This window comes from Aegilops tauschii, chromosome 4 (assembly GCF_002575655.3).
Source record: "Aegilops tauschii subsp. strangulata cultivar AL8/78 chromosome 4, Aet v6.0, whole genome shotgun sequence".
Classification (NCBI taxonomy): domain Eukaryota; kingdom Viridiplantae; phylum Streptophyta; class Magnoliopsida; order Poales; family Poaceae; genus Aegilops; species Aegilops tauschii.
The window spans coordinates 52,276,982-52,349,070 of NC_053038.3; the positions used below are offsets into that span (position 1 = coordinate 52,276,982).

Genomic DNA, 72,089 nt, shown 5'->3' on the forward strand with positions numbered 1-72,089 from the left:
GGCCCGTAGGCGGCGGGCCCCTTTTGCCAGAGAGACATCCGAAGGCGGCCTGGCCTCCTCTAGTCGGCCAGGGGTGTGGCCGGCTCCTAATAGCCAGCTACCTCCCTCCCTCGAAACATGTGCCTCATTAAGGAGACAAGACGAGGTAAGGTTACAGTGAGAGCCCGCAAGGCGGCGACACTATAGCCACGCTTACCTCAACAAAGCTCTCGTCATCAGAGGCAAGGCAACAGTAACCAGCCGCCGACAAAGCCCCCAAGCGGTGGGGCCGGCCTGTCGGCCAAGAGGCCGGCAGCCGGCGGGACCCACCAGTCGGCGGGCCCCAATGACCGGCGAAGAAGCCGGCATGCATAGACGCTGACGGTTGGGACCCGCGCCCAGCCGGATTACCATTGTACCCCTGGGGGGTAGGCCTATATAAACCCCCCGGGACACCCATGCAAAGGGTTGATCTCATAGAATTCCACACACCACATAGAGAGAAAAGGAGAGCTAGCCTTGCCCTTCTTCTTCCTCTAGCCAAACAGCTCAAGGAGCGCTTGTAGCTACTTGTATTGGTCTAGTGATCATGCGGAGACCCCACAGAGCAGGACTAGGGGTGTTATCTCCACGGAGAGCCCCGAACCTGGGTAAGATTTGCCGGCGTGCATGTCTTCGCCTCATCCCGTTTCCAGGCACCGGCGACGTTTTACTGGCTCCCACTATGATAAGCCATCTGTTGGCATATGTCGCACCTACCACCCGACACTTATGCTCTTGAGAGAAGCCACTAGTGAAACCTATGGCCCCGGGGTCTATCTTCCATCATATTAATCTTCCAACACCTAGTTATTTCCGTTGATTTTTATTTTGCTTTTATTTTACTTTGCATCTTTATCATAAAAATACCACAAATATTATCTTATCATATCTATCAGATCTCACTCTCGTAAGTGACCGTGTAGGGATTGACAACCCCTTATCGCGTTGGTTGCGAGGATTTATTTGTTTGTGTAGGTGCGAGGGACTCGCGCGTAGCCTCCTACTGGATTGATACCTTGGTTCTAAAACTGAGGGAAATACTTACGCTACTTTGCTGCATCACCCTTTCCTCTTCAAGGGAATACCAACGCAGTGCTCAAGAGGTAGCAAGAAGGATTTCTGGCGCCGTTGCCGGGGAGGTCTACGCAAAAGTCAACATACCAAGTACCCATCACAAACCCTTATCTCCCGCATTACATTATTTGCCATTTGCCTCTCGTTTCCCTCTCCCCCACTTCACCCATGCCGTTTTATTCGCCCTCTCTTTTTCGTTTGCCTCTTTTTGCCCGTCTCTTGTTTGCTCGTGTGTTGGATTGCTTGCTTGTCACGATGGCTCAAGATAATACCAAATTATGTGACTTCACCAATACCAACAATAATGATTTCCTTAGCACTCCGATTGCTCCTCTTACCGATACTGAATCTTGTGAAATCAATGCTGCTTTGTTGAATCTTGTCATGAAAGATCAATTCGCGGCCTTCCTAGTGAAGATGTCGCTACTCATCTAATAGCTTCGTTGATTTGTGTGATATGCAAAAGAAGAAAGATGTTGACAATGATATTGTTAAATTGAAGCTATTTCCCTTTTCGCTTAGAGATCGTGCTAAAGCTTGGTTTTCGTCTTTGCCTAAAAATAGTATTGATTCTTGGAATAAGTGCAAAGATGCTTTTATCTCTAAGTATTTTCCTCCCGCCAAGATTATCTCTCTTAGAAACGATATTACGAATTTTATGCAACTTGATCATGAACATGTTGCACAAGCTTGGGAGAGAATGAAATTAATGATACGTAATTGCCCTACACATGGTTTGAATTTGTGGATGACTATACAAATTTTTTATGCCGGATTGAATTTTGCTTCTAGAAATCTTTTAGATTCGGCCGCGGGAGGCACTTTTATGGAAATCACTTTAGGAGAAGCTACTAAACTCCTAGATAATATTATGGTTAATTATTCTCAATGGCACACTGAAAGATCTACTAATAAAAAAGTGCATGCGATAGAAGAAATTAATGTTTTGAGTGGAAAGATGGATGAACTTATGAAATTATTTGCTAGTAAAAGTGTTTCTTCTGATCCTAATGATATGCCCTTGTCTACTTTGATTGAGAATAATAATGAATCTATGGATGTGAATTTTGTTGGTAGGAATAATTTTTGTAACAACGCGTATAAAGGAAACTTTAATCCTAGGCCTTATCCTAGCAATTCCTCTAATAATTATGGTAATTCCTACAACAATTCTTATGGAAATTTTAATAAGATGCCCTCTGAATTTGAGACTAGTGTTAAAGAGTTTATGAATTCGCAAAAGAATTTCAATGCTTTGCTTGAAGAGAAATTGCTTAAAGTTGATGAATTGGCTAGGAACGTTGATAGAATTTCTCTTGATGTTGATTCTTTAAAACTTAGATCTATTCCTCCTAAGCATGATATCAACGAGTCTCTCAAAGCCATGAGAATTTCCATTGATGAGTGCAAAGAAAGAACCGCTAGGATGCGTGCTAAGAAAGATTATTTTATGAAAGCGTGTTCTTCAAATTTCTATGAAAATAAAGATGAAGATCTAAAAGTTATTGATGTGTCCCCTATTAAATCTTTGTTTTGCAATATGAATCTTGATAATGATGGGACTGAATATGATCCACCTTTACCTAGAAGGCGTTCCAAAAATTCGGAGTTTTTAGATCTTGGTGCTAAAATTGATAAAAGTGGGATTGAAGAAATCAAAACATTAGATGTTAATAAACCCACTATTTTGGATTTCAAGGAATTTAATTATGATAAGTGCTCTTTGATAGATTGTATTTCCTTGTTGCAATCTGTGCTAAATTCTCCTCATGCTTATAGTCAAAATAAAGCCTTTACCAAACATATCGTTGATGCTTTGATGCAATCTTATGAAGAAAAGCTTGAGTTGGAAGTTTCTATCCCTAGAAAACTTTATGATGAGTGGGAACCTACTATTAAAATTAAGATTAAAGATCATGAATGCTATGCTTTGTGTGATTTGGGTGCTAGTGTTTCCACGATTCCAAAGACTTTATGTGATTTGCTAGGTTTCTGTGATTTTGATGATTGCTCTTTAAACTTGCACCTTGCGGATTACACCATTAAGAAACCTATGGGAAGAATTAATGATGTTCTTATTGTTGCAAATAGGAACTATGTGCCCATAGATTTTATTGTTCTTGATATAGATTGCAATCCTTCATGTCCTATTATTCTTGGTAGACCTTTCCTTAGAACAATTGGTGCAATTATTGATATGAAGGAAGGGAATATTAGATTCCAATTTCCATTAAAGAAAGGCATGGAACACTTCCCTAGGAAGAAAATAAAATTAGCATATGAATCTATCATGAGAGCCACTTATGGATTGCCTACCAAAGATGGCAATACCTATATCTATCCTTGCTATTATGCCTAGCTAGGGGCGTTAAACGATAGCGCTTGTTGGGAGGCAACCCAATTTTATTTTTAGTTTTTTGCTTTTTGCTTCTGTTTAAGAATAAATATTTGTTCTAGCCTCTGGTTAGATGTGTTTTTATGTTTTAATTAGTGTTTGTGCCAAGTTAAACCTATAGGATCTTCTTGGATGATAGTTATTTGATCTTGCAGAAAATTCCAGAAACTTTCTGTTCACGAAAATAATTGTTAAAAATCACCAGAACGTGATAAAATATTGATTCCAATTTCTTCTGATCAATAAACAAATTTTCTAGGTGTTCCTATTTTGGCTGATTTTTTGGAGTTCCAGAAGTTTGCGTTAGTTACAGATTACTACAGACTGTTCTGTTTTTGACAAATTCTGTTTTTCGTGTGTTGTTTGCATATTTTGATGAATCTATGGCTAATAAAATAGTTTATAAACCATAGAGAAGTTGGAATACAGTAGGTTTAACACCAATATAAATAAATAATGAGTTCATTACAGTACCTTATAGTGGTCTTTTGTTTTCTTTCGCTAACGGAGCTCACGAGATTTTCTGCTAAGTTTTGTGTTGTGAAGTTTTCAAGTTTTGGGTGAAAGATTTGATGGATTATGGAACAAGGAGTGGCAAGAGCCTAAGCTTGGGGATGCCCATGGCACCCCCAAGATAATCTAAGGACACCTAAAATCCAAAGCTTGGGGATGCCCCGGAAGGCATCCCCTCTTTCGTCTACTTCCATCGGTAACTTTACTTGGAGCTATATTTTTATTCACCAGATGATATGTGTTTTGCTTGGAGTGTCTTGTATGATTTGAGTCTTTGCTTTTTAGTTTACCACAATCATCCTTGCTGTACACACCTTTTGAGAGAGACACACATGATTCGGAAATTATTAGAATACTCTATGTGCTTCACTTATATCTTTTGAGTTATATAGTTTTTGATCTAGTACTTCACTTATATCTTTTAGAGCACGGTGGTGGATTTGTTTTATAGAAACTACTGATCTCTCATGCTTAACTTAGATTATTTTGAGAGTCTTAAATAGCATGGTAATTTTCTTAAATAATCCTAATATGCTAGGTATTCAAGAATAGTAAAAACTTTCTTATGAGTGTGTTGAATACTAAGAGAAGTTTGATACTTGATGATTGTTTTGAGACATGGAGGTAGTGATATTAAAGTTGTGCTAGTTGAGTAGTTGTGAATTTGAGAAATACTTGTGTTGAAGTTTGCAAGTCCCGTAGCATGCACGTATGGTAAACGTTATGTAACAAATTTGAAACATGAGGTGTTCTTTGATTGTCCTCCTTATGAGTGGCGGTCGGGGACGAGCGATGGTCTTTTCCTACCAATATATCCCCCTAGGAGCATGCGTGCAGTGCTTGGTTTTTGATGACTTGTAGATTTTTGCAATAAGTATATGAGTTCTTTATGACTAATGTTGAGTCCATGGATTATACGCACTCTCACCTTTCCATCATTGCTAGCCTCTTCGGTACCGCGCATTGCCCTTTCTCACATTGAAAGTCGGTGAAAACTTCGCCGGTGCATCCAAACCCCATGATATGATACGCTCTTTCACACATAAACCTCCTTATATCTTCCTCAAAACAGCCACCATACCTACCTATTATGGCATTTCCATAGCCATTCCGAGATATATTGCCATGCAACTTTCCACCGTTCCGTTTATCATGACACGTTCATCATTGTCATATTGCTTAGCATGATCATGTAGTTGACATAGTATTTGTGGCAAAGCCACCGTTCATAATTCTTTCATACATGTCACTCTTGGTTCATTGCATATCCCGGTATACCGCCGGAGGCATTCATATAGAGTCATACCTTGTTCTAGTATCGAGTTGTAATCATTGAGTTGTAAATAAATGGAAGTGTGATGATCATCATTTAATAGAGCATTGTCCCAAAAAAAGAGAAATAAAAAGGGACAATGCTACTATCCTTTTACCACACTTGTGCTTCAAAGTAGCACCATAATCTTCATGATAGAGTCTCTCTCGTTTTGTCACTTTCATATACTAGTGGGAATTTTTCATTATAGAACTTGGCTTGTATATTCCAACAATGGGCCTCCTCAAGTGCCCTAGGTCTTCGTGAGCAAGCAAGTTGGATGCACACCCACTTAGTTTCTTTTGTTGAGCTTTCATATATTTATAGCTCTAGTGCATCCGTTGCATGGCAATCCCTACTGCTTGCATTAACATCAATCGATGGGCATCTCCATAGCTCATTGATTAGCCTCGTTGATGTGAGACTTTCTCCTTTTTTGTCTTCTCCACATAACCCCCACCATTATACTCTATTCCACCCATAGTGCTATATCCATGGCTCACGCTCATGTATTGCGTGAAGATTTATAAAGTTTGAGATTACTAAAGTATGAAACAATTGCTTGGCTTGTCATCGGGGTTGTGCATGATGAGAGCATTCTTGTGTGACGAAAATGGAGCATGACCAAACTATATGATTTTGTAGGGATGAACTTTCTTTGGCCATGTTATTTTGAGAAGACACAATTGCTTAGTTAGTATGCTTGAAGTATTATTATTTTTATGTCAATATTGAACTTTTATCTTGAATCTTTCAGATCTGAATATTCATACCACAATTAAGGAGAATTACATTGAAATTATGCCAAGTAGCATTCCACATCAAAAACTGTTTTTATCATTTACCTACTCGAGGACGAGCAGGAATTAAGCTTGGGGATGCTTGATACGTCTCCAACATATCTATAATTTTTGATTGCTCCATGCTATATTATCTTCTGTTTTGGACATTATTGGGCTTTATTATTCACTTTTATATTATTTTTGGGACTAACCTATTAACCGGAGGCCCAGCCCAGAATTGTTGTTTTTTGCCTATTTCAGAGTTTCGCAGAAAAAGAATATCAAACGGAGTCCAAACGGAATGAAACCTTCGAAAACGTGATTTTCGGAACGAACATGATCCAGGAGACTTGGACCCTACGTCAAGGAAGCTTCCAGGAAGCCACGAGGTAGGGGGCGCGCCCTCCACCCTCGTGGGCCCCATGTTGCTCCACCGACGTACTCCTTCCTCCTATATATACCTACATACCCCCAAACGATCAGATAGGGAGCCAAAAACCTAATTCCACCGCCGCTACCTTCTGTACCCATGAGATCCCATCTTGGGGCCTGTTCCGGAGCTCCGCCGGAAGGGGCATCGATCACGGAGGGCTTGTACATCAACACCATAGCCTCTCCGATGAAGTGTGAGTAGTTTACCTCAGACCTTCGGGTCCATAGTTATTAGCTAGATGGCTTCTTCTCTCTTTTTTGATCTCAATACAATGTTCTCCCCCTCTCTTGTGGAGATCTATTCGATGTAATCTTCTTTTGCGGTGTGTTTGTTGAGACCGATGAATTGTGGGTTTATGATCAAGTTTATCTATGAACAATATTTGAATCTTCTGAATTCTTTTATGTATGATTGGTTATCTTTGCAAGTCTCTTCAAATTATCAGTTTGGTTTGGCCTACTAGATTGATCTTTCTTGCAATGGGAGAAGTTCTTAGCTTTGGGTTCAATCTTGCGGTGTCCTTTCCCAGTGACAGTAGGGGCAGCAAGGTACGTATTGTATTGTTGCCATCGAGGATAACAAGATGGTTTTTTTTATCATATTGCATGAATTTATCCCTCTACATCATGTCATCTTGCTTAAGGTGTTACTCTGTTCTTATGAACTTAATACTCTAGATGCATGCTGGATAGCGGTCGATGTGTGGAGTAATAGTAGTAGATGCGGGCAGGAGTCGGTCTACTTGTCTCGGACGTGATGCCTATATACATGATCATACCTAGATATTCTCATAACTATGCTCAATTCTGTCAATTGCTCAACAGTAATTTGTTCACCCACCGTAAAATACGTATGCTCTTGAGAGAAGCCACTAGTGAAACCTATGGCCCCCGGGTCTATCTTCCATCATATTAATCTTCAAACACTTAGTTATTTCCGTTGCTTTTTATTTTTCTTTTATTTTACTTTGCATCTTTATCATAAAAATACCAAAAATATTATCTTATCATATCTATCAGATCTCACTCTCGTAAGTGACAGTGTAGGGATTGACAACCCCTTATCGCGTTGTTGCGAGGATTTATTTGTTTGTGTAGGTGCGAGGGACTCGTGCGTAGCCTCATACTGGATTGATACCTTGGTTCTCAAAAACTGAGGGAAATACTTACGCTACTTTGCTTCATCACCCTTTCCTCTTCAAGGGAAAACCAATGCAGTGCTCAAGAGGTAGCACAATCCCCCACCAGATCTCGAGGGCCCATTGTGTCCTCTGTTCCAATTGTTGTTTCGATATACCAGTGTTTCAGTGAAGACCTGTTAAGGTTGAACTTCACCTAGAGCAAGCAGCTACACTCCTTCACAACTGAACAATGGACTATGCCTTGAATTGTCAGTTTTGCATAAAGAAGTTTCACCACATGTCTTACTAGTACTAGGCTGCCGAAGGCTGACCCCTCGGGTGGAGCATATAAGTCACACTCCTGGCCTATTCATGAGCTTACTAGAGATCACCCCAATCTCATAGACTGTGACCAGCAGTCGGGCTCACATAGGTGTGTTCCTCCAAAGATCGCTCTGTAGGATAGCATGTTGCTTACATAAGCTTTGGAACACATTAAGACAATAGTCATCCTACCATACAGTATCGAGAGTATTGCATCTCCAACGGAGTGGGTTAGTATAGTTACTCTCCTCAGTTCACCACTGGCTTGTTTTCCCAGGTCCTACTTCACAGGATCTCCGATCACATAGGTTGGGTTACCACCATGGCAACTCATGTGGGTCTCATACCCATCTCCCTCGATGCACTATCTATCACAACACGTGGTATCCCTTTTGTAAAGGGATCTGCCAGATTCTTAGCCGTATGGACATACTCCAACGCTATCAATCCGGAGTTTCTTAATTTTCTGACAGCTTTTAATCTCATTCTTATGTGTTTCTTGGACTTCAAGTTGTCCTTTGAACTCTTCACCTTGGTGATGACAGTCTGATTGTCATAGTTCATAAGGATAGCCGGAACCGGTTTATCAACCAATGGCAAGTCCATCAAAAGATCTCGAAGCCATCCTGCTTCGACACCAGATGTTTCTAATGCTGTTAATTCTGCTTCCATTGTCGATCTCGTTAAGTCGTTTGCTTGCAAGACTTCCAGGAAACAGCGCCACCTCCAAGAGTAAACATATACCCAGTCGTGGCCTTCATCTCATCAGCATCAGAGATCCAATTCGCATCACTATACCCTTCAAGTACCGACGGGTATCCCGTATAGTGAAGTCCGTAGTTCATAGTACCCTTCAGATAGTGCATAACTCTCTCAATAGCATGCCAATGCACATCACCCAGGTTGGAAACAAACCGGCTCAGTTTGCTTACAGCAAACGCGATGTCAGGCCTCGTTGCGCTCACTAGGTACATGAGTGAACCAATGATTTGAGAGTATCTCAGTTGATCCTTAGTTGTGCCTTCGAACTTTCGAACCAACACACTAGGATCATATGGTGTTTGAGATGGTTTGCAGTCCGAGTATCCAAAACGGCTCAACACCTTCTCAACATAATGAGATTGCAGAAGTGTAATCCCACCCTCATTTTCTCTCGGTAGCTTGATGTTCAAGATAACATCAGCCACACCAAGGTCTTTCATCTCAAAGTTCTGAGATAGAAACGACTTGACCTCCTCAATGACTTTGAGGTTGGTTCCGAATATCAGTATGTCAACATACAAGCACAGTATAACTCCTTCGCCCCCACCATGGCGATAGTATACACATTTGTCAGCTTCATTAACAACGAAGACAACATATGTCAGAGTTGTATTAAACTTATCATGCCATTGCTTAGGTGCTTGCTTCAGGCCATATAAAGATTTCAGCAACCTACACACCTTTATTTCCTGACCATCTATCACAAAGCCATCTGGCTGTTGCATGTAGATTTCCTCGTTTAGCTCTCCATTCAGAAAAGCCGTCTTAACATCCATCTAGTGGACGAGAAGACCATGCGAGGCCACCAATGAGAGTAATACTCGAATGGTGGTCAGTCTAGCCACAGGTGAATAAGTATCAAAGAAATCTTCCTCTTCTTTCTGGTCATAGCCCTTGGCCACAAGCCTAGCTTTGTACTTTTCAATCGTACCATCAGGCCTAAGCTTCTTTTTGAACACCCACTTACATCCCAATGGTTTACAACCATAGGGACGCTCAGTGATATCCAATGTCCCGTTAGCCATGATGGAATCCATCTCGCTACGGACCGCATCCTTCCAGTAGTCAGCTTCTGGAGAGGCATACGCTTCTAAAATAGAAGTGGGAGTATCATCCACGAGGTACACGAAGAAATCATCACGAGGTCTTTGCAGTCCTTTGTCTCTTGACCCTACCAAGGGTTTCTTCGTCATCCTCCTCAGGATTTTCATCATGTGTTTGTTCATAATATTCCATAGGAATGGCAGGCTCAGGAGTCTCCTCAGATTCATGTCTAGAAGTGCTTTGCATATCTCTCATAGGAAAAATATCCTCAAAGAATGTAGCATCCTTAGACTCCATAATTGTACCGACCTTCTGGTCAGGCACCTCAGATTTCAGTACTAGAAATCTATAGCCAATGCTGTTCTTAGCGTAGCCCAAATTAACGCAGTCCACAGTCTTGGGTCCAAGCTTACGCTTTTTGGGGATCGACACATTAACTTTCGCCAAATAGCCCCAAGTACGCAAGTACGAGAGTGTTGTCCTTCTCTTCGCCCATTTCTCATAGGGAGTGATCTCATTATCCTTTGTTGGAACTTTATTCAGGACATGACATGCCGTTAATATAGCATCCCCCCACCATGCCTTGGATAAACCCGATGTATCTAACATGGCGTTAACCAAATCAGTTAGAGTACGGTTTTTTCGCTCAGCAACCCCGTTTGACTGGGGTGAATAGGGAGGCGTCCTCTCATGAATAATGCCGTGTTCCACACAAAAAGAATCAAACTCACTCGAGAAGTACTCTCCACCACGATCTGATCGGACTCATTTAATTTTCTTTTCAAGTTGATTCTCAACTTCTGCCTTATAGATTTTAAAGTAGTGTAGAGCCTCATCTTTAGTATTTAACAGATACACATAGCAATATCTAGTGGAATCATCTATCAATGTCATGAAGTATTTCTTTCCACCTTTAGTCAACACACCATTCATCTCACAAAGATCAGAATGTATGAGTTCTAATGGTGCCAAGTGTCTCTCCTCCGCGGCCTTGTGAGGCTTGCGAGGTTGCTTAGCTTGCACACATGAAAGGCACTTAGAACCTTTGGCTAAAGTGAAACACGGGATTAAATCCAACTTAGCTAGCCGTGTCATAACACCAAAACTAATGTGACAAAGACATGAATGCCAAACTTCAGATTCATTAACATTCGAATGAATATGGTTCACGACTTTATTACAAAAATCTGCGAGGGAAAGGCGGAACATCCCTCCGCTCTCATAACCTTTTCCAACAAAGAGTCCATATTTCGTAACAACTAATTTATTAGACTCGAAAACCAACTTAAACCCTTCGCTACATAGAAGGGAGCCACTAACGAGGTTCTTCTTGATGGCGGGGACATGCTGCACGTTCTTCAGCTGCACGATCCTTCCCGAAGTAAACTTCAGATCGACCGTGCCAACACCATGAACAGAAGCACTCACGCCATTCCCCATCAATACGGACCCGTGACCTGTGACCTGGTAAGAAGAAAACAATGAAATGTCAGTACACACATGAACACTTGCACCTGTGTCCACCCACCAATCGGTGGGCTGAAACACTGAAAAAACAGTAAATAAATTACCGTACCCAGATGCACCATTCTCATTGTTGCCCACAATCATGTTGACAGACTTGGAGTTCTATACTGGCTTCTTGTACTTGTTTGGGCACTTGTTGGCCCAATGTTCAACCGAACCATAAGTAAAGAAGCCCTCATCCTTCTTGTTCTTCTTGAAGGTCTTCTTACCCTTCTTCTTAAAGTCGGTATTGTGTTGGACACCGTTCTTTCCCTTGGGCTTGTGGGAGTTGAAGTTCCTCTGGTTCACCATGTTGGCGACAGAAGTCCCTTCGGCCCCTTTTCCGTGCGAGTCTTTTGCCCTCGAATTCTGCTCAACACTCAGATGGCCAATGACATCCTCCACAGAGAATTCACGCCTCTGATGTTTCAGAGTGGTGGCAAAGTTCCTCCAGGAATTAGGGAGCTTAGCGATTATGCAGCCCGCGACAAACTTGTCCGGTAACTCGCACTTAAGAAGCTCAAGCTCCTTAACAATGCATATTATCTCATGAGTCTGCTCCAATACAGGACGGTTTTCAACCATCTTGTAATCGTGGAACTGCTCTATAATATACATCTCGCTCCTAGCATCGGCGGCCCCGAACTTAGATTCGAGCGCCTCCCACAAGTCCTTGGCGACATGCACATGTAAATATGCGTCGACCAGTTTATCTCCGATCACGCTAAGAACTGCTCCGAGAAACACAATGGTGGCCTCCCTGAACGCCTTCTCCTGTTCAGGAGCAATCGTTCCCGTGGAGATACCGGTGACCCAGAACATGTTCATAGCCGTGAGCCATAAAGTGGTCTTAGTCTACCAACGCTTAAAATATGTACCGGTAAACTTATCCGGTTTCAGTGCAGCAGCAAAGCCACTTGCCGAAAAATTCCTACACATAATAGGTTTTTGGATTGCTGAGAAAATAGGCAATTTTTCGACTAATTTAATCCATAGATAAATCACTAGCATGGCATCAACTAAATTGACGACATACTGGTTCTGATCTAAACATGCATGTACTAAGCAAACAGTAGACAAATCTACACATACTGCTAGTACTGCTAATACGAAAATAAACAAGAGCGGGGTAAACGTGTTATACCCTCCAGTAGGCCAGGCAGAAGCCCCGGCGGCACGATCGGCGTCGGTGGACATGGTGATGACGAGGATGAAGCGGGCGTAGAGGAGGTAGACGAACAGCGAGCAGTCGCTTCCCCTCTCCAGGAACCGGAAGGGCGGGGTTTCGGAGACCTGCTCTCCCATCGACTGCGTATGACGGGATGGAGTCACTGGCGGCAGCAGCAGCAGCAAAGGAACGACAGTGGGCGTGCGCGTGGAGCAGATGCAATGCGATCCGACGTCTCAGAGAACTCTCCATTAGTGACTCGCATAAATAAGCGCGTAGGTGTGAGCTCAGCTCAATCCCGCAACCCGCGGCGCGTCGAGACGAGGCGGGCGGCGGTGGAGGAGTGCCCGAGGGCCTCTTCTATTCTCAAGCTCCAATAGCATGTGAAAGAATATCCCTTATAAAGAGGTCCAACTCCTCTTCCACTTCCGGGGTGGGACTAAACTTCCCACCTCCACCTAGTGCCAATAAACCCACATGGGCCCTTAGAGATTTTTCAGAAATTTCTATATGGGCCTAAAGTCCATCCCAAATTTCAGCATTTTTCTCAGCAACACACTCAATACGTTGCTAAACCAGATTAAGTTTAAGCGTGTGCGATATAGCAATATCAAGAAGACATAGATGATATTTTTAATGTATGTACCAAAGTATGGGCATTCAACCAGTATTGCCTATTTGAATGCTCATCTCAATGATAACTCCATATTCAAACCGCTCTCAATTCATCAGTTGGAACGTCGGAAGTATTCTATAATTCTAATATAAACACATGTGACACGCTATAGGATTGTATCACGTGTACCTTGCGGTAGCTCATGTGTATTAAAGAAAGGGTTGGTTCAGGATAATGTATACATGTCAGTTAGCTCTGTCCTACATACAAGCATACTAATGGCCCAGAATTTGCACGTATGCATGTCTTATCCTACGCCTTAGATGTTTTCTGTTTGTTCTGATACTTTAGAGCTTACTAAAACCGGAATGGAGCAGTTGGCCCTAATAGCACTTTGTCCTTTTGCCGGTGTGCTTTTCATGTTGTACTTAACATGTAAAGCTTGTTTATCAAACAAGTCTTAACAGGTTACGTCAAGTGCCCCACCACCATCCAATAACATGCCATCAATTATAAATAGACCCTATAAGATAACTGGTTTGTTGGCGACTACAGCACAGTCTATGCAGCTGAGGTCACACAATCCGGCCTTAATCTATTTACTAGATCCTAATACGAAGGCCGGTGCCCCTAGAATTTTGTCATTTTCCTAGATTTCTTAATGACTGTTTGAAATAATAGGTATTTAAGTGCTTGCCTTTTGATGCTAGAGGCTTGAGTTGCACTGCCTGCAACGTGACGTGCATGTGCTGACATGGGACTGTTAATATATAAACGAGTAGAAGGAAAAAGTTAGCTCAGGCTACTTCTGTGACAATAAGAACAAAAAACTTACCTGTCAAATCGACAATGAAAAGACTACAGTAATCGAAATTATAATGATAAATTTACCAGTTGCTGTCAACTTGGGTTCAGTTTCAAACTTCTCAATCATTGTTCTGAGCGGTTTAGGATACATTTAGTGTAAACACCCTACTCAATTGCAAAAAATTGCATTCTGCTTAAGTATGATAATCAAATGGTTGGTGTATTTACGCTAAAAAGGATATCTGTAAAGCCCCGACAGAGCCGTACATCAGCAAGAGGAGACATGCGGTGCCCCCACAATGGTTTCTGTCGGTTCAAGTATGAGGTGAGAGAGCTTTTATCTGGTGATCTTGTCCTGTGTGATGGACATAAAACGAATGTACATATAAAATTTGCGTAAAGAAGTTGCTGTTGTGTCCCACTGTTGAAATAGAAATTATTAAAGGAGGTGTATCTAGAAAAAAACATATAGAAGGTCTCTAAATTTCACCTAGATTGGGTGCTTGTCTTTAAATTTCACCTGGATATATATCAGTTACGTTAACGTAGAAGTCAATGTCTGGTATTCGTTTTGTGGTGCAAAGACAATGTCCTCGCTTCCAAAATCAAAGACCGCGTTGCTTCGAGTTGAATATAGGTGCCGGCTGAGGCAATCCTGTGAATTCAAGGATTCATTGACAACTTCTCGTTCAATAAGAATTCTCTCATATGTTCAGGGTGTGAAAACAAGAGTTCTGCGGTGTTCGCATATATATATATATATATATATATATATATATATATATATATATATATATATATATATATATATATATATATATATATATATATATATATATATATATTGCGAGGGGAAGAAATATTTAGATGAGAGCATGTCTCAAACTTAATTACATTTAAGAACAACCAGATTCTATCACGGGACAGGGCTACCCAAGCAATAGAGCATCTCCAACAGATTCCCAATAAAACTCCCCCAATAATCACTTCCCGGGGCTCCCCAATAACACTCTTCTGGTTATTAGGGATAAACGGTTTCGTAGATCTCCAATAACCTCATCCCAATAACCAACCTGGCCTACATGACCCACTTGTCAATCGGGTAACCCTGTGTGTGTGTGTGTGTGTGTGTGTGTGTGTGTGTGTGTGGTGGGGCGGTGGTCCAGCAAGTGGCATGGCGGCGCGGTGGTCCGGCGGCGGTGGCGGCCTGACAGTCAGTTGCAGGCAGCACGAGTGCAAGTGGTCCGGTGGTGGCAGCGGGCTCGCGCGTGGTACTCCAGTGTTGGATGACATTTGTGCACTGGTCTGGCGGCGATCCAATAGGCATTGGCGGCTACGCGCTGACGTGTCATATATTGGGGAGGGTATTGGGAGAGAGTTAACTCCCTCTCCATGTAGGGGGTTGAGTTGTTTTTTGTGATCACCAAAAACATTTCGGGGAAAGGAGAGATGTTGGAGATACTCATAAACATCTTGAGAAATTTTTAAGGTGGTCCAAAGCAATATGACCGTTAAATTTTCATGATCCGATGGTTGATATAACTATTATCTCTTAGGAGGTAATAGATCATTAATGCCACTGTAAGGGTTAATGTGGACACTGCTGCAGTCAAGGAAAGCACTTATTATAATTTATTACTGAGTGTGGATATTGGATCCTTGTTTTCCAAAAAAAAAGAAATTGATTTTTTGAAGTTTCAAAAAAATTGAAAAAATATACATGTTCATAATGATGTATACCACATTCCTATAAATTTTAATGATTAGATACATTTTGATGCGAGCTACACAAAACAACAAGACTATGGACTTTCATGGTGAATATTATTAAGTTGATTTTTCTATGCGTAAATTGCTTTGGTCTTGATGTGTGATTTGGAGAAAAACCTAATTGCATGTGCAGAGTAATAAACACAGATACATCCCTAGTTAGACCTCTAGACTAGCTCATGTATTGTTGATGGTTCTGCTTTCCTCCATGGGCATTGTTAATGTAACAAGGATGCCCGAAATAATGAGAGTGCATTGTTAGGGCAAATATTGTGTTGGATAGACCCAACATATGAAATCTTGCGAGATCATGTTGTCAATATGTTGTCGGTATTTTCGTATGAAGTGTTAGCATTTACTTGCATCCCTAGACCATTAGAATATCGTGGACCCGGATGTCGGATGGTTTCTTTGGGGTTGCCAAATATTACTCCGTAACTAGGTAATTATAAAGGTAACTTTGGGGAACAATGAAAAATATGTCATGGTGCTAGATATGTCAAGACTGGGATTTGCTCCTCCGGCAATGGAGAGATACACTCTGGGCCCACTCGATATTATGGTGTCCAGCATCGCCTGGCTAGGTATTGTGTCTAAGGAGTCAGTTACAGGGATACCCGAATATGTAAATGAGAAAAGAGTACAAATTGGTAACAAGGATCACTAGGTATAGTGATTGAGAAGTTCATAGTGACGATACCGACAAAGTATCGCCTCGGTTGTCTAATGTATCACGAGGCAAAAACAGTTGTATGTGGCAATACAAGTTTAGCTCAATAAAGATCTTCGATGATATGTGGGAATTATTATGGTTGTCTAGATCCCACAAATTATTATTGGCCGGAGAAGGTGTTCCGGACACATGTCCATGTATGCTCAAACCTATAAGGTCACACACTTAACGATTAACAAGATATTGGAATTCTATGATTTAGTGGAGGATGAGAGGGAAGGGTTCCGAAAATGTTTTGGATGATCTTTGAAGTGTTCCGGGAGGTCCCGAAATGTCTCGGTGATGTACGAGAGATACCAGAAAGTTCTAGAATGTGGTAGAATCTTTTGGATGGTCCGAAATGTTCCTGGATGTTCTAGAAGCTCCCAATGGGTCGTCCCCTCACTGGCAACGGAGCTCAATAGGCCCAAGTCGGCCAGCGCCCCCCTTGCTCGGGAGGCAAGGAAACACGGTGGAGTCATAGTAGGACTTCTCGATGCAAGGGGATACTCCACGCTGGCTTTGTCAACCCAAACCCCTTGGCCACATATATATAGAGGGCGAAGGGCACCCCACGAGATAAACCAAATTCATGTCCGCATTTCAAGCTGACATCTCTCTCTAGATTAGATCTAGTCTTTCCTTTGTTTCTTTGTGTAGTTCCACGGAGCACTGCCATGTTGCTACTCTAGTATGCATGGATACCTTGGCAGCGGTGTTATCTTTGACAATAGAGCGGGCGGATCATTGCGAGGGGAAACTCTCATGACTGGGAGGTATAACCTAGTTGCGGGAGTGAGAGGACTGCATCGACATCGTCAACATGTCTATTGCACGAACGATCCGTCGAGGGTATGACTCGCTACCTACACCTCGATAATGATCATGGGTTTGATTGTGTGTGTTTTTTGGCTTTGCGTAGCACGTTCTCCTACAGTGGTATATTGAGCGGTACCATGCGTAGGATGCTGGTACAACTAGAGCATATGTGCTATTTGGCACTGCACATGTGATGTGTGGAGTATTAGATCAGACATATTACTGGATTTTCTTGTTGTTTCCCATTTATTGCACAATTTTGATCTTGGCGGGAATTGCGGGATATTCAGAGGTCCGGCTAACTATGGTCTTTTCATGTTGCGTTGCATATACTGATCGACGGATCTATCATTGCTTATGATGACTTTGGTTCCAACTTTGCTTGAGAAAGAATTATTTTTTGCATGATCAAGCTAGTACACGAGATCTACACCGGGGTTACGTGTATGATGAACTTTAGTATGGGGCTCGAGATTTTTATGAAGTCTCATGTTTTATCCACCCTGAAAGTTAAATAACAACTAAGGAAATCGTGGTTATGGAAACCGTAGGTAGCAAACGGTTTGCAACAGACCCTTAGAGTCATGATTGTAGCAAAAATGTTAGAGACGTCTAAGTAGTTTTTGCATGGTGTGCATGTGATTCGGTATAACCTATGTGATTGTATGAGATGCAAAGTGTTTGTAATTTTATTTGTCATGACATGCGTGTCATGAGCACGGCAATCGACAGGAGTCAATATGATTGTCATTATTTCATTGTGACAAGCATATCAACCAGAAAGCCATGTAATATTAGTATTAATTGCAAAGGTCATGGTGGTGACAATCATGCATCGATGGACCTCTACGCAACACCATACACGAAGAAGGAGTTCTACATCAAAAGATGTTGAAGAGAAACCACCTCAGAAAAGTTGTACCACAACCATTTTATGGACCGGTAGCGTTATATGAGGATTGTCCTCAAGAGCCCCACTAAAATATAAATATTGTGCCACCCATGGAGTCCTGCACACCACTCACATTCATCATGTTTCTCTCATGTTTTCTCACTGCCCATCCAACCACTTGCCCTAGTAGTCGACCTCTATGGCACCGCCCGTCCCTATACCACGCACCTCTCCGCCCTATGCCGAGGAGGACCCGTTGCCGCCTTGTGTTGAGGAGGACACATCACTAGCCCTTTCCGAGGAGGACAGTGCGCTGGACCCCGCGCACACCACCATGGAGGACAACTGGGCCCAAATGGACGTTACATTGTTGAAGGTATTGCCTTTGGAGTAGCGTGCTAGGAGAGAGGCGGCCCTAAAGGTTGGTGAGGAGAAGCGCTTCACACATGGCTAGTTCAGAGATGGATAATGGCATAGTACAAAACAAAATCTACAAAAAAAGTTGAAACTACTAGGGAAAATAACCACACACTTAGCTTTTTTGTCTTAGAAGTTTTAAAAAGATTTGATTCTTTGTTAAAATCTGAAAGACGGTGACAGAGTGGAGAAGTTGTGTGTGTGTGTGTGTGTTAATAAATGCAGGGTGTGTGAAGAAGGTGGGGAACAACGTGGGAGAGAAGAAGGGGCTCAGGAGGATGCAGGCCCATATGACATTGACACGACATGGGTGAGTCTGGTACAGTTGGTGACATTTAACTCGAATATCTTGTGCTACCGAGGCCCAGGTGCTCCAGTGATATGGGCTCCTGGGCCGTCGGATCTCAGAATTGAACGGCATCTGGAAGCTTCTGTAGCTACTAGAACATTTTGCAAAAAAGCTCACCCCCCAAGTTGTCCAAAAATTGCTCTTAGGTCCAGCAGCTACAACAACTCCCATATGTCGTCCGATCTCCCAGGAACCCGTATCACGGGAGCACCTGGGTGTTGGGAGCATCAAATATTCTCCCCTTAATGCCATGTGGGGCAGAGTACCCGCGTGACTGATATTTTGCTTATCCAAAAATGTAAAACACCTCTCTTAAATCTAGTTATCCTTTGGAGTTTTTGAAAATAATTATTTTGTTAGTATTGTAACTTCATATATGTTGCTTTGTACAAGTTTCACTAATTCTCATATATTATACATTCAATGAATTTATCCGCGCTTATTGAAAGTGGTCCCATTTTGAACTATAGGTGTATCAAATTAGCTCTAAAAAGGTATATAAAAATATTTTCAAGAAAATATATACAATTTGAACTCATGTGCTGCAAATGGATTAAATGTTAACTGAGTTCTATGGTAGATCCATTGGGAGTTTTTTCACCTTTTTAGAAAAAATGAAAAAAAATCTAAATGAAGCAAAAAAAAACTAAATCTTGGCATGGTAACCCTAATATATGCACATAATCCTGTGATAAAAAATTAGAACAATACACAAAATAAAAATAATAGGTTGTTTACAAAATTGACTATCTCCGATGAAGTTTCATAACATTGACCCCAAATCTCCAACCTTGTATACCACCCAAACCAAATTCAGTAACCATTTGAGTTGTTTTGTATCTTTACCTAATAATAGAGCAAATTGGGTTTCTGGTCGTACGTCATAAAAACTACCCTCGAAGTTGGCAAGAATTACCCACCAATGCCACCTGTGGCAAAAATGATTCGTCTTTATTAGGTGGCCGCTGGTTACGTTTATGTACAGCTAGGCCCTCACATTGCCAAAAACCACACAAGCACCTGCCTGGCTAGGGCACAACTCTCCCAACGGGGAGACCTGGGTTCGATCCCCAGCTTTGTCTCATTTTTCTGCCTTTCCCCAGCTCCGACCCATCTCATTTTTTTTACATTTTTTTCCCACAGATTCAAATATTATTTGAAATATTCATATCTTTTAAATGCTAACTCCAAATTAGCATTTTATATATGAAAATCTATCAGAAAAATGTGTAGATTCTAAATATGATATTGTCTTGGCCCAGCTACTTTTGAAACTTTTTTCCACAAATTCAAGTATTTTTTGAAATATTCCTATCTTTCAAACGCTAACTCCAAATCTAGCATTTTATATATGAAAATCGCTCAGAAAAATGGGTAGATTCTAAATATGATATTATCTTACATGTTAGTAATTTTTAAAATTGTGTTTATGGTGCACACTTAGTCAGTAGTTTTCTTTTCTATACCTATATATATAACGTATGTTTCTTACTCCCATTTTTTCATACGTAAAGAATAATAACAGAAAAGAAAAAACCGTCCATCATTCGGCTTCAATTTTTTTGGCATGCAACGAACTAGGGTCGTTTCGCTCAGACGTAGACATTCTTTTATTGATCTTCAAGCGTACGAAGAGATGGCCCAAAACACGTTTAACAAAACCCTTTTATTAAGATTTTTTTACGACTTGATGCAAATTTCAAGCATTGCTTCAACTTAGAAAATAATGGCTTTGTATGAAAATTTTGAAAATCAGGTTCTTTAAGATCGAAATCATCGTACAAAAACCACACCAAAAGTATTGTATGTGTAGCATGCTTCTTAATGTAGTACTACTTATATGAATTTTCGCTGGCACCAGATGTTGTTGGGCCATTAGCATGGTTATTTCGGTGGACACATCAATTAATTCTCCCGTTGCAACGCACGGGCATATGTGCTAGTAGTACTTAAAACCTTTTCTACGCCTTGTTTTAACATTTATGATGGTAAATTCGATTTAAAATCATCATTTTTAATGTAATAATATTTTTAGAGCATTATCTCCAGCTATTTAAGGCTAAAAAGAGGAAGAACATTATAAATAGTGTTTGAAACTAGTAAACTTACCAATGAGTCCGAAATCCTAATATTGGTACATATAAAATTAATATCTTATTACAGTTGAAGTGAAATTACATCTCCCTTCATTATATCTAGTCTAGTATAATTAAACATGTCATGCATATGTATATATCTTCATATGTCCCGTCGATTTGAGTTGATTTACATGTAAAAAGTATACATCCGATCTGGAGGAACTCCTAGTTTCATCAGCTCTCTTCATGCATCCCCGATTATATAGGTGCGCAGCTGCATGATTCACAATTTCGATCATATCACTATTCGTTGAGGCGGCTGCAGTGATGGACATGCATAAAATCAAATTATGCATTGACAAATCGACACATCAAATTCCTAGCGCGCGCAGCCACTCTCCGGCACGAATCATCGCCATTTGCCATCTCCAGGACTCAAACATAGATGGAACCCTATTCACCGAGGAAGCTGTGGCGACGTCGACCTTAGGGATCTTTAGGAGCTGGTCGATATATACCTCCAGATCGTGTACACAAGCGATGTCCCCGGCCTTGAAGAAGTCGAGGGCGACCTCAACGCCGACGTGCGCATAGCAAGCCTTGCTCCACGGCATCTCGTACCGCCCTCCCAGAACCCTAGCACTCTCGTTGAAGAGGACACCGGGCATCTTGGTGACCGGGTCGTTCGCGTTGGCAACTCGGAGTACCTTGACGCCGAGCTCGTCGCACCGGTTCTTGAACTCGAGGTTGCCAACACGCGGCCCCCCGAAGGAGAAGACCGTGATGGGGATTGCACCGCCGTGGACGCCACGGTTCATGCCGAGCTCGGCGAGGTCATAGCCGAGTAGGAGCGCAAGGGAGCTCCCCATGCTGTGGCCCGCGAGGGTTATGCTCATGTCTTCTTGCTTGTGCTCCGCGATGAGACGGGAAATCTCGGAGAGCAGCTGGTTGCGGCAGCTCCCGGCGGTGAATTTGCCGGTGCCGTTGTCGGAGGTGTAGAGGGAGAGGAACCCCGACTCGACCCTCACGTCGGGGCGTGGGTCGGCCGGGTCAAACCGCGCCGGAGCGAGCGCGCTCATGAAGTTGGCCAGCCACTCCGAGCAGGTCACGGTGCCGCGGAAGGAGACTAGGATGTCCCGCCGGCCGAGCCGCCCCGCCTCTCTGTCTGACGCGACGGCCACGTAGCCGATCCACCGGCTCTTGCTGCAGGGACGGCAGATCCCCATTGGCAGGGTCACGTCAGGGGCTGAGTAGATGTACTTGGTTACTTGGTACCCGGCGTCGGCCATGCCGACGGCCTGCAAAATCTGCCTCTTCCCGTGCTTGCAGTTGAGGTACCGCTTCGACCTTGGGTTGAGATCCAGGGCGCGGTAGCACGCGCCGACGAGCTCCCCGTACCGGACGACCTCGGCGCGGAGCAGCGGGTGGAGCGGCTCCACCAGCCCTCGCCAGTCGTCGGCGCCATGCACGTCCTCCCACGTGCACGCCAACGACGGCGCCGCGACCTGGGCGTCGGAACGCCTATCCGCAGGCGCCACAACAGCAGTGGGCACGGGGACGGCCACCGTCGTCGCGGTTGTCGCTGCTGCCTTGTGCGGCTCGTTGCTAGCGCGCAGCGCGACATGCGTGGCGGAGGCTGCCGCCGGCGGCATACAGGCGCGGAGGCGCTGCGTCGGCGAGCTCGGTGCGACGGCCATGGGTGGGAGAGATGGAGGTCAGCAAGGGAATGGTTTGCTGACTTGCTAGTTGCAGCCAATGATCAATAATCAGTACAGTCGCGGTTGCGGTCTATGCGTATGTATATGTAGCCGCCGCCTGCGCGGCTGTTTCTCATCTGTTGTCCGTACCTTGACGTGGGATGTGGGGAGTTTGCGTGCGTTGGCGCGCAGATTTGACCGGGAGGAAAAACAAAATGAGAAAAGTGGTCGGTTACGGGTCTAACGGGTCAGATCCGACCCTGTCCCACGGAAAGTGGAGATAGCCCCGTTAGTAGAAAAAAAGAGAGGCTTTTTTCGCCCGGTTCCATTTTACCAGAAACAAAAACAAAGTGTGTGTGTGTCACAACCCTTAACAGTTTCTTTTTTGCGGGAACCCTTAACAGGTTAACACGGTTAAGTTTTGTTAGAAAAAGGGGAAATCTAGAGTATTTCTAAGAAATTACCCCCTCTAATTTAATATGATGTTGTATATTGTTGTGTGATATTTTATATTGTACTAGAGACATTACGTGAAATTTGTAGTCGAATGGACATCAAGTGAGGAAATCGGGGATCTTGAACACACAACACAAAAAAACATGATATACCTAGGTTCTGGCCTCCAAAAAGATAAAGCATGCATGTGAATACAGAGGATTACAGTGTGTAGAAGACGACTCGGCGAGTCGGGGAGACTCGCCAAGTTATGATGAAGCTCGTGATCCCAATGATAAGCGCCGGAAATCTTCTACGTGGTGTAGGCTAAAACTAGGGCAAAGGAGAGGTTCCCTTCTACATTGCCCTCGGTACCATTTATGTAGCACTGGTTATAGAAGGTTCCATGTCGATGCATTAGGGCGTACAAAGGTAGAACTCTATTTACAACACATTTAGTCCTTTTCCTATGCTCCGTTGATTGTTTTCCTTGTCCCTTCATGTTGTTCAATCGAATGTCTCTTGCTTAGATAGTGGCACTTCTTCATGGGTTGATATTGCTATCCTTGGGCCTTGGAGGGCACATTGGAGCGACGGTGGGAGCTAGGCCATAGATAAGTTGATTTATCATCAATATATATATTTGCCTTTTGCACACGGATATTATTGGTTACTAAAAAGAATCATGAAAGTGGCACCCCATTTTCATTTTACTGTAGAGTCACAATATTCACCATTTCTCTCTTTATGTCACATGCAGGCAATCCAGACACAATACATGAAAGCATGTCATCAAAAAGGATTCCTCAAGTTTTGAGTAATATTTTATCTCTGGTGGCTAAACTAATTAACTATCTATATTTAGCGTTGGTTTCATTGCTACGGATCTTGGACGTCGATATATTTCGACAAATTTTCCATTGCTAATTGCCAGATTATTTCCCGTACTTTACTAGGCTATAGTCATATTACGATGCAATCTTGAGAGAGTGGTGCTTAGAGTGAATGACTTCCACACTATTGGCGGTTCATTGTTTGCAGATGAGTACGATGCTGCTCAAGCGACATGGATGGTCGGGAGGGAAGGGAGAACTCAACCAATTCACATGGAGGGAAGAAATTGCTAGTCGAGGTAGGAGTTCATGTGGAGATGACATTTCCGGGCGGGGGGAGTGGAGGCCCCCCCCGCCCCCCCCCCCCCCCCCCCCGACACACACACACACACAGAGAGAGAGAGAGAGAGAGAGAGAGAGAGAGTAGGAATGGTTTGTGAGGAAGTTGACATAAGTGTCGCCTGACACCAAATCTCTCCACATGCTGAGAAACCCTAACTTCACCGCCCCAAGGAGACGACATGAATATACGCCAGAGCTCCGTCGACTATGTCCAAACAGACGAATTCGATGAGGATCGAAGCCCGAAAGACAAAGTCGAAGAAGAAGCGCCGCCATCCACCCGAGCGCCGCATCTGCAAGGACTAAAAAAATCTAACCTGAACTACTAACTGGGGTTGAGGCACCGGGATTCTCCTCCTCGCCACCCGCCACCGAAGCGGCAGGTAGAGGGAAGGCGAATCCACGGGTTCGTCTGTGAAGTCTGAAAGGGAAAGTTTGTCCCAGCTGGCTAGGGTTAAGGAAGGAAACGAAAGGAAGTCTGGTGATGTGACATATGTGCCCTTAACTGTTAGACGTAAAACGTGGGGAAAAAAAGTCATGAAGCATCCAAGTACTTCTTGGTATCTTTGTTTCCTTGTGCCTGTAAGTATTACTCACTGATGATCTGTTTAAATTTCTGTTTGTGGCTCAGGTAATCATAGATAATTTGATATGCGTGAACGCAAACTCCTGATCTGCATTAGAAGAGTGCGAGTGAAGTTTGAAATAAACCCTGAGATGGTAGAGCCGGATACAAATAAACCCTCACCTCCAAATCCCTGAAGTCTGTACCCTGACCTTTCTGATCCCGATCTATCCGAACCCTAAATACGTTTGGCACACGGGGAAAAGCACAAACCTGGCCAGGATCTCGCTTCTCTCACTGGCGTATGTGTACGCGTACTTGCACACGCACATGAGGATCGCGTACCTACGTGCGCATTGCTGGCGACGTCGTGGTGCTCGCCGACGTCGTGGCCGTGTCCTTCCCGGTCTCTGCTGCATTGGCCCCGCACTTGCACCCCAGCAGAGGCCATTCGCAGCAGCGCGCCGAGCTTGAGCAGAGGAGAATAGCACAAGATGGCAGCCAACGTACGACGACAATAGACCCAGAGTCTGGCAGCCAATATATAGCGACGTTCTTCTTGTTTGAGGCCAAGCTAGTGCATGAGCTCCGGGCGCGGTTGGAAATGGAGGGCCTTCTGATTATTTTGCTCACTATTGTGTTGTTATGCATTAGCACAGAGCACAAGAAGGACGAGAGTTATCATGTGTGAGTTTAGCTTGTAGCATGTGCGTGTAGGAAGCTGTTCTTTGCCTATTTCTATGCGCGCTGCGACGGCGAGAGCACAAACAGTAGCAGTATGCGGCGGCGATCAGCGAGGGCAGTGGCTGCTTATGGTGGGGAGAAACACCAGCCGCAGCATTTCGCAGAGGTTGCCGTAGCAGGGGTCGTCTGCCCAGGAGAGTAGGTCCGTGTCCGGGAGCAGATCGAACACCTACGTCAGCCGCGCCTCGCCACACTTGGCACTGAAGAAGAGATTGGGGAAAGCATATGACAGATGGGCCCATGTAGTAAGTGACAGTAGAAATCAATCCCGGCTGGGATCAAGCCTTTCCTATTACATCAAACAGGATTTTACTCATACAGGGTCTGGATTGACCGGGATCTGTAAATACGGGGTACAAACTTCAGGGATTTAAAGGTGAGGGTTTGTTTGCACCAACCTCTACAATCTCAGGGTTTATTTTAGACTTCACTCGAAGAGTGCCATACCTGTTAACCACGATGGTGACGACCGAGGAAGGTGTCAGCCGAAAGTAATCACACACCCATTCCAAATAACCATAAATATAATTAGAGTAGCTCTATGTTGTTTTTTAATGGGGATGACATAATCTCTACATCTACTGATTCTCTCAACCATATGTTACTATATAACTTTCTTGACCTTCTGGGTATGATTAGTTATATGTTACTCCCTCTGTCCTATAATGTAAGACGTTTTTGGCACTAGTGTTGTGTCAAAAAACATCTTACATTATGGGACGGAGGGAGTATTAATTATTAATCAATACCAAGTAATGCCAAATATTTTCGTTGAAAATGTATCCGTAGTATTATTGCAAAACAAATCGGCATAAAATATCAAACAAAGACCCCGAGGCCATCCACAATGTACTTGGTTCGCTGCGTCATCTCCGCATCCTGGCCATAAAACTATAACTGTGGACCATAATCGACCAGTCGAACCATATGTAACCGGATAAGGATGCAAGCCTGCAAAACATTGTCGTCGATTAGGAATCGTCACTCACATGTTGATGTTGGTTGGTCCAACCGAAATGTCAAATTAGGTGTTGTCATCCACGAAATAGAACTTTGAGGCAACACCTACAACAAGAGAAAAAAAAACGCTTGGACATGGATCCTGCCTGATGTTGCCATAAGGCTAAATTATGGCTAAGCGATTGTAGGGTTTATGTCTCTCATCGGCAGCACTGCCGATCTACCTCATTTCCTGTGGTCTTAGGGTCATGAGGCGCGGTGGATCCCGGTACTTGCACACAGGTGGGCTTCGTTTTTATATGTTTGTTTGAATTTTGTTATGGTCTATGTCATGTTCAAGAAATCAAGACAATGTCGGCTCTTTGAAGATGGAATAAGCTTCTCCCCGCCTAGCCTCCGTCCCAATGGTGCATCTAGTATTGTCGGAGGGCATGTGGAGGTGTATAGGGAGGGGGGATGACAGTGGCGTGTCTTCGACTCGCTTCAGTGTTTCTAGTCATCGCTAGGCGGTCTACAGATTTGAATGTAATTTTTATAATTTTGGGTGTTCGTTGCACATCATTATCGATCATGAATAGATCAGATTTTGAAACCACCAATATCCTTCAGGATGAAAACGTAGATTCTAACCGTGGGTGGTTGGATCCGCTGACGACTTAAGCGTTGCTCCCTTTCTGAAGACGTCGTTGTTGAAGAAACATCGTCGCCTGTGTGATGTCAAAAAGCAGTTGGTGCGGATATGGCCATTGTTGTAGCTTGCCAATTGCAGATCGGATCGCTTTGGGTTTTTCTTTTTTCCTTGCTTGCGCATAGCTTTTGTCTTAAATGACTTTACTATTGCCGGCGTGTTTTTGTGTGCGTGTGTTGGTTTTGGCTATGTGCATTCTAACTATGTAGAGACCGGGTGTGTGCTTATTGTGTTTGGATCCCGTTGATGCTCCATTTTGAGACAATAAAATTCACCCTTTATCGAAAAATGCCTTTTTTTTTGCCAGAACACCAATACGCCGTTCACCACTATATTGGCCGCTCAAATAGAACTAATCAGATATGAGAGAATTCATCGGAAGAGAAGACACCATCAGACTCAACCGTTGATGCGGCACCACCATTCCATCCATGCATGTTGTGCGTAGCAGCTTCCTCCACCAAATGCACCACGCCCAATGGCAACTAAGATGAGGAGAACACAGCGTCATACACCGCAGCAGCTCGTACCTTGCCGCCATGACATCTGCTAGTACAGGATGAGTAATGCCGCAGACAACCGATTCGGGCCCCACGCTAGATTTGGTCGTGCCAGCCCTCGCCACAGCCGGCGGGGATCTCGGTAGGGGAGGCCCAAGATGCACCGGCGCTGAGCTCCTCGACCACGGCCGGATCTTTTGTTTTTAAGGCATCTTCAAGACGGATCCGTAAATCCTCCATAACTGTTAGGATCGTGTTGTCTGGACCATGGAAGCCATCCAATGCTGACCAGTATCGGTTCGCGGGACGGTTCAGACGCGATTTCTTCCGCAAATTGGTGACAAAAGTGTTGGAGGTTTGCGAGAGTCCGGACACCTGAAACGTAGAACTCCGACACCCCCGACCCACCCAATCCCCCTTCCCGGTCCCATTTCCTTCCACTCCGTCCCTTCTTCCCTATGCTTTGCATCCGCACCCTTTTCCGCCGCTGTTGTTCCTCTCCGGCTGCCACAAAGGCATTGCCAGGCGTCCGCAACTAGCGCCGACGCGGCCTCTCGCCGTCTGACGAAGCTTTTTGGAGCCATTTGTACCCCGGTACACTCCGCCCCCTGTTGACGACCTTCATGGCGGACACCACGCTTGGCAGGTGTGCGGTCAAATGTCATTGAGCTTATTTTCAAATGCTATGTCGTTTTTTAAGTACGAAGGATGGTGAGCTACTCGATCATGAAGGATGAGTTGTTGTGCGATGTGTGGCTGGTCGTATCCACGGATTTCATAGGGGGGACCAGATGGCCGCCCTTTTGGGAGCGAGTGTATAAAAAGTTTCACGCGGGATAGCACATTGCGCTCTACGACGTGTACATCATACGACCATGCAACATGGTGTCGTTGTCATATCGCTGACACGCTATCCAAGACAGCATCATCAAGTTCTGCAACTTGGTCAGTCAGCTCGAGGCAAGGTGACCATTGCACGCGGGCATGGAGGAGATGGTAAGTTTTACCTCCTCTTACTAAACTTGTTGATTGATTAATTCACTCAATATTGGTCTACACATTATATGTAGCCCGCATGCACCGCCACTGGTCAGAGGGACGGCCATTTACGTGCACACACTACGGGATGAAGTTGAAGGGGGAATATGTGTGGGAAGACATGATCCGTTCCTGAAAAACTTGTTGGATATCTTGGATCCAGTCGTATTTGAGACCTTGGTGTACTAGACTTAATTTGCATGCTATGTGTGGATGATTTGTCCTATTTTCTATCCGAATTTTGATGAATATCAGCCGGTTTGCATAAACTTTATCCGGTTAGTTAAATGCGATTTGAAATTTATGCGGCTAGCATTGGATGGCTGCCTTCCGCATCCGTGTCCGCGGACGGATGCGGGAGTTTTTTGCGGGTTGCCACTGGAGATGCACTTTGGTCAATCTTTGTCAACCGCAAAATAAATTTATTTTGTCCATCATTTATTTTTGGTGACACGAACTAAACGCTTTGCGTATTCATTTCCCGTGATCCCCTGTGGCAGGTACGTTCAACCCTGCTCGATCGGATGGTAGTGCTCAAAGTCAACCAGCTTGTCTCTTGCGCATATCAGAGCATGTGTGCAGTTCATCCTGAGTAGCAAACTAGTACACGTACGTATACGCACACAAAAATAAGACCAGAATTGCGTTCCTAGTTCTTTTTTTGTCAAACTTTAGATTGCACTTCTAGTTCATTTTCTACTGGCTCACATGGGGTTGGCCTGGGCATCTAATTTCAAATGCTGGAAGAATATAATCATTGGTCCACAGTGATGCTGAATGATCGCTCACTCGCGAGTATGAACACAGCTAAGTCACGGGTATGAACACAACCCTCGCTTACTTGCTATAGCAAACAAAATCAATAATATTATATAGGAGTTGAACTTTCTAGGCCCCCTGCACAGCCCGACAATGTGGTATTTGCCCTCGTAAAGTATGACCACGCTATAATCGTTCAAATTTCATAATAATCATTTTAATGTCTTCGGGGGGTTCAATAATGAACATTTTCCTGGAACAAAAACATACTGGGCATTTTACCTCTCCTCTGTAACGTTTCTTACCAACCAATATATCACTGGTACAGTACAGAACCATGCGGTTATGTTTTCCGCTTATAGCCAACATTCGCTACTGCAAGCGGTTTCTACGAGGAACTGCTTCTAATACTTCAGAATTCCAGGTAGTTCCAACTACAGAACTGCTTGTAGTACTTTTTGTTGAAAATATGCCAAAATACAATCACGTGGAGATGATATTTCCTTATGTATTTACTATTCATTTGTATTGTCTTTGAAAAAGATCATTCATATGTAGCAATTGTTCACAAGTATAGGGCTTGTTTGTTAGGCTATATATTCTATGAATATGATCTTATTTACTTTTTTCATACATGGTGTACATTATTTGTATACATCAAAAATGTATTTTTATACACGTTTAACATTTTTTAAATACAGAATTGACATTTCTTCAAATGTATGTTTTGATATCTAATTTCTTTCATATATGTTATACATTTTCTTATACACTGTTAGGATTTTTTAATAAATGATTAACTTTTTTCAATACATGTTTCAGTGTCTAACTTTTTTGTACATTTTCCTTATACATCCAAAATACTTTTTATAAATGTTTAACTTTTCCAAATATTTGATTAACATTCTTAAAAAAGAAGTTTGGAACATTTTTTGACTACGTGTTATACATTTTTCAAATACATGTTGGAAAAAACATTTTTGAGATATGCCGAATAGAATCCACGGTGACTGTAGGGCAGATCATATTTGACGCTCATGAACGTCAAAACATCGTGGCCTCGCTGAAGCACGACCTCCCAATGCCCCAATTTGGGCCGGCCCAGGGTGGCTTCACTGTTTTTTATCCTTTTTTTCTGTTTCTGCTTCAATTTATTTTCTCTTTCGTGTATTATCTCTACTCTTATAAAAAACAGAGTTGGTGATGATGGTGTGTCTGTCATCCTGCAATATAGACCGTCCGATTTATATCTGACGGATAGGAAGGAAACTATGGCAATTTTGCAAAAAGATACCCACGCCCCTCTCTACATTTGCAAATAAGGCCTTCCCTCGTTCTTCCTTTTCTCTCACAAGATAAACTACTCATACAAATGTATCTTGATGTTCCATGCAACGCATGGTCACTTGCTAGTATAAAGTTAATTGCGTGTTAAAAAAATTGTTAATTGTATATTAAGAAAATGTTCATGGACTATTTATAGAAAGTTCACCATGCATTATTAAAATGTTCACCGTATATTAGATAATTTTCACTGTGTTTTTGAAATTTGTTCATTGCATATTACACAAATTTTCCTTGTATATTCAAAAATGGTTTAACGTATATTTAAAAAAATGTTCAATGTATATTTGTAATTTTTTAATATATATATTCATATTTTTCCAAAAAAATCATCGCATACTAAAACAATTCTTTGTAGAATAAAAAAGGGTCATCGTATATTATTAAAATATTCATCGTATGTTTAGAAAAGGTTGGATGTATATTTTGCAGTAATTTTCACCGCATATACAATTTGTTTGTAGTACATAAATTATATAAAGTGAACAGTGAAAAACTGAGGAGATAAAACAAATCAGGAATAAAAACATTTTGCTACAGTAATCGTCTTCTAAATTCCAGTGTAGGAATGCTGGCTGGGCCAGCTCAAAGGGCTCGCCCCTGTGCGTTGCCACCTGCCAGTGTGCGACAGGGTATGTGTGTCATGTTACCTTAGGTTAAAAAAAAGGTATATTTTCTCACACTTAAATATTTCTTCACTGTTTTATTTTGTTTTCCGAAACGCTCTAACAAAATAGCTCTGGAATATTTTATCAAAACATCCCTATAATTTCGAAAAACAACTAAACATATTTCCATCAGGTATTTGTAAAAGTATCATGGTGTGATTAAAAAAAATTCACACGGCTCAAGAGAGATGTGCAAAATGTTCATGGCATTTTAAAAAATCCGACATTTATATAAAAAAACATGATATGTCAAAAATTTCCACACATTTGAAAATAAATTCATGACATACTAAAAATATTTTTACCATTTAAAAATTTGTCCATGCCACTTAAAAAATGTTCAAAGGTTTCAGAACAGTTCCTGCAAAACAAAGGTTTCAAATTTTTTTATAAAAAAAGGAAAATATGTTAAAATATGTATTCAAATAATTTTTAACATATATATATATATATATATATATATATAATATTTAACAAGTATTTTAAAACTACTAAATGTTCGAAAAACTGTTCATCATATTTGAAAAAACTAGGTTTATTTAAAAACGTTCATGCATTATAAAAAACATTCATGAAATGAAAGAAATGTTCTCGCCATTTTGTAAATATATTCATGACATATATATATTTCCGTATAGAATCAGAGAGATTAAAAATCATGAATTTGAAAAATAATAATGGAAACACGACAAATGAATGACAAAAATTAAAATACTGAAAAGTATAGAGAACAGAAAAGTAGAAAACAAAAAAGGAAAAACGGAAAGTCGGTGAAGAATTGTAGAGAAGAAAATAATTAGACCGGAAGGTTTGCAAAATCAAAGTGAGTGACCGACCCACAAATTCAAGTGCTACAGGCGAGGCTATGGTGCATCTCGTAATAAACGAGATTTAGCACTAGCGGTTTGCTCTCCCGATCGATCGACACGATGCGGGCTATGTGCATGCCATTTTCGCTTCATTTACTGTGTTCTTTCTTCGATATTATGCCGCCTGCTAGTTTTTTAAATCGCGCTAAACCAACATTAAAAGAAAGGGGCACATGCAAATACCCTTGCCATACCCGACTATGAAGATAGCAATAACCACTCATCGCTAGAAACTAGATTTAGTTACTGCTGAAGGAACACCGACTTCTTCGATCTTATGTTTCTTAAAAAAAGTAATTGTTGAAGAAACTACGGTTGCGGCATCACCCCACATAATACTGTTAGCAATCCTTCACCATCAACCCAGAAGGTTGGAGAAAACTGGCCATGCCGCAAAGCAAATGGAAAAAAGAAGTCGAGGTTGCCGCACTAACAGCTAGTCAACTACTTCCTTTGATTGACGTACAAACACTCAGAGCCCACGGTGGAGATCTTCGAGGTCGACCTCCCCGGGGGCGACCTAGCACGGAAGCTGCGATGGAGCTTGGTCTAGCAACTTGCGACTGATAACATGTAAGATGATTAGAGAGTAGTGAATTGGCGCAACGAGGGTAAAGAAGCCACTCCTACAAAAAAGGTAGAAATCATATAGGAGAACTACAACCAATCTTAACAAACCGTAACCTATCATAACATATACTCAAATAATAACCAATATCAGAGGTGAACAAGATAAAACCAATTCCATCACATTCATGTGTGGTTGTGTTAAATTCAAATTTGTCATGCAAAACTTGCTCTCACGATAACCTATTGCACAAGTCGTTTTAAATAACATACTGCATATTAGTATGTTTGACACCACTACTCCCTCCATTCGATGAAAAGTGTACAAATAGAAATTTTAGGACAAATTATGGAGTGGGGTAAAAAATGCATTGGAAAGGTACAAGCCACCATCTCTTTCCTCTTTAATTACCCAACCACCAATGAGCTAAGTGCATGTAGAAATGAAGGAGACCATGTGTAGAATGTTATTGGTCTTGATTACTCTGTGATGAGAGAGAAACATTTTTTCTACTTTAAAGTGCATTGAAAAGACAGAAGTATACTCTTTTGTGGACAAATTTTAAAGCCAAATGTACACTCTTCACTGAACGGAGGGAGTAGGTAGCAGCGCCGCATGGTTGTCTTTGCAGGCTGTGGTTCCCTTCCCCTTTTTTTCTTGCATGAAATTATGACACATAAGCATAACATCAACAAAAGATTTTCCAATTTCGATTTTTAAAAAGTTTTTATCTCCTAAAATGTTAAAGTGACTGACGATCCGCTTTCATCACTTCCTTTCTCTCGTTGACATTTTTGAAACTAGATCTCATGTTGACATATTTCATAACTACTTTTTTCGTTGTTAGCCACTTAGTTGTCAGATTGAATCTCTACTATTTAATTAAGAGGAGTTTGTTGGGTTTTTTTTCATTGTTACCCCTCCCATCGATTTTTTTCCAAATGACATGATAACCCCCATTAATCGTTTTCTAAACCGACCCCCAAATCCTCATTTCAGGTCGAAAGAAATCCCTAGCAGAAAAATCAATATAAATAAAATAAATCGCTAATAGCAAAAAATCTATTGCAAGCTGATATCTCTCCAACGTATCTATGACTTTTGATTGTTCCATGCTATTATAGTATCAATCTTGGATGTTTTATATATATTTACAAGCAACAATATATCATTTTTCGGGACTAACCTATTAACTTAGTGCCCAGTGCGAGTTGTTGTTTTTTGCCTGTTTTTGGTTATGCAGAATATCAGTACCAAACGAAGTCCGAATGCCATGAAACTTTTTGGTGATTTTTTCTGAACATAAGAGACCCTGGAAGCTTCGGGAGGGGACGAGAAGATGAAGCAGTGGCCCATGAGGCACCAGGGCGCGCCCTGGTGGCTCATGGGGCCCACGAGGCTCTGTTTGACCTAACTCTGCCTCTATAAATTCTCTAAAATTGTGAAACCAACAAAGGAGTCCATGAAATAATTTTTCCGCCGCCGCAAGCCTCTGTTCTTGAGAGATCCCATCTGGGGTCCTTTTTCAGTACTCCGTCGGAGGGGGGAATCAATCAATACCTACGCATAAACTTTCATCTTCTTGCATTTACATTATTTGCTATTTGTCTCTCGTTTTCATCTCTCCCGCTTCTAAAACCTTTTTTACAAAAATACAAAAATATTATTCGTTCGGCTTTTTGCTAGTTTGTTCGCTTGCTTTTATTGCCTTCACGACAACACACCAAAAACAGAAAAGAGACAAGAAAAGTAAAGACATATGGATCCTCATCCACTCGCTAATCATTTCAAAAGAACAAATTATGATGAATCGATTGCTAGTGAGTTGAGTGGACTAGGTTATCTCTATGAAGTTTTGCTTGAAAATCGTGAATCTGAAATTTACGATGAAGTGTTAAACAAAAAAATTTATAAAGTGATTCATGAGAGCTCCTTAAATGAAAAGCATGATTGCAATGATGTTATTATAAATTCTATTAATGTCAGTTGTGTTAATGATATGCAAAACCCCAAGCTTGGGGATGCTGATCTTGTTATGTCCACTACTCACTGTAATGAGCATGATTAGGGTGATACTTCTTATGATCTTGAAAATTTATTTAAGCCTCATGATGAATATGAAATTGATAATAATGTTTGCAATGATATTGAAAGTGGGTTTGGAAGAGTGTCAACTTATGAAATTATTAATAAAAGTGGGTTTGGAGATGTCATGACTTTAGTTAATGTTAATCCCACTATCTCGGAAGATTATAATTTTTTTATGCATGTGGATCATAAAGAGAATATTGTTTATGATAGCTATATTGTTGAATTTGAGTATGATCGTACATGTAACTATTATGATAGAGGAAAATATGGTTGTACAAAATTTTCATGTTACTAAATCACCTCTCTTTGTGTTGAAATTATTAATGCTTCCTTCTTCCTATTTGCATATGCTAGAAATTGCTTGTCTTGATAATTTGTTTTCCTATAAAATGCCTATGCATAGGAAGCATGTTAGACTTAAATGTGTTGGTCACATGTTTTATGATGCTCTCTTTGTGCTTCAATGATATGTCTCCAACGTATCTATAATTTATGAAGTATTCATGCCATGTTTATAACAATTTTATATGGTTTTGGTATGATTTGCATGGAACTAACCTGGACTGACGCTGTTTTCAGCAGAACCATCGTGGTGTTGTTTTTTTTGTAGAAATGAAAGTTCTCCAAATGAGCTGAAACTTTATGACGATTTTTTTGGAACAAAAGAGACCCCCGAAGCTTCGTGGGAGGGCCGGAAGAGCCACGAGGAGGGCACAGCCCACCAGGGCGCGCCTGGTAGGCCTGGCTTGCCTTGGTGGGTTGTGCTCACCTCGAGACCCATCTTCGCGTGAAACCGACGACCAAAAATCCTATAAATAGAGAAACCATCAAAAATAAACCTAGATCAGAAGTTCCGTCGCCTCAAGGCTCTGTAGCCACCGAAAACCAATCTAGACCCGTTCCGGCACCCTGCCGGAGGGGGAATCATCTCCGGTGGCCATGTTCATCATCTGGCGGCCACCACGATGAGGAGGGAGTAGTCCACCCTCGGGGCTGAGGGTTTGTACCAGTAGCTATGTGTTTAATCTCTCTCTCTCTCTCGTGTTCTAGAGATGTCACGATCTTGATGTATTGTGGGCTTTGTTAATATAGTTGGATCATATGGTGTTTTCCCCTCTCCATCTTGTTGTGATGAACTGAGTTTTCCCCTTTGAGATTTCGTTGTTATAGGATTGAATACCTTTATGGATTTGAGAACACTTGATATATGTCTTGCAATTGAATACTCGTGGTGACAATGGGGTATAGTATTGATTTACTTGATATATGTTTTGGCACTCAACTCGCGTATTCCTGAGGTGACATTGGGGTAATCTATGCATAGGGGTTGATGCACATTCTTGTCTTTGTTTCTTCGGTGGAAATCTTGGGGCACTCTTTGAAGTTCTTTGTGTTGGATTGAGTATTATGAATATGAATTTGCTTTGGTGTTATTTTAGTATGAACTCTAGGATAGATCGAACGGAAAGAATAGCTTTGTGTTATTTTAGTACGGACTCTTGAATAGGTCGAACGGAAAGAATAGCTTTGTGGTGGTTTCGTACCCTACAAACAATTTATTCTTATGTTCTCCGCTAGATAGGGACTTTGGAGTGATTCTTCATCGCACTTTGAGGGGTGGTTATATGATCCAATTATATTAGCATTGTTGAGAGATTGCACTAGCGAAAGTACGAACCTAGGCCTCATTTTCAAGCATTGCAATACCGTTTTTGTGCCCGTTTACTATTTGTTACCTTGCTATTTTTATTTATTCAGATTATAAAAATGTATTTCTACCATCCATATTACACTTTTATCACCATCTCTTCGCCGAACTAGTGCACTTATACAATTTGCCATTGTATTGGGTGTGTTGGGGACACAAGAGATTTCTTGTATTTGGTTGCAGGGTCGTTTGAGAGAAACCATCTTCATCCTACACCTCTCACGGATTGATAAACCTTAGGTCATCCACTTGAGTGAAAATTGCTACTGTCCTACAAAACTCCGCGCTTGGAGGCCCAACACGTGTCTACAAGAATGAAGTTGCGTAGTAGACATCAAGCTCTTTTCTGGCGCTGTTGCCGGGGAGGTGAGTGCATGAAGGTATATCTTTAGATCTTGCAATTGAATCTTTTAGTTTCTTGTTTTATCACTAGTTTGGTGTATAAAAGAAAACTACAAAAAATGGAATTGAGGTTGCATCATATTATTGATCATCTTTATATATCTTTCTTGAAAATGATGGAAAGGAAAATTGTGCTCAATTGTTAGAAGAGGAATTCTATAAAATGTTTGACAAAAAAACCTTTGAATGATGAGCATGATTACAATGTTGTTGGTGTGAATTCTTTGAATATCATGATGCTAGTGATATGCAAAGCCATAAGCTTGGGGATGCTATGTTTGATGAAGATGATATTTTTAGTCCCCAAGATTTGATGTGCAAATTTGTTATAATGATTTCATGCCTCCTATTTATGATGATTATAATGACGAAAGTGGATTTGTAGAGGTCATGACTTTATTTAGTGATGAATCCACCATTTGGGATGAGGCCTCAATTGACAATGATAACAAGGTTGCTATTTTTGATGATTATGATGATGACATGTATGCTATATTGAATAATTATAACCATGAAACTTGTCATCATGATTTTGATTTTCAATCACATGATAGTTGTTTTGTTGAGTTTGCTCCCACCACCATTGATGAGAATAAATTTGCTTATGTGGAGAGTAACAAAATTTCTATGCTTATGCATCATGAAAAGAATGATTTATGTGATGGTTATATTGTTGAATCCATTCATGATGCTACTGAAAATTATTATGAGACAGGAACTTATGCTTGTAGGAATTGCAATAATATCAAGTTTCCTCTTTATGTGTTAAAAATCTTGAAGTTATGCTTGTTTTGCCTCCCTATGCTAGTTGATTCTTGTTCCCATAAGTTGTTTGCTCACAAAATTCTTATGCATAGGAAGTGGGTTAGACTTAAATGTGCTAGTCATATGCTTCATGATGCTCTCTTTATGTTTCAATTCTTATCTTTTATGTGAGCATCATTGAAATCATCATGCCTAACTTAAAAGGCATTAAAGAAAAGCGCTTGTTGGGAGACAACCCAACACTTTTACCTACTGTTTTTATGTGTTCACATGATTAAGCTACTGTAGTAATCATGTTTTATTGCTTTTGTTTCAATAAAGTGCCAAGTAAGACCTTTGGGATGGCTTACGGTGTTAGTTGATTTGATCTTGCTGAAAAACAGAAACTTCCGCGCTCAGGAAAACAATTCTCATTTTTAACAAAAGCGTGATAAAATGTTGATTCCTTTTGAAGAAGATTAATAGAAAAATTACCCAGGTTTTCCTATTTTTTTAGAATTTTTGGAGTAGCGGAAGTATGGTTGGAGTATAGATTACTACAGACTGTTCTGTTTTTGACAGATTCTGTTTTCAATGCATAGTTTGCTTGTTTTCTAGTTTCCATGGCTTATATTGCTCAATATAAATTGTGAAAATGATATGCTACAGTAGGAATTGTGTGGGAAAAATTATTAATCTTTTCTTTGACAGTACCAAAAGTGAAATGGTTTGCTCTTTATCATACTAACCTATCTCACAAAGTTCCGTTAAGTTTTGTGTGATTGAACTTTTCAAGTTTTGGGTGAGATGTCGATATGAGGAGAATAAGGAGTGACAAGACCCTAAGCTTGGGGATGCCCAAGGCATCCCAAGGTAATATTCAAGGAAGATCCAAGCAACTAAGCTTGGGGATGCCCCGGAAGGCATCCTCTCTTTCGTCTCCAACATTATCGGTAACCTCACTTGGAGCTATGTTTTCATTCGTCACATTATATGTGTTTTGCTTGGAGCATCATTTTATTTTTTTAGGATTTTCTTGATGTTATTTAGAATAATGTTTTGCATCTTTTATTTCAATAAAAGTGGCAATGATAGCCTTTACTATGCTTATTTTGCAAGTCTGCATGTTGCTGTTTCAAAACAGAAAGTTTATCGATGTTGCAAAAATTCCTTGGAAAAGTCAGAATGTGATAAAATGTTGAAACTTTTTGAAAAATAAGCTCTGATAAATTTTCTAAAGTGTGGTAAAATTTTCATAATTTTTGGAGTTTAAGAAGTATTGATACTCTTGCATTCTTTACAAACTGTACTGTTTTGGCAGATTGCTGTTATGTTTTCATTGTCTGCATATGTTTGCTTATTTAATGATTCTATTTGAGGATAGGAGTGTTAAATTTGCAAAGGCATTTAGTATGCAATGTTGAATAATAATTTTAGTGATTTGCTACAGTAGAGAATGATAAAGTTTTTGCATTGGTTTATACTAACTTATCTCATGAGTTCTTGTTGAGTTTTGTGTGGATGAAGTCTTTGAGATTTAGGGAAACCGTGATATGAGACGAACTAAGGAGACACGAAAGTTAAAGCTTGGGGATGCCCAAGGCATCCCAAATTTATATTTCAAGAAATCTCAAGCATCTAAGCTTGGGGATGCCCCGGTAGGCATCCCACCTTTCTTCTTCAACAATTATCGCTTAGTATCAGTTGAGCCTAAGTTTTTGCTTCTTCACATGATGTGTGCTACTCTTGAAATGTCATTTTGTTTTGTTTTGCTTGCTATTTTAATAAAATTCTTAGATCTGAAAGTTTTTAAATAAAATAGAGTCCTCAAGTAGTTGCCAGGGAGGCTAAGTAAGCAGCATTCACATCCCGTCAACGAAGCTCTTTTCTATGGAATTGCTCTAGTGCTTCACTTATATCTTTTTGAGCACGGTGTGTTTTAGTATTTTTGAAGAAATTCTCTCTTGCTTAACTTAAATTAATTTGAGAGAAATAAATATTATTCTCATGATCTTCACTTATATTTGTTTGAGCGTATCAAAAGCAACATATGAAAATTAGTTCCAAAGTGATAGATATCCAAGAAGGATATAATAAAAACTTTCATGAAGATCATTGGACAAACTAAACTTGATTCCTTGTAATAGTTTTGAGATATGATGATGTGATATGAGAGTCATGTTGATGAGTAATTGTGCTTTAGTAAGAATATTGGTGTTAAGGTTTATGATTCCCTATGCAAGCACGAAAGTCAATAGTCATGCAATGAAATTACATCCTACTTGTGGTGCATTATTCGGTGTTAATTATGCTTAATGCTCGCTTATGAGATTATTTGTTTCTTGGTTGGTCGCTTCTCAATCTTTTGCTAGCCTTCATTTTGCACTAAGCATGATCACTACTTGTGCATCCAAAATCCTTTAAACCAGTTTTGCCACATGAGTCCACTATATCTACCTATATGCGGTATTCTTTTGCCGTTATAAGCAAATTCATATGTGCCATCTCTAATTTTCAAATCTTTTTTGTGTGCTCATACCGCTCGCGAGGCTGTGAGGGGTGGCCAATATTTTCCATGCTAGATGTGTTATTCTCACGATGAATGTTTATTCACTTCTCATTGCACGAGAGTAAGGCAAAGGTATTAGGGATGCCCAGTCCCGAAATGAAAAATGAATTTACTTTATGTTGTCAAATAATAACTTCCTTGGAAAGTGTTGGTATGGAGGGCACCCGTGGATACAGTTAGCCATGGAAAGTGAAAGTATGGTGGAAAAAGGAATAAACTTTATTTTCTGTTTGGGAACCGCCTATGATATATCTAGCATGGAAAGTGTTGGGAGCTCTAAGTTGTTTTCGTTGGTGGGAAAAGTATGCCTCTCAAAATGTTTTTTATCTCTCAATTTTTGGTTTGAGCTCTGGCACCTTTACAAATCCCTACTTCCCTCTGCGAAGGGCCTTTCTTTTACTTTGTGCAATTTTTATTTTTAATTTGCGTCTCCATCTTCTCTTATAAAGCACCAACTAGGAGGCACTATGATCGTACTTGAGCATTGGGTGTACCTAATATGCGAGTGTGTTTCATGAATGGATCAATGATTGAGCATGATGGGCTAGGGATAACTTATTTTAGCGTTGATATTTTGAAAGACATGCTTGCTTGTTGGTATGCTTGAGTATTAAAGTCCTCATGTCAAAACTAGACTATTGCTTTGAATCATATAAAAGTGCAAATGTCCATGCTACAAAAGAAAAGAGTTTATGATGAATATGATAGGTAGCATTCCACGACAAAAAATCCATTTTCAATTGCTACTTTATCATGATAAGTTTTATGAGAAAGAGTTGCTGTTATGATGCTAGGAAAAGTGATTGAAATTACCATTGATCAAACTTAGGCACTTTGCTAGCATTCACACTTCATAAATTACTTCTTTTATGATTTACCTACTAGGGGACGAGTAGGAATTAAGCTTGGGGATGCTGATACGTCTCCAACGTATCTATAATTTATGAAGTATTCATGCCATGTTTACAACAATTTTATATGGTTTTGGTATGATTTGCATGGAACTAACCCGGATTGACGCTGTTTTCAGCAGAACTATCGTGGTGTTGTTTTTTGTGCAGAAATGAAAGTTCTCCAACTGAGCTGAAACTTTATGATGATTTTTTTGGTAACACAAGAGACCCCCGAAGCTTCGTGGGAGGGCCAGAAGAGCCAAGAGGAGGGGACAACCCACCAGGGCACGCCTGGTGGGCCTGGCTTGCCCCGGTGGGTTGTGCTCACCTCGAGACCCATCTTCGGTTGAAACCGACGCCCAAAAATCCTATAAATATAGAAACCATCAGAAATAAACCTAGATCATAAGTTCTGCCGCCGCAAGACTCTGTAGCCATCAAAAACCAATCTAGACCCGTTCCGGCACCCTGCCGGAGGGGGGAATAATCTCCGGTGGCCATGTTCATCATCCGGCGGCCACCACGATGAGGAGGGAGTAGTCCACCCTCGGGGCTGAGGGTTTGTACCAGTAGCTATGTGTTTAATCTCTCTCTCTCTCGTGTTCTTGAGATGTCACGATCTTGATGTATCGCGGGCTTTGTTAATATAGTCGGATCATATGGTGTTTTCCCCTCTCCATCTTGTTGTGATGAACTGAGTTTTTCCCTTTGAGATTTCGTTGTTATCGGATTGAATACTTTTATGGATTTGAGAACACTTGATATATGTCTTGCAATTGAATACTCGTGGTGACAATGGGGTATCGTATCGATTTACTTGATATATGTTTTGGCACTCAACTCGTGGATTCCCGAGGTGACATTGGGGTAATCTATGCATAGGGGTTGATGCACGTTCTTGTCTTTGTTTCTCCGGTAGAAATCTTGGGGCACTCTTTGAAGTTCTTTGTGTTGGATTGAATATTATGAATATGAATTTGCTTTGGTATTATTTTAGTACGAACTCTAGGATAGATTGAACGGAAAGAATAGCTTTGTGTTATTTTAGTATGGACTCTTGAATAGATCTAACGGAAAGAATAGCTTTGAGGTGGTTTCGTACCCTACAAACAATTTATTCTTATGTTCTCTGCTAGATAGGAACTTTGGAGTGATTCTTCATCGCACTTTGAGGGGTGGTTATAAGATCCAATTATATTAGTATTGTTGAGAGATTGCACTAGCGAAAGTACGAACCCTAGGCCTCATTTTCAAGCATTGCAATACCGTTTTTGTGCCCGTTTACTATTTGTTACCTTGCGGTTTTTATTTATTCAGATTATAAAAATATATTTCTACCATCCATATTACACTTTTATCACCATCTCTTCGCCGAACTAGTGCACTTATACAATTTGCCATTGTATTGGGTGTGTTGGGGGACACAAGAGATTTCTTGTATTTGGTTGCAGGGTCGTTTGAGAGAGACCATCTTCTTCCTACACCTCTCACGGATTGATAAACCTTAGGTCATCCTCTTGAGGGAAAATTGCTGCTATCCTACAAAACTCTACGCTTGGAGGCCCAACACGTGTCTATAAGAATAAATTTGCGTAGTAGACATCATTCAATTATTCTCTTTCATGTGAGCATCAATAAAATCTTAAGCCTATCTTAATGGCTAAAAAGAAAGAGCTTGTTGGGAGATAACCCAATAGTTATCATTCTTGTTTTTTGTGTGCACACAATTATGCTACTTTTATGGTTGTGTTTTGTGTTTTAATTAGTGTTTGTGCCAAGTAAAGCCTTTGGGATGATTTGGATGATAGCTAATTTGATTCTGTGAAAAAACATAAACTTTTGCGCCCTGTTCTGGAATTTTGTAAATTCACATAAACGTGCTTTTTCTCTGAATGTTTTACACATAATTTATATAATTTCCCACATTGTGCTATTTTTTCAGAATTTCTAGAGTTACAGAAGTATGCTCAATGTTTAGATTACTACAGATTATTCTGTTTTTGACAGATTCTGTTTTCGTTGCATTGTTTGCTTATTTTGGTGAATCTATGGATTGTATCGGGGGGTATAAGACATGGTAAAGTTAGAATACAATAGGCATAATGCAATAACAAAATATGAATGAGTTTGCAACAGTACTAAATTGGTGATTAGCTTTATTATACTAACGGATCTCGCGAGGGTTTTCTTAAGTTTTGTGTGATTGAAGTTTTCAAGTTTTGGGTAAGATCACAATGGATGAAGGAATAAGGAGTGGCAAGAGCCTAAGATTGGGGATGGCCGAGGCACCCCAAGGTAATATTCAAGGACTCCCAAGCAACTAAGCTTGGGTATGTCCCGGAAGGCATACCCTCTTTCTTCTAATGACCATTTGTAATTTTACTTGGAGCTATATTTTTATTCGTCACATATCATGAGTTTGCTTGGAGCATCGTGTATTATATGATTCTTTTGATTTTTTTCTTTTTAGTTTATCACAATCATCCTTTCTGAACACACCTATTTGAGAGAGCCACCCATTTATCACGATTTGTTAGAATGCTCTAAGTGCTTCACTTAAATTTTTTGAGCTAGGCAGTTTATCTAGTGCTTCACTGAAATCCTTTTGAGCACGACGGTGATTATATTTTAAAGAAATGCACTCTCATGCTTCACTTATATTATTTTTAGAGTTGATAAATTTTAAATAAATACACTCTCATGCTTCACTTATATCTTTTTGAGAGTTGATAAATCTTGAAGAAATACTTGCACTCTCATGCTTCACTTATATCTTTTTGAGAGTTGATAATAGTAATGGTAATTTGCACAAGATATGAATTTGGTCCCAAAGTGATGAATATTCAAGAGGGATATAGTAAAAACTTCCACGAGAGATCATTGGATATGATAAGTTTGATTCCTTGCAATAGTTTTGTGATATGGATATAATAATATGTGAGTCATGTTAGTGAGTAATTGTGGTTTAGTAAGAATATTTGTGTGAAGGTTTGTGATTCCCTATGCAATCATGAAAGTCAATAGTTATGTGCTACTTCTTGAGCTTGCGTTGTTTTTTCCCTTGAAGGGGAAAGGGTGATGCAACAAAGTAGAGATAAGTATTTCCTTCAGTTAAGAACCAAGGTATCAATCCAGTAGGAGGTACAAGCAAGTTCCCAATAGATGCACCTGCACAAACTAACAAACACTTGCACACAATGCGAAAAAGGGGTTATCAATCCCTTCACGGTCACTTGCAAGGGTGAGATCTGATAGAGATAGATATAAAATATAAGTAAAAAAGCAAAATAAAGTAAATATAATAAAGTGCAGCAATGTATTTTTCTATTTTTGGTTTTATAGATCTGAAAATATGTGATGAGAAATAGATCCGGGGGCATAGTTTTCACTAGAGGCTTCTCTCTTGAAATAAACATACGGTGGGTGAACAAATTACCGTTGAGCAATTGATAGAAAAGTGCATAGTTGTGATGACATTTAAAGCAATGATCATGAATATAGGCATCACATCCGTGACAAGTAGACCGAAATGATTCTGCATCTACTACTATTACTCCACACATCGACCGCTATCCAGAATGCATCTAGTGTATTAAGTTAACAAGAACGGAGTAACGCCTTAAGCAAGATGACATGATGTAGTGGGATGAACTCAAGCAATATGATATAAACCCCATCTTTTTATCCTTAATGGCAACAATACAATACGTGCCTCGCTACCCCTACTGTCACTGGGTGAGGACACCGCAAGATTGAACCCATCACAAAGCACCTCTCACATTGCAAGATAGATCAATCTAGTTGGTGCTACCTCTTGAGCTTGCGTTGGTTTTTCCCTTGAAGAGGAAAGGCTGATGCAGCAAAGTAGAGTAAGTATTTCCCCCGGCTTTTGAGAACCAAGGTATCAATCCAGTAGGAGACAACGCGCAAGCCACCGAATACCTGCACAAACAAACACCAACTTGCACCCAACGCGATAAAGGGGTTGTCAATCCCTTCACGATTATTTGTAAAGTGAGATCTGATAGATATGGATAAACGGTAAAGTAATCTTTTTGGTATTTTTGGTTTATGGAACGGAAAGTAAAAGATTGCAAAGGAAAGTAAATAGGAAACTAAAATTGTAGATCGGAAACTTATATGATGGAAAGTAGACCCGGGGGCCATAGGTTTCACTAGAGGCTTCTCCCAAGATAGAAATTATTACGGTGGATGAACAAATTACTGTCGAGCAATTGATAGAAAAGCGCAAAGTTATGACGATATCTAAGGCAATGATCATGAATATAGGCATCACGTCCGTCTCAAGTAGACTGGAACGATTCTGCATCTACTACAATTACTCCACACATCGACCGACTCCTGCCTGCATCTAGAGTATTAAGTTCATAAGAACAGAGTAACACATTAAGTAAGATGACATGATTTAGCAGGATTAGCTGAAGCTATATGATGAAAACCCATCTTGTTATCCTCGATGGCAACAATACATTACGTGTCGGTTCCCCTTCTGTCACTAGGATCGAGCACCGCAAGATTGAACCCAAAGCTAAGCACTTCTCCCATTGCAAGAAAAACCAATCTAGTTGGCCAAACCAAATCGATAGTTCGAAGAGACTTGCAAAGATATCAAATCATGCATATAAGAATTCAGAGGAGATTCAAATAATATTCATAGATAAGCTGATCATAAATCCACAATTCATCGGATCTCGGCAAACACACCGCAAAAGAGTATTACATCGAATAGATCTCCAAGAACATCGAGGAGAACATGGTATTGAGAATCAAAGAGAGAGAAGAAGCCATCTAGCTACTAGCTATGGACCCGTAGGTCTGTGGTAAACTACTCACGCTTCATCGGAGAGGCAATGGTGTTGATGTAGAAGCCCTCTGTGATCGAATCCCCCTCCGGTAGGACGCTGAAAAAGGCCCCTAGATGGGATCTCACAGGTACAGAAGGTTGCGGCAGTGGAAAAGTGGTTTCGTGGCTCCCCTGGAAGGTTGTGGATATCTGAGAATATATATGCGGAAGAAATAGGTCGGTGGAGTCACGAGGGGCCCACAAGGGTGGGGGGAGCGCCCTACCCCCATGCGCGCGCCTCCCGACCATGTGGGCGCCTCGTGGCTTTCCTGACGTGCACTCCAAGCCCTTTGGATGTCTTCTGGTCCAAGAAAAATCATCGCGAAAGTTTCATTCCGTTTGGTATTCCTTTTCTGCGAAACTCTAAAACAAGAAAAAAAATAGGAACTTGTTGGGGAACGCAGTAATTTCAAAAAAATTCCTACGCACACGCAAGATCCATCTAGGTGATGCCTAGCAACGAGCGGGGAGAGTGTGTCCATGTACCCTCGTAGACCGAAAGCGGAAGCGTTTAGTAACGTGGTTGATGTAGTCGAACGTCTTCGTGATCCAACCGATCCAAGTACCGAACGCACGGCACCTCCACGATCTGCACACGTTCAGCTCGGTGACGTCCCTCGTACTCTTGATCCAGCTGAGGCCGAGGGAGAGTTCCATCAGCACGACGGCGTGGTGACAGTGTTGATGAAGTTACTGATGCAGGGCTTCGCCTAAGCACTACAACGATATGACCAAGGTGGAAATCTGTGGAGGGGGGCACCACACGCAGCTAAGAAAATTGTCAACTTGTGTGTTCTAGGGTGCCCCCTGCCCCGTATATAAAGGAGCAAGGGGGAGGTCGGCCGGCCCCTAGGGCGCGCCCCCATGAGGGGAATCCTACTAGGACTCCAAGTCCTATTAGGAATCCACCAAGAGGGAGAGAGGGGGAAGGAAGGAAGAGGGGGAAGGGAAGGAAAGGGGGGCGCCGCCCCCTTCCCCTAGTCCAATTCGGACCCAAGGGGAGGGGCGTGGCCAGCACCTCCTGGCATGTCCTCTCTTCCCACTAAGGCCCATAGAGGCCCATTAGTTCCCCCGATAACCCCCCGGCACTCCGATATTTATCCGGTGACCCCCGGAACTCATCCGGTGTCTGTATTACATCGTCCAATATATCAGTCTTTACGTCTCGACCATTTCGAGACTCCTCGTCATGTCTGTGATCACATCCAGGACTCCGAACAACCTTCGGTACATCAAAACACATAAACTCATAATATCGATCGTCATCGAACTTTAAGCGTGCGGACCCTACGGGTTCGAGAACTATGTAGACATGACCGAGACTCATATCCGGTCAATAACCAATAGCGGAACCTGGATGCTCATATTGGTTCCTACATATTCTATGAAGATCTTTATCGGTCAAACCGCATAACAACATATGTTGTTCCCTTTGTCATCGGTATGTTACTTGCCCGAGATTCGATCGTCGGTATCATCATACTTAGTTCAATCTCATTACCGGCAAGTCTGTTTTCTCGTTCCGTAATGCATCATCCTGTAACTAACTCATTAGTCACATTGCTTGCAAGGCTTATAGTGATGTGCATTACCGAGAGGGCCCAAAATACCTCTCCGACAATCGAAGTGACAAATCCTAATCTCGATCTTTGCCAACTCAACAAACACCATCGGAGACACCTGTAGAGCATCTTTATAATCACCCAGTTACGTTGTGACGTTTGATAGCACACTACGTGTTCCTCCGGTATTCGAGAGTTGCACAATCTCATAGTCATAGGAACATGTATAAGTTATGAAGAAAGAATTAGCAATAAACTAAACGATCATAGTGCTAAGCTAACGGATTGGTCAAGTCAATCACATCATTCTCTAATGACGTGATCCCGTTCATCAAATGACAACTCTTGTCCATGGCTAGGAAACTTAACCATCTTTGATTAACGAGCTAGTCAAGTAGAGGCATACTAGTGACACTTTGTTTGTCTATGTATTCACACATGTACTAAGTTTCCGGTTAATACAATTATATCATGAATAATAAACATTTATCATGATATAAGGAAATATAAATAACAACTTTATTATTGCCTCTAGGGCATATTTCCTTCAGTCTCCCACTTGGACTAGAGTCAATAATCTAGTTCACATCGTCATGTGATTTAACACCAATAGTTCACATCTTTATGTGATTAGTTCACATCTCCATGTGACTAATACCCAAAGGGTTAACTAGAGTCAATAATCTAGTTCACATCACTATGTGATTAACACCCAAAGAGTGATCATGTTTTGCTTTGTGAGAGAAGTTTAGTCGACGGGTCTGCCACATTCAGAGCCGTGTGTATTTTGCAAATTTTCTATGTCTGCAATGCTCTGCATGGAGCTACTCTAGCTAATCGCTCCCACTTTCCACTTTCAATATGTATCCAGATTGAGACTTAGAGTCATCCGGATCAGTGTCAAAGCTTGCATCGACGTAACCCTTTACGACGAACTTTTTGTCACCTCCATAACCGAGAAACATGTCCTTATTCCACTAAGAATAATTTTGACCGATGTCCAGTGATCCACTCCTGGATCACTATTGTACCCTCTTGCCAAACTCATGGTGAGGTACACAATAGGTCTGGTACACAGCATAGCATACTTTATAGAACCTATGACTGAGGCATAGGGAATGACTTTTCATTCTTTTTCTATTTTCTGCCGTGGTCAGGTTTTGAGTCTTTACTCAACTTCACACCTTGCAACACAGGCAAGAACTCTTTCTTTGACTGTTCCATTTTGAACTACTTCAAAAACTTGTCAAGGTATGTACTCATTGAAAAAAATTATCAAGCGTCTTGATCTATCTCTATACATCTTGATGCTCAATATGTAAGCAGCTTCACCGAGGTCTTTCTTTGAAAAACTCCTTTCAAACACTCCATTATGCTTTCCAGAAAATTCTACATCATTTCCGATCAACAATATGTGATTCACATATACTTATCAGAAAGGCTGTAGTGCCCCCACTCACTTTCTTGTAAATACAGGCTTCACCGCAAGTCTGTATAAAACTATATGCTTTGATCAACTTATCAAAGCGTATATTCCAACTCCGAGATGCTTGCACTAGTCCATAGATGGATCGCTGGAGCTTGCATATTTTGTTAGCGCCTTTAGGATTGACAAAACCTTCTGGTTGTATCATATACAACTCTTCTTTAAGAAACCCATTAAGTAATGCAGTTTTGACATCCATTTTCTAGATTTCATAAAATGTGGCAATTGCTAACATGATTCGGACAGACTTAAGCATCGCTACGAGTGAGAAAATCTTATCGTAGTCAACACCTTGAACTTGTCGAAAACTTTTTTTGCGACAATTCGAGCTTTGTAGATATTAACACTACTATCAGCGTCTGTCTTCCTCTTGAAGATCCATTTATTCTCAATGGCTTGCCGATCATCGGGCAAGTCAATCAAAGTCCATTTACGACGAGCTCTTTGTCACCTCCATAAACAAGAAACATATCCTTAGTCCTTTTCAGGTATTTCAGGATGTTCTTGACCGCTGTCCAGTGATCCACTCCTGGATTACTTTGGTACCTCCCTGCTAAACTAATAGCAAGGCACACATCAGGTCTGGTACACAACATTGCATACATGATAGAACCTATGGCTGAAGCATAGGGAACGACTTTCATTTTCTCTCTATGTTCTGCAGTGGTCGGGCATTGAGTCTGACTCAATTTCATACCTTGTAACACAGGCAAGAACCCTTTATTTGCTTGATCCATTTTGAACTTCTTCAAAACTTTCTCAAGGTATGTGCTTTGTGAAAGTCCAATTAAGCGTCTTGATCTATCTCTATAGATCTTGATGCCCAATATATAAGCAGCTTCACCGAGGTCTTTCATTGAAAAACTCTTATTCAAGTATCCTTTTATGCTATCCAGAAATTCTATATCATTTCCAATCAACAATATGTCATCCACATATAATATTAGAAATGATACAGAGCTCCCAATCACTTTCTTGTAAATACAGGCTTCTCCAAAAGTCTGTATAAAACCATATGCTTTGGTCACACTATCAAAACATTTATTCCAACTCCGAGATGCTTGCACCCGTCCATAAATGGATCGCTGGAGCTTGCACACTTTGTTAGCATCCTTTGGATTGATAAAACCTTCGGGTTGCATCATATACAACTCTTCTTCCAGAAATCCACTCAGGAATGCAGTCTTTACATCCATTTGCCAAATTTCATAATCATAAAATGCAGCAATTGCTAACATGATTCGGACGGACTTAAGCATCGCTACGGGTGAGAAGGTCCCATCTTAGTCAACTCCTTGAACTTGTCAAAAACCTTTCGCAACAAGTCAAGCTTTGTAGACAGTAACATTACCATCAGCATCAGTCTTCTTCTTGAAGATCCATTTATTCTTGATGGCTTGCCGATCATCGAGCAAGTCAACCAAAGTCCACACTTTGTTCTCATACATGGACCACATCTCAGATTTCATGGCCTCAAGCCATTTCGTGGAATCTGGGCTCATCATCGCTTCCTCATAGTTCGTAGGTTCATCATGGTCTAGTAACATGACTTCCAGAAAGGATTATCGTACCACTCTGGTGCGGACCATACTCTGGTTAACCTATGAGGTTTGGTAGTAACTTGATCTGAAGTTTCATGATCATCACCTTTAGCTTCCTCACTTAATTGGTGTAGGAATCACTAGAACTGATTTCTGTGATGAACTACTTTCCAATTCGGGAGAAGGTACAATTACCTCATCAAGTTCTACATTCCTCCCACTCACTTCTTTCGAGAGAAACTCTTTCTCTAGAAAGGATCCATTCTAAGCAACAAATAACTTGCTTTCGGATCTGTGATAGAAGTTGTACCCAACAGTCTCCTTTGGGTATCCTATGAAGACGCATTTCTCCGATTTGGGTTTGAGCTTATCAGGTTGAAGCTTTTTCACATAAGCATCGCAGCCCCAAACTTTAAGAAACGACAGCTTAGGTTTCTTGCCAAACCACAGTTCATATGGTGTCGTCTCAACGGATTTAGATGGTTCCCTATTTAACGTGAATGCAGCTGTCTCTAATGCATAACCCCAAAACGGTAGTGATAAATCGGTAAGAGACATCATAGATCGCACCATATCTAATAAAGTATGGTTATGACGTTCAGACACACCACTACGCTGTGGTGTTCCAGGTGGCGTGAGTTGCGAAATTATTCCACATTGTTTCAAATGAAGACCAAACTCGTAACTCAAATATCCGTCTCCGCGATCAGATCGTAGAAACTTTATTTTCTTGTTACGATGATTTTCCACTTCACTCTGAAATTCTTTGAACTTTTCAAATGTTTCAGACTTATGTTTCATCAAGTAGATATACCCATATATGCTCAAATCATCTGTGAAGGTCAGAAAATAACGATACCTGCCGCGAGCCTCAACACTCATCGGATCGCATACATCAGTATGTATTATTTCCAATAAGTCAGTTGCTCGCTCCATTGTTCCGGAGAACAGAGTCTTAGTCATCTTGCCCATGAGGCATGGTTCGCAAGCATCAAGTGATTCCAAAAGCCCATCAGCATGGAGTTTCTTCATGCGCTTTACACCAATATGACCTAAACGGCAGTGCCACAAATATGTTGCACTATCATTATCAACTTTGCATCTTTTGGCATCAATATTATGAATATGTGTATCACTAAGATCGAGATTTAATAAACCATTCACCTTGGGTGTATGACCACAGAAAGGTTTATTCATGTAAACAAAATAACAATTATTCTTTGACTTAAATGAATAACCGTATTGCAATAAACATGAGCCAATCATATTATGCTCAATGCAAACACCAAATAACATTTATTTTAGGTTCAACACTAATCCCGAAGGTAAAGGGAATGTGCGATGGTGATCTGATCAACCTTGGAATCACTTCCAACACACATCGTCACCTTGCCCTCAACTAGTCTTTGTTCATTTTGTAACTCCTGTTTCGAGTTACTAATCATAGCAAGTGAACGAGTATCAAATACCAAGGGGCTACTATGAACACTAGTAAAGTACACATCAATAACATGTATATCATATATAGTTTTGTTCACTTTGCCATCCTTCTTATCTACCAAGTATTTGGGCAGTTCTGCTTCCAGTGACCATTTCCTTCGCAGTAGAAGCACTCACTTTCAGGCTTGGGTCTAGCTTTGGGCTTCTTCATGGGAGTGGCAACTTTCTTGCCATTCTTCTTGAAGTTCCCTTTCTTTCCCTTGCCCTTTTACTTGAAACTAGTGGTCTTGTCAACCATCAACATTTGATGCTTTTCTTGATTTCTACCTTCGTCGATTTCAGCATCAGGAAGAGCTCGAGAATCGTTTTCGTCATCCCTTGCATATTGAGATTTTTATTTCTGTGCCCCTGGTTCCTTAGCTCTACTCACTCAGCCCCACTCTGGTAAGTTTTGCTCACTTTTCCCCACTCCCTTGCCCGAAACCCTCATAACTGGTTATAACTGACGTTGCCGTCGGGTCAATGCCTTTGACCGTTAGCTGACGAGTGGGGTCATGTATACGTGGGCGCATGCAAGACCGCGGTCGTGGGGTAGCACGTGTCCATGGACATGCCCGAAATGTCCCATCATATAAAGAGGGCAACCACCTCCATCACCCCTACCATTTTCCCCAAATCCCCTCGCTGTCCCATCATATTTGTCTGTCCTTAAATTTGCATGTGGTATATTTGTCTGTCCTGAATCTATGGTGAGAAACTCCAACGGGCCGACCCAAACGGACGGCGATTTCATCCGCTTTTTGTCCGTTTGGGTCGGCCAGGCGGACACGGACGTCCGCTTCTGCGTTTGGGTCGGCTCGTGCGCCCAACGCTCGCCCGACCCATTTTGACGGCGCTGACAAAAAAACTATGCATGCATATTTAAAATAAAAACAACTTAATTAAACATTAAAGCCGGCCAGGAAGGCCGGCGAGAGTCCACGCGTCCACATTAGCATTAAAAGAAATTAAAAACAACCTAACTACGAGGCGGCGCGCTGCCCAGCGTGCCCTAGGCGTCATCGTCGTTGTCCTCGGGGTGGGTGAGGTCGATGAGCGTCGGCGCAGGGCCGGCCCAGGGGAACGTCGTGTTCCAGGCGGCGGCGATGTAGGCCGCGGGAAGCTGCTCCGGCGGGGGCAGTGCCGGCGCGGGGGGCTGTGCGGCCGCCTGTGCAGCCGCGGCTTGGCGCGCCTCCTCCTCGAGGTCGCGCTCGAGCATCTCCTCGTACTCGCCGCGACGGCGCTCCTCGGCGAGCCGTCGCTGGCGCCACATTTCGAGGTACGCCGCCTCCTGCTCCGGGGTCGCCCCCATCCAAACCGGTGGCGCGGACACCCACTCGCGCACCACTCTCATCCAGGAGTAGCGGGCGATGGGCTCCGGCTGCGGCTCCGGGTCGGCCTTGACGAGCCGTCGGTGAGGGGACGGCGGGGCCATCGGCGGCACGACGCAATCGCCGGCCGCGGAGCGGGCGAGGGCCTGCGCCATGGCCGCCTCGTAGCGAGCCTCCTCTTCCTCCACCGCCTCCACCCTGCGCCGCTCGTCCTCCTCGCTCTCGTGGTAGACCACCGCAAGGGCAGACTGGTAGGCGGCCTCCGCCGCCTGGTCTTCCTCCTGGACGACGAGCGGGGATGACGGTACACTGCGGTCGACCTCCCGCATGCCGCGTCGCCTCTCCTCCTCGTGCTCGAAGGCGAACCACCTCGCCCAGTTAGGCGAGTTGGTGGCGTAGGTGGCGTCGCAGCGCAGCTTCGGCGTCAGCATTGCCCGTCGGCGCCGCACCTCCTCCGCGTGTGCCCTAGTCGACCGCGGCGCCGCCGACACTTGAATCCTCTCTGGATCCAGATGCCAGTCGTGCGGCAGGGTGACGTCGGGGTATGGCAGAGGGACGCAGTGCTTCCAGTGCCACTCCGCCCGGTGCACTGGGATGCTCACTCGCACCCTCTGCTGGCGAGCCAGCGCCGGCGGAGGCGGTACATACTCAGAGGGGAAAGGGACGGCGGGGGCCTTGCCCTTGGACTTGCTGCTGCCAGCGCCAGAGAAGATCCCCATTTGGCTAGGGTTGGCTAGGGTTTCTTCTAGGGTTTGCCGGCGACGGGGGAGCGAGCTTGCCTAGATGGGGACAACGAGTTTGGATAAGGACGGCCCCGCCGCACGGTCGGCTTAAAAAAGGGCGACCGCCGTCGCTGATGCGTGGGCCCGTGGTCATAAATTAAGGTGACCGCGAGTGGGCGGACACTAGGTGGGGACGCGGCGGACAGCGAGAAGGCGCGCGTGGCGTCCGTTCGACGTCCGCGCCGACGCATTTGGGGCGCAAATTTGGGCCACAAATGCGTCGGCGCGGACGCGAAGCAGACGTGATTTGGTTTGGGTCGGCGCGTTGGGCCACCACTTTTGCCCGTGCCGACCCAAACGGACTATGATCTTAGGTGCTGCAATGATCACACATGTTGTCTAGGAAATCAAATGCATGCTCCAAATGAGATCATGTAAAACTTGGCAAACCTGGACAGTAGAAATTCAAGAAAATGCAAAAACAAGTAAAACCTTGGCAAACTATCTATGTTTGTGTAGGAGATCATGTGTGCAAATTTTCAAGTGATTTAGAGGAGGTCAAATAAATTTGAATTTGAGAAAATGTGCTCCAAATGAGCTCCCAGGCTAGGGTAAACAGCCCATTTGTAATCTAGTTTTTTTGAACCTACTCTAAATGAGCCAAATGTTTTTTTATTAACACATATTCACTTTCCATAGTGTAGACTCGAAGTCTCGCTATTTTTTGAATTAATCTTCATATTTTTACATTTTCTTTTGGAAACACATGCTTTAATATAAAAACTATTAAAAACATGTTTTGAGATATGAAAATGGAAAACTAACTTCAGATCCTTCTTATTCACTTTAAAATAAAGCTTTAGTGATTTTTTTGATTTTTTTTAAATTTTTCAAAAACAGAAGGTAACACCACCTCCTCTCCTTGAACTCTATGAAATCATGTACATGATAGCTCATATGTGTGAAGGTTTTCTCGTGAAAATGACCATAGAGAAAGTTTATGATTTTTGGTTGGTAACATGTCACATAAGACAACATTGTGCGCATGTTTTATATTTTTTTAAAATTAATGGTGCTCATTTGACCTCGATCGTGCCAGCTAGGGTTTTTTCATGAAAATGACCATAGACCAAGTTTAGTATTTTTCCTCGTTAGTTTGTCTTATAAAACGACGAACAGCGAAGGTTTCATATTTTTTCGATTTTTTAAAAATTAGTTATGCTCAGTCAAAGCCTTCGAAACCCCGTTGACCAGCTCAAAACCCCTCTAAACCCCGCGGGTTTTCGCCTAACCCTAGATCCCAACGCCATCCGTCCGATCATACCCTCGCGCCAAGCGACAACCCTCAGATCTGGCCTTCTAGAAGGAACTAGGTGGGCTGGCTGTGTGCAGGCTTCGCGCCGTTGGATCACAAGGACGGCTCCGCATCGTTGGATCGTGGGGCGATCCACGAGAGGCGATCCTATTGGTTGTGCTCAGCTGCTCGCCCACCACTGACTCCATGAAAAAAAGTTGTTATTGGGCCCAAAAGGAAACCTAGCTCTGGGCTGTCGAATTGCGTCTTTTTTTTGCATCGTTTGCTCTGTTTTTTGTGAACGTGATGGCTCTGTATTTTTGCATCGTGTGCTCTATTTTTTGCATCGTTCTTTTTGTTCTATACAAATGTAAAATGACAAAATTTATAAGGGATAAATTTATTTTTATCATGCAAAATGGCCACAAACTATCAAAAAATGGGTCATTTTGCATTTGTATAATGGCCACAAGCCCTCTATCTCTTTTAGCATGCAAAATGACCAAATTTTTAAGGGCCAAATTTATTTTTATCATTCAAAATGGCCACAAGCTCTTCAAAAATTGTCTCTTTTTGTTCATATAATATAGGGTTTGACCACGGGTTCTCACGCATGCAATTAGCTTCTTTTTTTTCTTATTTTCAAACCACCGTTTCCCACGCGTGTACACTCCCGATGCTGCGGTGGGTTTGAAAACGGGCTACTAACTTCACATTTGACCCCGTTATTGCCACGGCCAAATAACACGTAGCACTACGGCTATTTAAGCCACCCTCTGCCTCTGCCATCCCTCATCCATCTGCCCGTCTTGCTCTTCGACCCCTTCTCTGTCTTCTGCACATCCCTCAGCCATGCAGTACACCGGACCAACCTACCGCTTCCCACCCACAATGCCGGAGAGGCTCTACCCTACCGGCGTGTACGTTGATCCCACACTACGTGTGTGGGCGATATCAAGGCTGAGGACCGCAAGGAACTTCACCGAGTTCTTCCTCGCGTCCGGCTACCACCACCTCCCGAGGGGATCTCCAACGATGTTCCGCGTCGAGGAGGTCATCCAAAACCGGGTGGTGGTTGCTCTCCTTGCCCACTTCACCAACACATTCGACGACTTCTACCTTCTCGGCCGGGTGTTTTGGTGTGGCTCCGAGTTCATCGCTTTCACCACCCACAACAGGTTCACAGAGTACAACAACATCTTCCCCACCGCGACGCGCATGCACACTCTTCCGTACCCCATCGACAACGCCCCGGAGGAGCAGTGAAAAGGGCGCCCGGAGGAGGAGCGAGGTGGAGAAGGCGGCGGCTAGGGTTCTAAACCCTCTATCTTTTTTTAGTCTATGTTATGTTAAGTTGTAATTGAACTATGTTGGAGTTGCTATGGGCTTGTTGGCCCTTTTCTTAAATTCTATTATTAAGTTTTCTATCTATTCTATTATTAAGTTCTTCCTAGTTTGAGTTATGTGATCGTGCTATGGGCTTGTTGGCCCTATCTACATATTGGGACTGCATATTTGTTGATTATTTTCTTAGAGAGCTCGGCTTGTTAGTAGGGTTCCCTTGTTAGTAACCACCTAGCTAGTGCATGCAAGCAAGCTTTGTTAGTAGGGATGAATGAGTACAACTAAGCAAGGGAGTGGCTCTTTTTTTACACAAGCCACAAATATGTAGCCACCTAGCTAAAAGAGAGAAACCAGTGGCAGTGACCATCGCTGCATCCGTGGCGGCTGGAATGCAAGAAAGCTGCTCGGTCAGTGCATCGTGGCAGACGCATCGGCGCATGAAGTCTCAGTCGGCGCATCATGGGATCGTGGCATCAGCGCATGCAGGATCGATCGACGCATGCAGACAGGGTTTGCTGGGTGCATGCATAGCAGGCTTCTATCCTGGCGGCGCGCAGAAGTTTAATGCAAGGGACGGCCCAACGAAACCATGGCCCAATGGTCGAACAGCGACACCACCCAACGCGGCACAGTCCAGCATGGCCCCACTATTCAGAGTTAACGGTCAAGCCTTTGACCCGACGGCAACGTCCTTTGTGCCCAGTTATGAGGGTTTCTGGCAAGGGATTGGGGAAAATTGAGCAAAAGTTAAGAGCGCAGGGATGAATGAGTAGAGCTAAGGAACCAGGGGCACAGATGTAAAAATCCCTTGCATATTATAGTTCATCACGAAGTTCCGGTAACTTGGTGATAGTGACTAGAGAACTCTGTCAATCAGTATTTTATCTGGAAGATTAACTCCCACTTGATTCAAGCGATTGTAGTACTCAGACAATCTAAGAACATGCTCACTGGTTGAGCTATTCTCCTCCATCTTGTAGGCAAAGTACTTGTCAGAGGTCTCGTACCTCTTGACTCAGGCATGAGTCCGAAATGCCAATTTCAGCTCTTGAAAGATCTTATATGCCCCGTGGCGTTCAAAACATTTTTGAAGTCCCGGTTCTAAGCCGTAAAGCATGGCGCACTAAACTATCAAGTAGTTATCATACCGAGCTTGCCAAATGTTCATAACGTCTATATCTGCTCCTGCAATAGGTCTGTCACCTAGCGGTGCATCAAGGACATAATTCTTCTATGCAGCAATGAGGATAATCCTCAGATCACGGACCTAGTCCGCATCATTGCTACTATCATCTTTCAACATAGTTTTTCTCTAGGAACATATCAAAAATAAACGGGGAGCTACATCATGAGGTATTGATCTACAACATAGTTATACAAATACTATCAGGACTAAATTCATGATAAATTAAAGTTCAATTAATAATATTACTTAAGAACTCCCACTTAGATAGACATCCCTCTAATCATCTAAGTGATCACGTGATCCAAATCAACTAAACCATGTCTGATCATCACGTGAGATGGAGTAGTTTTCAATGGTGAACATCACTATGTTGATCATATCTACTATATGATTCATGCTCGACCTTTCGGTCTCAGTGTTCTGAGGCCATATCTGCATATGCTAGGCTCGTCAAGTTTAACCGGAGTATTCTGCGTTTGCAAAACTGGCTTGCACCCGTTGTATATGAACGTAGAGCTTATCACACCCGATCATCACGTGGTGTCTCGACACGGCGAACTTTCGCAATGGTGCATACTCAGGGAGAACACTTGTACCTTGAAATTTAGTGAGAGATCATCTTATAATGCTACCGCCGAACTAAGCAAAATAAGATGCATAAAGGATAAACATCACATGCAATCGATATAAGTGATATGATATGGCCATCATCATCTTGTGCCTTTGATCTCCATCTCCAAAGCACCGTCATGATCACCATCGTCATCGGCTTGACACCTTGATCTTCATCGAAGCATCGTTGTCGTCTCGCCAACTATTGCTTCTACGACTATCGCTACCGCTTAGTGATAAAGTAAAGCAATTACATGGCGATTGCATTTCATACAATAAAGTGACAACCATATGGCTCCCGCAGTTACCGAATCACGTCTTGACCATATCACATCACAACATGCCCTGCAAAAAAAAGTTAGATGTCCTCTACTTTGTTGTTGCAAGTTTTACGTGGCTGCTACGGGCTTAGCAAAAACCGTTCTTGCCTACACATGAAACCCACAAAGATTTTTGTCAAGTTTGGTGTTTTAACCTTCAACAAGGACCGGGCGTAGTCACACTCGATTCAACTAAAGTTGGAAAAACAGACACCCACTAGCCACATGTGTGCGAAGCACGTCAGTAGAACCAGTCTCGTGTAAGTGTACGCGTAATGTCGGTCTAAGCCGCTTCATCCAACAATACCGCCAAATCAAAGTATGACATGCTGGTAAGCAGTATGGCTATTATCGCCCACAACTCTTTGTGTTCTACTCGTGCATATAACATCTACGCATAGACCTGGCTCTGATACCACTATTGGGGAACACAGTAATTTCAAAAAAAATTCCTACGCACACGCAAGATCCATCTAGGTGATGCATAGAAACGAGCGGGGAGAGTGTGTGCACATACCCTCTTAGACCGAAAGCGGAAGCGTTTAGTAACGCGGTTGATGTAGTCGAACGTCTTCGTGATCCAACCGATCCAAGTACTGAAAGCATGGCACCTCCACGATCTGCACACGTACAACTCGGTGACGTCCCTCGTACTCTTGATCCAGCTGAGGACGAGGGAGAGGTCCGTCAGCACGACGGCATGGTGACGGTGTTGATGAAGTTACCGATGCAGGGCTTCGCCTAAGCACTACAACGATATGACCGAGGTGGAAATCTGTGAAGGGGGGCAACGCACACGGCTAAGACAACTGTCAACTTGTGTGTTCTAGGGTGCCCCCTGCCCCCGGATATAAAGGAGCAAGGGGGAGGACGGCCGGCCCCTAGGGCGCGCCCCCAAGAGGGGAATCCTACTAGGACTCCAAGTCCTAGTAGGAATCCACCAAGAGGGAGAGAGGGGGAAGGAGGGAAGAGGGGGAAGGGAAGGAAAGGGGGCGCCGCCCCTTCCCCTAGTCCAATTCAGACCCAAGGGGGGGGGGGCGCGGCCAGCCCCTCCTGGGCCTTCCTCTCTTCCCACTAAGGCCCATAGAGGCCCATTAGTTCCCCCGGGGGTTCCGATAACCCCACGGCACTACGATATTTATCCGGTGACCCCCGGAACTCATCCGGTGTCCGTATAACATCGTCTAATATATCATTATTTACGTTCCGACCATTTCGAGACTCCTCGTCATGTCCATGACCACATCCGAGACTCCGAACAAACTTCAGTACATCAAAACACATAAACTCATAATACCGATCGTCATCGAATGTTAAGCATGCGGACCCTACGGGTTCGAGAATTATGTATACATGACCGAGACTCATCTCCGGTCAATAACCAATAGCGGAACCTGGATGCTCATATTGGTTCCTACATATTCTACGAAGATCTTTATCAGTCAAACCGCATAACAACATATGTTATTCCCTTTGTCATCGCTATGTTACTTGCTCGAGATTCGATCGTCGGTATCATCATACCTAGTTCAATCTCGTTACCGGCAAGTCTTTTTTATCGTTCTGTAATGCATCATCCCGTAACTAACTCATAAGTCACATTGCTTGCAAGGCTTATAGTTATGTGCATTACCGAGAGGGCCCAGAGATACCTCTCCGACAATCGGAGTGACAAATCCTAATCTCGATCTATGCCAACTCAACAAACACCATCGGAGACACCTGTAGAGCATCTTAATAATCACCCAGTTACGTTGTGACGTTTGATAGCACACTAAGTGTTCCTCCGGTATTCTGGAGTTGCATAATCTCATAGTCATAGGAACATGTATAGGTTATGAAGAAAGCATTAACAATAAACTAAATGATCATAGTGCCAAGCAAACAGATGGGTCAAGTCAATCACATCATTCTCTAATGATGTGATCCCGTTCATCAAATGACAACTCTTGTCCATGGCTAGGAAACTTAACCATATTTGATTAACGAGCTAGTCAAGTAGAGGCATACTAGTGACACTTTGTTTGTCGATGTATTCACACATGTACTAAATTTTCGGTTAATACAATTCTAGCATGAATAATAAACATTTATCATGATATAAGGAAATATAAATAACAACTTTATTATTGCCTCTAAGGCATATTTCCTTCAGAACTGGCACTGGGCTCTAGGTTAATAGGTTAGTCCCAAAAATCATATAAAATAGCATATTAATGCATATAAAACATCCAAAACAGATAATATAATAGCATGGAACAATCAAAAATTATAGATACATTGGAGACGTATCAAGCATCTCCAAGCTTAATTCCTGCTCGTCCTCGAGTAGGTAAATGATAAAAACAGAATTTTTGATGTGGAATGCTACCTAACATATTTATCCATGTAATTCTCTTTATTGTGGCATGAATGTTTAGATCTGTATGATTCAAAATAAAATTTTAATATTGACAAAAAAACAATAATACTTCAAGCATACTAACAAAATAATTATGTGTTCTCAAAATAACATGGCCAAAGAAATCTTATCCCTACAAAATCATATAGTCTGGCTATGCACCATCTTTATCACACAAAACATTTAAATCATGCACAACCCCGATGACAAGCCAAGCAATTGTTTCATACTTTTGACGTTCTCAAACCTTTTCAACTTTCACGCAATACATGAGTGTGAGCCATGGACATAACACTTTATGGGTGGAATAGAAGGTCGTTGTGGAGAAGACAAAAAGGAGATAGTCTCACATCAACTAGGCGTATCAAAGGGCTATGGAGATGCCCATCAATAGATATCAATTTGAGTGAGTAGGGATTGCCATGCAACAGATGCACTAGAGCTATAAGTTTATGAAAGCTCAAAAAGAAAACTAAGTGGGTGTGCATCCAACTAGCTTGCTCATGAAGACCTAGGGCGTTTTGAGGAAGCCCATCGTTGGAATATACAAGCCAAGTTCTATAATGAAAATCCGACACATGAAGATCATGGTGCTACTTTGAAGCACAAGTGTGGTAAAAGGATAGTAACATTGTCCCTTCTCTCTTTTTCTCTCAGTTTTTTGGGCCTTCTCTTTTTTATTTGGCATTTTCTCTTTTTTTCCTCACATGGGACAATGCTCTAATAATGAAGATCATCACACTTTTATTTACTTACAACTCAAAAATTACAACTCGATACTTGATGCGTCTCCAACGTATCCATAATTTTTGATTGTTCCATGCTGTTATATTATCATTCTTGGATGTTTTATAATCATTTCATACTCATTTTATATCATTTTTGGGGACTAACCTATTGACATAGTGCCAAGTGCCAGTTGCTGTTTTTTTTTTTCATGTTTTTTACATCGCAGGAAATCAATATCAAACGAAGTCCAAACACCGCGAAACTTTCTGTGGCTTTTTTATGGACCAGAAGACCACCAATGGGCCAGAGTAGCACCTGGGGGTGCCTTGAGGGGGGCATAACCCACCAGGGCGCGCCTGGGGGCCCAGGCGCACCCAGGTGGGTAGTGCCCACCTCGGTGGCCTCCCGCACCCCCTATTTACCCTATAAATTCACAAATATTCCAAAAACCCTTGGGGTGAACCTAGATCAGAAGTTCCACTGCCGCAAGGCTCTGTAGCCACCGAAAACCAATCTAGACCCTTTCCGGCACCCTATCGGAGGGGGTAATCATCTCCGGTGGCCATCTTCATCATCCCAGCGGCCACGATGATGAGGTGGGAGTAGTCCACCCTCGGGGCTGAGGGTTTGTACCAGTAGCTATGTGTTTAATCCCTCTCTCTCTTGTGATCTTGAGATGTCACGATCTTGATGTATCACGGGATTTGTTAATATAGTCGGATCATATGGTGTTTTCCCCTCTCTATCTTGTTGTGATGAATTGAGTTTTTCCCTTTGAGATTTCGCTATTATCGGATTGAATACATTTATGGATTTGAGAACACTTGATATATGTCTTGCAATTGAATACTCGTGGTGACAATGGAGTATATGAATATGAATTTGCTTTGGTGTTATTTTTGTACGAACTCTAGGATAGATCGAACGGAAAGAATAGCTTTGTGTTATTTTAGTACGAACTCTTGAATAGATCGAACGGAAAGAATAGCTTTGAGGTGGTTTCGTACCCGACAAACAATTTATTCTTATGTTCTCCGCTAGATAGGAACTTTGGAGTGATTCTTCATCGCACTTTGAGGGGTGGTTATATGATCCAATTATATTAGCATTGTTCAGAGGTTGCACTAGTGAAAGTACGGACCCTAGGCCTCATTTTCAATCATTCCAATACCGTTTTTGTGCCCGTTTACTATTTGCTACCTTGCTGTTTTTATTTATTCAGATTATAAAAATATATTTCTACCATCAATATTACACTTTTATCACTATCTCTTTGCCGAACTAGTGCACCTGTACAATTTGCAATTGTAATGGGTGTGTTGGGGACACAAGAGATTTCTTGTATTTGGTTGCAGGGTTGTTTGAGAGAGACCATCTTCATCCTACACCTTCCACGGATTGATAAATCTTAGGTCATCCACTTGAGGGAAAATTGCTAATGTCCTACAAAACTCTGCGCTTGGAGGCCCAACACGAGTCTACAAGAATAAAGTTGCCTAGTAGACATCAATACTAGAACAAAATATGACTCTATGTGAATGCCTTCGGCGGTGTACCGGGATGTGCAATGAATCAAGAGCGACATGTATAAAAAAATGATGAACGGTGGCTTTGCCACAAATACGATGTCAACACTAGAGAGGCTAGCAATGGCGGAAAGGTGAGAGTGCGTATAATCCATGGACTCAACACTAGTTATAAAGAACTCACATACTTATTGCAAAAATCTATTAGTCGTCAAAACAAAGTACTACGCGCATGCTCCTAGGGGGGTAGATTGGTAGGAAAATACCATCGCTTGTCCCTGACCGCCACTCATAAGGAAGACAATCAAAAAATATCTGATGCTCCAACTTCGTTACACAACGGTTCTCCATACGTGCATGCTACGGGACTCACAAACCTTAACACAAGTATTTCTCAAATTCACAACTACTTATTGGCATGACTCTAATATCACCATCTTCATATCTCAAAACAATCATAAGGAATCAAACTTCTTATAGTATTCAATGCACTTTATATGAAAGTTTTTATTATATCCCTCTTGGATGCCTATCATATTAGGACTAATTTTATAACCAAAGCAAATTACCATGCTGTTTTTAAAGGCTCTCAAAATAATATAAGTGAAGTGTGAGAGTTCATCAATTTCATAAAATAAAACCAACGCCGTGCTCTAAAAAGATATAAGTGAAGCACTAGAACAAAATTGCCTAGCTCAAAAGATATAAGTGAAGCACATAGAGTATTTTAATAAATCACGATTCATGCGTGTCTCTCTCAAAAAGTGTGTACAGCAAGGATGATTGTGGTAAACTAAAAAGCAGAGACTCAAATCATACAAGACGCTCCAAGCAAAACACATATCATGTGGTGAATAAAAATATAGCCTCAAGTAAAGTTACCGATAGACGAAGACGAAAGAGGGGATGCCTTCCGGGGCATCCCCAAGCTTAGGCTCTTGGTTGTCCTTGAATATTACCTTGGGGTGCTTTGGTCATCCCCAAGATTAGGCTCTTGCCACTCCTTATTCCATAGTACATCAAATCCTTACCCAAAACTAGAAAACTTCAAAACACAAAACTCAACAGAAAATCTCGTAAGCTCCGTTAGTATAAGAAAATAAATCCCCACTTTTGGTACTGTTGTGAACTCATTATTTATTTATATTGGCGTAATATCTACTGTATTCCAACTTTTCCATGGTTCGTACCCCCGATACTAGCCATAGATGCATCAAAATAAGCAAACAACATGCGAAAAACAGAATCTGTCAAAAACAGAACAACCTGTAGTAATCTGAATAGTTCGCATACTTACGTAACTCCAAAAATCCTGAAAAATTCGTAAAACCTAAGCAATTTGTTTATTAATCTTCTGCAAAAAGAATCAACTAAAAAGCACTCTTCTGCTAAAAATGAGAATTGTTTTCCTGAGCGCAGAAGTTTCTGTTTTTTCAGCAAGATCAAATCAACTATTACCGTAAGCTATCCCAAAGGTCTTACGTGGCACAAACACTAACTAAAACACAAACCACATCTAACCAGAGGCTAGATGAATTATTTAAAGCAAAACAGAACCTAAAAAGCAAAAATAAAAATAAAGTTGGGTTGCCTCCCAACAAGCGCTATTGTTTAACGCCCTTAGCTAGGCATAAAACACGAATAGATCTAAGTGTTATCATCTTTAGCATGCAATCCATAAGTGGCTCTAATAATCAATTCAAAAGTCAATTTAATTTTCTTTCTTGGGAAGTGTTACATGCCTTTCCTTAACGGAAATTGAAATCTAATGTTTCCTTCTTTCATATCAATAATTGCACCAATCGTTCTAATGAAAGGTCTACCAAGAATAATAGGACATCGTGACAAAGCAACAAATCCAACACACGAGCACACAAAAAGTAAACGAAGAAGATGAACAGAAGAGGGGTGAAGAAAAGGCAAATCTTTTTGAAAATCATTTTAGAAGTGGGGGAGAGAAAAACGAGAGGCGAATGGCAAATAATGTAATGCGGAGGGTGAGAGTTTATGATGGGTACTTGGTATGTCTCGGCTTGGCGTAGATCTCCCCGGCAATGGCGCGAGAAATTCTTCCTGCTACCTCTTGAGCTTGCGTTGGTTTTTCCCTTGAAGAGGAAAGGGTGATGCATCAAAGTGGAGTAAGTATTTCCCTCAGCTTTTGAGAATCAAGGTATCAATCCAGTAGGAGACAACGCGCAAGCCACCGAATACCTGCACAAACAAACACCAACTTGCACCCAACGCGATAAAGGGGTTGTCAATCCCTTCACGGTTATTTGCAAAGTGAGATCTGATAGAGATGGACAAATGGTAAAGTTATATTTTTGGTATTTTTGGTTTATTGAATGGAAAGTAAAAGATTGCAAAGGAAAGTAAATAGGAAACTAAAATTGTAAATCGGAAACTTATATGATCGAAAGTAGACCCGGGGGCCATAGGTTTCACTATAGGCTTCTCTCAAGATAGAAATTATTACGGTGGGTGAACAAATTACTGCCGAGCAATTGATAGAAAAGCGCAAAGTTATGACGATATCTAAGGCAATGATCATGAATATAGGCATCACGTCCATGTCAAGCAGACCGAAACGATTCTGCATCTACTACTATTACTCCACACATCAACCGACTCCTGCCTGCATTTAGAGTACTAAGTTCATAAGAACAAAGTAACGCATTAAGTAAGATGACATGATGTAGCGGGATTAACTCAAGCAATATGATGAAAACCCCATCTTGTTATCCTCGATGGCAACAATACAATACGTGTCGGTTCCCCTTCTGTCACTAGGATCGAGCACAACAAGATTGAACCCAAAGCTAAGCACTTCTCCCATTGCAAGAAAAACCAATCTAGTTGGCCAAACCAAATCAATAGTTCGAAGAGACTTGCAAAGGTATCAAATCATGCATATAAGAATTCAAAGGAGATTCAAATAATATTTATAGATAAGCTGATCATAAATCCACAATTCATCGGATCTCAGCAAACACACCGCAAAAGAGTATTACTTCGAATAGATCTCCAAGAACATCAAGGAGAACATGGTATTGAGAATCAAAGAGAGAGAAGAAGCCATCTAGCTACTAGCTATGGACCCATAGGTCTGTGGTAAACTACTCACGCTTCATCGGAGAGGCAATGGTGTTGATGTAGAAGCCCTCCGTGATCCAATCCCCCTCTGGCAGGATGCCAAAAAAGGCCCCTAGATGGGATCTCACGGGTACAGAAGGTTGCGGCAGTGGAAAAGTGGTTTCGTGGCTCCCCTGGAAGGTTTTGCGATATTTGAGAATATATAGGCGGAAGAAATAGGTCGGTGGAGTCACGAGGGGCCCACAAGGGTGGGGGCGCGCCCTAGCCCTCTTGGCACGCCTCCCAACCTTGTGGCCGCCTCGTGGCTTTCCTGACGTGCACTCCAAGCCCTCTGGATGTCTTCTGGTCCAAGAAAAATCATCGCGAAAGTTTCATTCCGTTTGGACTCCGTTTGGTATTCCTTTTCTGCGAAACTCTAAAACAAGGAAAAAACAAGAACTGGCACTGGGTTCTAGGTTAATAGGTTAGTCCCAGAAATCATATAAAATAGCATATTAATGCATATAAAACATCCAAAACAGATAATATAATTGCATGGAACAATAAAAAATTATAGATACTTTGGAGACGTATCAGTTGGCCAAACCAAATCAATAGATCGGAGAGAAATACAAAGCTATCTTAATCATGCATAAAAGAGTTCATAGAAGACTCAAATAATATTCATAGATAATCTGATCATCAATCCACAATTCATCGGATCTCAACAAACGCACCGCAAAAGAAGATTACATTGGATCGAACTCCAAGAAACTTGAGGAGAACATTGTATTGAAGATCAAAGAGAGAGAAGAAGCCATCTAGCTACTAGCTATGGACCCGTAGGTCTGTGGTAAACTTGGAGGGGCAGCAAGGTTGATGTAGAAGCCCTCCATGATCGAATCCCCCTCCGACGGAGGGCCAAAAAAGGCACCAAGATGGGATCTCACGAGAACAGAAGCTTGCGACAGTAGAAAAGTATTTTTATGGACGCTGCTGATGTAGGGGGAATATTTGGGTATTTATGAAGCAAGAATTAGGGTTAGGAGGTCTACGAGGGGCCCACAAGTCTGGGAGCGCGCCCCTTGTGGCCTCCTCGTAGGTCTTCTGGCCTCCTCTCCAAGTCTCCTAGGTTTCTTCTGGTCCAAGAAAAATCATCGTAAAGTTTTATTCCGTTTGGACTCCGTTTAATATTGATTTTCTGTAAAAGACAAAAAGAAGGAAAAAACAGCAACTGACACTAGGCACTAGGTTAATAGGTTAGTCCCAAATAATGATATAAAATAACATATTAATGCATATAAAACATCTAAGATGGATAATATAAGGGATAATTAGATTTATGCCCCTAGTTGTGTCCCACTCGTCTGTTTTACCCCTAATTCCCAAAAGTCACCGGTTCTGTCCAAGTCACTTTGCTCCTCTTATGCTTTTGCCCTTTGACCGTTTGACCGTTAGTTTGAAAACTTCATAACTAATTCATACTGAATCAGAAAAATGCAAATAAGATACCAAAATGTTCAGAAAAACATCACCTATATGTCAGTGTCATTTGCATTCATGAGAAAAGTGTTGGAAAGTGCACATCCGAGTTTTATCTCTTTTGATACCACCATGAATAGTGAACTCTAAAAAAATTCAAAAAAATCAAAAAAATATGGTGGCGAAGAACAACAAATGTTCTAAGTGTTGGAAATATGCCCTAGAGGCAATGATAAAATGGTTATTATTGTATTTCCTTGTTCATGATAATTGTCTATTGTTCATGTTGTAATTGTATTACCTGGAAACCGTAATACATGTGTGAATACATAGACCACAACATGTCCCTAGTAAGCCTCTAGTTGACTAGCTCGTTGATCAATAGATGGTTATGGTTTCCTGACCATGGACATTGGATGTCATTGATAACGGGATCACATCATTAGGAGAATGATGTGATGGACAAGACCCAATCCTAAGCATAGCACAAGATCGTGTATTTCGTTTGCTAGAGCTTTTCTAATGTCAAGTATCATTTCCTTAGACCATGAGATTGTGCAACTCCCGGATACCGTAGGAATGCTTTGGGTGTACCAAACATCACAACGTAACTGGGTGGCTATAAAGGTGCACTACAGGTATCTCCGAAAGTGTCTGTTGGGTTGGCACGAATCGAGACTGGGATTTGTCACTCCATATGACGGAGAGGTATCTCTGGGCCCACTCGGTAATGCATCATCATAATGAGCTCAATGTGACTAAGGAGTTAGCCACGGGATCATGCGTTACGGTACGAGTAAAGTGACTTGCCGGTAACGAGATTGAACAAGGTATTGGGATACCGACGATCGAATCTCGGGCAAGTAACGTACCGATTGACAAAGGGAATTGTATACGGGATTGATTCAATCCTCGACATCGTGGTTCATCCGATGAGATCATCGTGGAACATGTGGGAGCCAACATGGATATCCAGATCCCGCTGTTGGTTATTGACCGGAGAGTCGTCTCGGTCATGTCTGCATGTCTCCCGAACCCGTAGGGTCTACACACTTAAGGTTCGGTGACGCTAGAGTTGTAGAGATATTAGTATGCGGTTAACCGAAAGTTGTTCGGAGTCCCGGATGAGATCCCGGACGTCACGAGGAGTTCCGGAATGGTCCGGAGGTAAAGATTTATATATGGGAAGTCCTATTTTGGCCACCGGAAAATGTTCGGGATTTTTCAGTATTGTACCGGGAAGGTTCTAGAAGGTTCCGAAGTGGGGCCCACCTGCATGGGGGGACCCACATGAACGTGGGTAGTGGGGGCAAGGCCCCACACCCCTGGTCAAGGCGCACCAAGATCCCACCTTAGAAGGAATAAGATCATATCCCGAAGGGATAAGATCAAGATCCCTAAAAAAGGGGGATAACAATCGGTGGGGAAGGGAAATGATGGGATTTCTTTCCCCCACCTTTGCCAACGCCCCAATGGACTTGGAGGGCAAGAAACCAGCCCCCTCAACCCCTATATATAGTGGGGAGGCGCATGGGAGCAGCACCCCAAGCCCTGGCGCCTCCCTCCCTCCCGTGACACCTCTTCCTCCCCGCTTGCGCTTGGCGAAGCCCTGGCGGGATCCCGCTACTTCCACCACCACGCCGTCGTGCTGCTAGATCTCCATCAACTTCTCCTCCCCCCTTGCTGGATCAAGAAGGAGGAGACGTCCCCGCTCCGTACGTGTGTTGAACGCAGAGGTGCCGTCCGTTCGGCGCTAGGATCATCGGTGATTTGGATCACGACGACTACGACTCCATCAACCCCGTTCTCTTGAATGCTTCCGCGCGTGACCTACAAGGGTATGTAGATGCACTCCCCTCTCTCTCGTTTCTAGATGACTCCATAGATTGATCTTGGTGATACGTAGAAAATTTTAAATTTCTGCTACGTTCCCCAACAGTGGCATCATGAGCCAGGTTTATGCGTAGATTCTATGCACGAGTAGAACACAAAGTAGTTGTGGGCGATGATTTGTTCAATTTTCTTACCGTTACTAGTCTTATCTTGATTCGGCGGCATCGTGGGATGAAGCGGCCCGGACCGACCTTACACGTACTCTTACGTGAGAGAGGTTCCACCGACTGACATGCACTTGATGCATAAGGTGGCTGGCGGGTGTCTGTCTCTCCCACTTTAGTCGGATCGGATTCGATGAAAAGGGCCCTTATGAAGGGTAAATAGCAATTGGAAAATCACCGTTGTTGCTTTTGCGTAGGTAAGAAACGTTCTTGCTAGAAACCCATAGCAGCCACGTAAAACATGCAACAACAATTAGAGGACGTCTAACTTGTTTTTGCAGGGTATGCTATGTGATGTGATATGGCCAAAAGGATGTGATGAATGATATATGTGATGTATGAGATTGATCATGTTCTTGTAATAGGAATCACGACTTGCATGTCGATGAGTATGACAACCGGCAGGAGCCATAGGAGTTGTCTTAATTTATTGTATGACCTGCGTGTCAATGAAAAACGCCATGTAATTACTTTACTTTATTGCTAACCGTTAGCCATAGTAGTAGAAGTAATAGTTGGCGAGACAACTTCATGAAGACACGATGATGGAGATCATGGTGTCATGCCGGTGACGAAGGTGATCATGCCGCGCCTCGAAGATGGAGGTCAAAAGGCGCAAGATGATATTGGCCATATCATGTCACTTTATGATTTGCATGTGATGTTTGTCATGTTTACATCTTATTTTCTTAGAACGACGGTAGCATAAATAAGATGATCCCTCACTAAAATTTCAAGAGATGTGTTCCCCCTAACTGTGCACCGTTGCGAAGGTTCGTTGTTTCGAAGCACCACGTGATGATCGGGTGTGATAGATTCTAACGTTCGCATACAACGGGTGTTGACGAGCCTAGCATGTACAGACATGGCCTTGGAACACAAGCAAAACACTTAGGTTGACTTGAAGAGCCTAGCATGTACAGACATGGCCTCGGAACACAAGAGACCGAAAGGTCGAACATGAGTCGTATAGTAGATACGATCAACATGGAGATGTTCACCGATGATGACTAGTCCGTCTCACGTGATGATCGGACACGGCCTAGTCGATTCGGATCATGTATCACTTAGATGACTAGAGGGATGTCTATCTAAGTGGGAGTTCATTAAATAATCAGATGAACTTAATTATCATGAACATAGTCAAAAGGTCTTTGCAAATAATGTCGTATCTTACGCTTTAGTTCTACTAAGATATGTTCCTAGAGAAAATTTAGTTGAAAGTTGATAGTAGCAATTATGCGGACTGGGTCCGTAAACTGAGGATTGTCCTCATTGCTGCACAGAAGGCTTATGTCCTTAATGCACCGCTCAGTGTGCTGAACCTCGAGCGTCGTCTGTAGATGTTACAAAACATCTGACATACACGTTTTGATGACTACGTGATAGTTCAGTGTGTGATGCTAACGGTTTAAAATTGTGGCACCAAAGACGGTTTTGAAACGTCGCAGAACATATGAGATGTTCCAAAGACTGAAATTGGGATTTCAGACTAATGCCCACGTCAAGAGGTATGAGACCTCTAACAAGTTTCTTAAGCCTGCAAACTAAGGGAGAAAAGCTCAATCGTTGAGCATGTGCTCAGATTGTCTGAGTACTACAATCACTTGAATCGAGTGGGAGTTAATCTTCCAGATGAGATAGTGATGGTTCACCATAGTCACTGCCACCAAGCTATTAGAGCTTCGTGATGAACTATAACATATCAGGGATAGACATGATGATCCTTGAGCAACTCGCGATGTTTGAC

The 72,089-nt window shown here is 42.1% G+C and overlaps 1 protein-coding gene across 1 annotated transcript; it reads right to left on the reverse strand.

Annotated features, from left to right (window-relative positions):
• Positions 1-19,980: 19,980 nt before the first annotated feature.
• Positions 19,981-22,885, reverse strand: LOC109776487 (phospholipase A1 EG1, chloroplastic/mitochondrial-like). Its single transcript, XM_020335131.3, has one exon. The coding sequence runs from the start codon at positions 22,609-22,611 to the stop codon at positions 21,286-21,288; it is 1,326 nt and encodes a 441-aa protein (XP_020190720.1). The 5' UTR covers positions 22,612-22,885; the 3' UTR covers positions 19,981-21,285.
• Positions 22,886-72,089: the final 49,204 nt, after the last annotated feature.

Excerpts from the sequence above, each read along its gene's own strand:
- LOC109776487 (XM_020335131.3), bottom strand. The coding sequence starts at position 22,611 with ATGGCCGTCGCACCGAGCTCGCCGACGCAGCGCCTCCGCGCCTGTATG.